Consider the following 53,707-nt stretch of genomic DNA (forward strand, 5'->3'; position numbering starts at 1 on the left):
CAAATAATCATTTGGTGAATTATAATCTCACTATTGCTAAAGCTATCACTATTTTCATTAATTAAAATTATCTCATATGTTCACATGACTATCCATATTTGTTGTTTTACAAATTGAACACGGTGAGGAACCTAATATTTTTATAAAAATAAAATTTCCAAAATTAATAAAGATGGTCTTAATTTAATTTGCATTTTATGTTAACTATTTCCACAAATATTTTCAAAAGTAGATTTTTGATTCCGATACTTTTAGATTCTAATATTATTAGTATAATTTTAGTAAATTAGATTTATACTATATACTCCCTCCGTCCCACTTAAAATGCAACATTTGGAAATCGGCACGAGATTTTATGTAGTGTTGTTTTGTGAGTTAATGAAGAGAGAGTAAAGTAAGAGAGATGGAAAAGTAGAGATAGAGTTGTTTCCATTTTAGGAAACGTTTCATTTTTAATGGGACAACCAAAAAAGGAAAACGTTGCATTTTTAATGGGACAGATGGAGTATGAATTAGTATTATGATGTTGAAAAGATTACTATTGTGCTTGAAATATAAAAAGAATGTTACTACCTCCGTCCATAAAAATTCGTCCCGATTTTGATCGGACACGGGTTTTAAAAAATGTAATGGAAAGTGAGTTGAAAATGTTGGTGGATTGTGAGTCCTACTTTAATATATTAGTTTTATAATAAAATGTGAGTAAGAATGAGTTAGTGGAATATGAGGTCCACTACAAAAAATGGTAAAAGTGAAATGAAACAAATTTTGGGGGACGTGCGGAAATGAAAAAATGGGACAAATTTTCGTGGACGGAACTTTATTGATTAACAACATCCAACTAATTAACTGATATACTAAATTAAAAAAATTAATATTTTTTACTAGTATTAACTATGGATTGGTAAAATAATAGTAATTATACACTTAAATATGATTCTGATTTATAATTATTAAATTTAATAAAAACTCTCTTAATACATTATTAATTGAAAATATAATAATAATTATAATTAAGTATGATCCATAACAAATGGAGTATACTACTACTTAGGATTTTGCTTGATGCTAATTTTATTCTTACGCGTAAATATTACTCCTTTTCCCACAAATAGTTGAACACTACTTTTTCCTAAAGAGACCATCAATTAATAAAAGTTTGAAAAACCCACCAAATACGAATATTCGAATAATCTTTTGTTGAAATTCAACAAAGGAAGAATTCAAATTAACGAATAATTCCAATATTTAGGTCTCCAAAATTCTATAAATACCCCCACCGCTCTCATTCTCCGTTTCTTGAACGAAGCAACCATAGTCTTCTCTACACTTCCGCAGCTTTCCTCTCTACACGTTTTCTGGTTTCCTCTCTCTAAAACCTCCTTCCTCTCTACCATGACTCAGCCAGAAAACTCTACCAAAACACTCAAATTCCTCTACAGCTACGGCGGCAAAATCGTCCCCCGCCCTACCGACGGCAAACTCCGCTACACCGGCGGATCCACTCGCGTCCTCGCCGTCGATCGCTCCATTTCATACGCAGGTATTGAATCCAATTCCGTTTATCCTCCGATTACGATTCGCATTCTGATTTACCACGCATTGTTGATTTATTTCGATTCGCGAGAAATTGAGCGTTTTCCCCCAATTTTCACGTACAGAACTGTTGGTGAAATTCGTTGAATCGTGTGGATCTTCAATGATTTTGAAGTGCAAGCTACCGACGGAGGATCTAGACGTGTTAGTTTCGATCAAATCCGACGAAGAATTACGTATTGTGATCGAAGAGTACGAGAGAGTTTCGCCGGAATCGAAGATCCGAGCCGTTCTGTTTCCGTTGAAATCAGTGAAGAAAATCTCTCAACCGCCGTCTCCGGTATCCTGTTTCGATTTCCCCTCTGTTTCGAAGCCCTATGCGGCGGTTGCCGCGCACTTCCAAAGAAATCCGCCGCCGCGGTATCAGAAACCGACGGCGGCGTACCGGTATGCGTCTCCAGTCATCGGATATCCCGTCCCCACCGCCGCCGTCGCCGTGAATAACTACTGCCACGATGTGAGGAGTTTGAGGCATTTTCACAATGCGGCGAGAAGTATTTACACTCAATAGTTGTTGGAATGAAAAGAGGGGAAAAAGAAGAAGTTGTTTCTATTTTTTTTCTTGACGTGCTTCTTTTTTTTTTCTTTATTGAACATAAACGGGGAAGAAAAAAAAAACATATGAAATATACAAACAATTATTTTTTTTTCTGGTAATTTATTCTCAAAAATTAATTGTTTGTTTGATTCTAATTAGCCGCCGTTAATCGAAAACTCGATTATATCGCTAACGAATTTTCCGTCACCGCCGCTTCTTCGTATTCTCCGTCGTCGCGTGGTGTACACGCCCGATTCGTTACATAATAGGGCAAAATAGTTTTTACAACGGTTAATATGCTTTTTAATTTATTTTTACGAGTTTTAATTCATTGACTGATTTATTTAATTGATTTATATTGGCAGGTTTATTTTAAGGAAGGAGTTTCATGACTTTACCGTAAAAGCAACGGATTTGATGTGATTTTGGGACCTACAAGGCTGCAATACCATGTTTAGAATGTTACACCAATAATATTTAATAATAGAGTTAAGTCGGAGAATCGTATACAACAATAATTAATGGGGTTTTTTTATTTGAAATAAGGCAACTTGACCAGCTAATAATTTGAAGGACAACATAGTTGGGGTTGTTTCAGTGTAAATTACGTGTGTTTTAAAAGTTGTCTAAGAGGGAGTGAAAGGACATTTTAAGGGTAATTTGGCACTTCTTTATTAGATGATGAAATTTTCATTCATGAAATTATAATATACTACTCCTTCATGTTATGAACGAGAAAATGTGACAAGTGGCTTGGCATGTTATGAATGAGAGAATGTGACAAGTGGCTTGGCATGTTATGAATGAGAGAATGTGACAAGTGGCTTGATGTGATAAGAAAATTGGGGGATATGATCTAATATTTTTCTGTTATTATTCCTTTTATTTCCTTTCTTAGCTTTGAAGCTTAAGTATCAAATTATATAAAACTATAGTTCTTTTATTTGATTCATGTATTTTTTTCAATTATAGTAGTAGTATATTTTTATTATGAATTCGTTAGTGTCATTTTTGCACATATATATTTAATTGATGATAGCGTATTTTATTATTTGCAGTTCAAATAAATATATTGAATATTTTAGCATTTTAAATAAATGTATAAAATCGTAGGTTAATAAAATTATACTGAATTAAAAGTTCAAGTTGTGTCCTCATTTTTGTGACTGAAAATCTAGATAGTTCTAAATTTCTGGCTGAAAATGACTTAATAGATCTATATTTCTAATTAACCAATCGCTCTTTCCCCCTTTCTTTTTTCTTTGTTTGTCCTCAATTTATTTTCTTTAATGGAAAGACTCACAACTGCCCTCGAAATCCTGACCTTTTTGTAAACTTAAAGTTGAACTGAAATATTCTATTTATTTAAATGTTACTGATGCATGTCAACTAATATGAATATGGCACCTTCAAAACATAGTGTGTCCCACAATTTCTTTACTCCAAAAATTGGGGTTTAAAATCCAAGGATAGAGACAGATATTCAACAACTCTTTCAAGTATACAAATGCTCAACGCATAATATCGACAAAAAGAATACTAAATTCATATTTCTTGGGGAGAAAGAGTTTAGGACTAGTATTCACTATTGCTTTTCTTGAAAGTAATAAAGTGGAGCCGATGATAATGAGAGCAAGAAGCCAAATTCAAGTGGATTGTTAAAGGATATATACTATTAATTGCATTTTCCTATCAGTGGCTACCTACAATGTATCATGTTATTAATTAGCAGTGCAAACTATAAGTTAAGTTCATGAATTTTGGTGGTCACACATGGGATGTTCCAAGGTTCTTTCTCAATTTTTTGACTTACCCCATTTGTTTTATATTCTTCCCTCTTTTACACAATTCTATCCCTTCTGCGTTTTTTTGTCTTCAATGATAAGATCTAGGTGATAACTATATATTGAAGCATCAGGAGAAGCATTGTGGTTATCACCCAGATCCTGTCGTGGAAGAAGAGAAAAACTCGCAAAAGATAAAGGAAGACAAGACACTGCTACAAGATGAAATAAGAGATAGAGGCGTGCGAAAGAAATGAGAAGAAAGATGACAAAAATGGTATATTCATTCAAAGTAAAGACACAAGCATTTTCGTCTAAAATAAAACAAAAATTGAAATACATCCGCGTACGTTATTAGACCTTAAGACACGAACTTCAAACATGCAAATTTTTGTATAGAGACCGCAGATGTGTGTCACCTATCAACTTTTCAATGAGAGTGTGAGGATTGAAATTCAGAAACTATCAACAAATTGAGTCTTCAAATCTTTTCATGGTTCATTGCAACATACAAGTATAGTGGTTCATTGTAACATACAAACTCTCTCTCTCTAACACACACTTCAACCAGTCTCCTGCTCAAATTCATCACCTTCAGACTCTTCTGCATTGTCAGCATCATCATCATCAGCATCATTGTCAAAATCTTCTTTATCGTGATCAACTGTTGTTTTCCCAATTATGGTTAAGTTGCTATTTGTCTTTCTGATTTCATTGCACTGCAAAATTAGAAGGAACAACGGTTACTTATCTCTCAATATAAAGTTCACTTGGAAAATTGAAAATGAGATCAAGAAGCAGAAATGGTTACACCCTAAAACAATATCACAAGTATGGCAATCAATCAAGCAGCCAAATCTTCTTTAGCCCCAGCTCCAAGAATACTCTATTTAACATCCACCATTCTGTAATGCTTCTTCTACAAATGTTACAACTGATTCTGTAGCCATTACGACGTGAATGTCCAAGTCTTCCAAAACACGATAAAGATCTTAAGGTCAAGAATACTAACATCTACCATTATGTTGCATTCTAGATGTACTAGAATGCTTCTTCTATGAATGTTACAACTGAATTTGCAGCCATTAGGAGGTGTCTAAGGCTTCCGAACAGTTGTAAATTCTGAAGGGTCAAGTAAATCTACCATTTAGTCCTAGAGCTACTATATAATGCTTCTTCTACAAATGTTACAACTGATTCTGAAACCACTAGTAGGTGAGTGAATATTCAGAGGCTTTCAAATTCAAACTACTATAAAACTCAAGTATTAAGGTCAAGAATACTCATTCATCTACCATTCAGTCCTAGAGCTGATATATAATGCCCCTTCTACAAATGTTACAACTGATTCTGCAACCATTAGGAGGAGACTGTGTGTTTAAGGCTTCCAAACTACGATTAAGATCTTAAGGTAAAAAACGCTACCATCTACTATTTAGTAACATTCCAGAGATGCTAGCCTGCTACAATACTTCTTCTACGAATGTTGCAGCTGATTCTGCAACTGATGCTAGAAGGTATAAAAATCTTAAGGTCTTCTAACATCAAGCTTTTAGTCGTAGAGCTGCTAAGCGACGCCGCTGCTTCTATGATTGTTACAATCTATTCTGCAACTATTTCGAGCATATATTCAAAACGACGATAAAGATCTTAAAGTGCCAGGCAAATTAATCCATCACATTGATGCTGAGTGTTGAGCCAACTACAAAATTCTCATTCTTCACAGCTGCATATTTAATAGCTACTGCCTAACTAGGTGCCATAAGCTATCCTACAAATATATAATATGTTTCAACTTTTTCAGTACAGTGTTCATCACTCATCCACTATGAATCAAAGCCACATTTTTCCAATCTATTTGAATTAATTGTACTGGTATGATCGCCAACACTAAAAATTAAGTTGTATAATTAGCAAAAAAAATCAACTCTGAGCCAAAACCACAGAAAGACCAAAAAATGTCGATCAAGTTACCAATTTTCAACTATCTAATTCAAATGCCCTAATTTTTTTTAATATAAAAAATCGACTTTCGGAACCGCAGATAAGAAACAATCACTCTCTCTAGAAACAAAAATTGAAGAATAAACTGTTCGTATACACAAATCAGGGTTCCTAAATTTCCCAAAAATTAAAAATCTGAGCTCGTAACTAACAATTACGTGTGTAGTGTAGATGCGCAGATGAGAGATGGACCTTATCTTCGTATTCTGATTCTTCCATAGCGAGAAGGAGCTCGTCGTTGTGGGGCTGGGGCCACTGCGCCGGCAAAAGATACGACGTCGGAATAACCCTCGTCGACGATGGGAACTGAGTCATGAACGCAGGGTATTGCAGCATTTTTTATCTCTTTGCTCTTTGGTATCTTTAAAATTTGAAATTGGTTAATGAAAAGAGGTTTGAATGCTTTGCTTTTATTGAGTTCATAATAATTTTATTTCAATATTTAATTTTGAATTTTTAAAAATAGAATCATGAATGATTTTTCATTAAATATTCTCTAAGAGAATCACCAATTATTCTATACTTATTTTCATTATCATTTGAGTTATATGTAAACATAAACATTGTGATATTTTTTTCGTTCTTCTTTCTCATGTTAATGTACGAAATAGTTCAAGCTTAGTTCATTCTTGTCAATGAGTTATGAGATCTCTCGGAGGTTTTAGAACGAGAGATTTCAGAATAAGGGTTAATTTCGCTGACCTTTTGAAATGAGGGATTAATTTTGCCGACCTTTCGTAATTTGAGATCATGGCCTGCGTATTTTTTAGAATAAGGAATTTCTAATTTTTTCTCTTTTTTCTATTCTTTTTTAATATTATTTTCCTCCAGCCATTTATCAATTGTCTAAATCACCCCCCTCAAATATTTTAACTAATTTCTACAAAATGAGCGTCGTCTCTACTAAGATTTGTCTTAGTATTAATTTTTTTTTAATCTTTCTCCTATATAATAATATTTATAATATTTTAAACTTGATTACTTACACGTCTCTGTATATGAACTTTAGTCCCTCTGAATAATAATTTTTTTTTCAAGACAATTATCAATCACCATATACCATCTAGAAACATGCATTTACCATATACCATCCAGAAGAAGATAAGAAACATTCATACTCACCCTTGATAACATAACTTCTCCACTTCTTTTAGATATATACGTCGGACAAACAAAAAATATGTACTTATATTGTACTCAGGGACGGAACCAGAACTTTCAATAAGCCGGTGCTAAAATTAAAAAAATAAAGTATATATATATATAGGGTCTTGTTAGGTTGAGATTATTTAGCTAAATTGAGAAATGAGATGCAATATGGGCCACTAATCCACAAGCTAAACAAAATGTCAACAAATACAACATTATGTCAACAAGGAGGTAAAATTGTAATTTCATAATTAAAAAAAGCGTGAAACATCCAAATTGTTTTCAAACCAGCTTCTGAAATTTCTCTAAAATCTCTCTTCAAAAATCTCAAATCTCGCTCATCTTCATACAATTCGAATCCCTTCAAATTCTGCAAAATCTCGCTGATATTCAAAATCTCGCTGCTATAAATGACGAATGAAGAGGAAAATCGGAAAGAATCGTTTCAAAAATCAATTGAAGCTAAGAAACAGAAGTCAAAATCGGCGTTGCATGAAGCCAATTCTTCAGGTTAAGAAATTGATTCAAATTTTAAGTATATTGCTTTGATTTTGGTATTTTAATAAACATCTCGATTTCGTTTTTTATGAATTCGATACTTACTGAATTTTTTTGTTGATTTGCGATTGTAAAATCGGAAAAGATGGCAACGAGAAATGCTGCTGTAGAAAAAGGAATAGAAGAAGCTTCACCTTCCAGTTAAGTATTTGTTTAAATTTTTAAGATTATTGACATTCTATATCCTAGCTATTGACATAACTATAATAATATACTGTTGACAGTAGTATATGCTTGTTTGAATAAGTATTGACATATTGTATGCTTGTTAGAGCAACTGTAGAAAACATACAAATGTATGGCTGTAGTAGTATGTCAACAACTATAGACATATAGTATGCTTGTTTCAATGGCTATTAGGATGGCTGTAGAAAACATATATATGGTTATAGAAGTATGTCAATAGCTATTGACATATTCTAAGCTTGTTTAAATAATAGTTGACATAGTAATATTTATATAAACAGAGTATACTTGCCATAAACTTTATAAGATAATCAACAGGTTATGTCAACTTTAACTGTTGACATAATAGTAATAATATAATTGTTCTAACTATATATAGAAAATACCTTTTAATGACAGAGCATACTTAATGCCTGAAATTCTGTTAATTGTGCTTGGTATATCTAATTAAATAATTTTAGTAATATACACACACTTGATGTCAACAGAGTACACTTGTTACTGTCATGATACTTTGTATAATTGATATAGATTTATTATGTTTGATTTTAAACCAGAAAACAGAAGAACATCCAAGTGAAAAAGGAGTACCTCAGTATCTCAGAAAGAGTTAATTACTGTTAACAAAAAGCAAAAGAAAAGTGTAGAGGATGGAAAACAGATTGTTATTGCTGAAAATCTATCTCAAAGACTTCTAGTGAAAAGGAAGCCGATGTATTTTGTTGATGCAATAAGCAGACTGAATGAGGAACAGATTAATTCTGTGAAGGAGTTGGGTTTCGAGAGTGTCCTACATTTCAAGATTGATTACATTCCTAGCAGATTAGCATTAGTATTATTAAAAAATTTTGAAGAGAATAATTGCAAGATAAAGGTTAACAATGGTAAAAAAATTCATATCACTGAAGAGGATGTGGAGCTTGTATATGGATTCCCAAGAGGTGACATTACTTATTCTAGAGATAAGTGTAAAAGTAATGCAGCTTTCATGAGGAAGATAGCAAAGAAATGTGGTACGAAAAAAGAAAGTGTGAACCATAACGATGTTTTAAAGGTTATGTTGAATGATCTTAAAGGAGGAAGGCAGTTTAAAACAATGTTTTTGTTATTGCTAGAATCAACATTGATTGAGCAATCAACATGTGGAATGGTAAAATCTAAGATTGGAGAGATAGTTGATGATCTGGATAACGTGAGAAATGTAAATTGGTGTTCGTATGTAATATCTGTTCTCAAATTTGCAAAACAAAATTGGTCAATCACAGAGAAGAATGCATTTGCTGGACCACTTCCCTTCCTTATGGTATGTTTTACATTTTGCATTGTTGATTATTAACATTATTACATTAGGTTGTGTGTGTAGTTGATATAGCTCGTACTATAGTTGAAATAAGCTGTATTAGTTATTTTAAGTGGCTTGTGTATTGAGTTGACACAACACAATAGTAATTGACATGCATATTTTAACATATGCAGCTCTGCTACTTAGACAGAGTTATACAAGACAAGCGTCCTGTTCCTCGGACATTTCCATTAATGAAAGGATGGAAAAGTGAGCATCTTCAGGCTAGAGAAGATAGAGAGATTAGTGCAGGAGTTTTTGGTTTAGGAAATGTAAAGAAGAGATACATTCGAAATGAAGAGCAGCAGCAAGAGAATGTAGAACAAAGTGTTGATGTAGATGACAGTGGAGTGGGGTCTTCTTCTCAGAACATACTCCCATCAGATATGGTGAAAAATGTTTTAAAATACATAAATCAGATAAATGATGGCAGAACCAATCTTGTTAGAGTCCTCAAAGAAGCTTCTTCACAGATCAAGAATAATGATTTATTCGGATTTGTGTGTGACATTGCTAGAAGCGCAATTGGAAGCCAAAAATCTCCGGTTGTATCTGTGAGTGACACTTTCCTGCATTTGTCCCAGTCATTTAATATAGACGACAATGTTGATGTTGATAACTGGAAAGCGGTGTTTGCCTCAATACGGAATGCTGAAAAAGAAAACGAAACACTTGAAGATTTGAATGAATTTCCAACTTTCAGATTGGGAGATTTCTTCGATAAAGTAAGCACATAATCAACCTATATTTAGATTAATACGTCATTTTGTTGATACATTGTTGAACTAATTTTTGAACAGGCTGTAGAAGAAACAAATAGAGAAAATTTACCTACATCACCAGTTGATAATCCTGAAGAGGTCAGACAAACTGTTAAAGAAGATGAACAAAGCAAGGAGAACATGATGTGTGATGGTGATAATGAATCAAACTCTCCTATCTTGACAGCCGTACTAGGATCTCCACACACAGCATCCCCATCTCTACAACAACAAGAAGCCAATGCTTCAGAGCATGTCAACAATCAAGCATCAGTTTTAGGATCTGAGAACAGAGGAAGTGAGATGGAAATTCAAGTACAAGTTCAAGCTGATAGGGCATTACCAACTACTGAATATGCTGGACATGTCAATACTCAAGAATCAATTATGGAATCTGAGTTGGAAATGCAAGAAGAAGTTGAAGCTGATAGGGCATCACCAACAACTGAATCTTCTGGACAAGTCAATAATCAATCATCACTTATAGAATTTGAAAACAGGAGTAGTGAGCTGGAAATTCAAGCAGAAGATGAAGCTAATAGGACATCACCAACAAATGAATCTCCTGCACATGTCAATATTGAAGCATCAATTATAGGATTTGAGAACAGGAAAAGTGAGTTTGAAATTCAAGTAGAAGATGAAGCTGATATAGACTTAAGAACACAAAATGCCTTGCATCTATTATCAAAAGCATGTACTGACTTTGAAATCACCAACAATGAAGAAGCAATCAAGGCAACAAATGTTATTGTTGATATCATAAATGAACAGGTACAGTTTATAATGATTATATTAAACTCTTGAATATTTTTATATGATTTTATATTAGTTATTAACATTGTGGATATCATAGTTGACATAGATAAAAATATAATTGACATGGTATAGCATGGAGTTTCAGGAAGACAGGGAGGATGCAGCTGCATGCTCAATTGTTGAGTATATGATGAGAGAGGGTATTGAAACATTGGATGACACTCCTCCTGAATCCAACATAAAAATACAAGAACATAAAGGGAAAGAGAAGATGCATGAGGAAAAAGAAAAAACTCCTGAAAACACGGAAAGAAGAATGATTGTTTACAAGGTAAAAAAATGGATGAATTATTGTTTACATTGCTTGTAATAGTTGTTAAAATGTAATTGACACGGTTATTGACACGATATGTAGTGCAGTTGACATGATATGTAGTGTAGTTGACATAATAATATTAGTTATTGAAACAGTTAGTGTAATATAGTTGACATGATTTGTAATTGCAACTAACATTAAATTCACTTACAACAGCATCTGAACCCAGTTCCGATCTCTGAGATTCCACTGGCTGAAGCTAGAGAGAAACGGACTCGTGCTGAAATGCGTCCTAGTCCAGTGCTACGCTCACCATTTGAAATACGAGCCGTGCATATGAAAACAACCCTGAACCCAGACGAAAGAGATATGTACTATTACATAGTAGAAACTGAAGGAAAAAATGAGTATGCATAATTTAATTGTTTGAATAATCTCTACAATCCTTTTATATTTAGATGCAGTTGACATAATTTATGAATGATATTTAAATGTTGTCTGCACGCTTTCATTTCAGTGATTTATGTGTCTACACTAATGGCTTTGTTTGGGCAAGCAAAGGAGTGTTTTCATCTCTGAAACCCCATTCAGAAATCAGTACAGGTGTAATTGATGTATGGGCAGCGCACCTGAACTACAAGGAAAGAGAAAGGGCAAAATCGTCACCTCTGCGCCTGTTTCTGACAACATCCCTATGCGTGAGTAATCTAAATTTCTGTGTAAACTATTTGGATGACAAATTTCACTAACAAAAAAATGTTAAATGCAGTATTTGAATATAACAAATCGGCAGCCTCATTGGGATCCATTACAATCCCAGAACAACTTTGTGTCACGAATTCAACAGGAGATTGGAACAATAGAAGATTTCGATTGGAGAAAGATTGATTTGGTAACAAATTTATTTTTGTGCAAAGATATCACAGTTTCATCTACATAGTTTTTGACAGGATTTGTCAAATTCTTTTCTCTAATTTTATCTGACATACAATACAGGTATTCTTCCCTGTTTTTAAAAGTGGATCTTACTATGTTGTGGTATTCTGGATGAGGATGAACAAAATTGAGATAATTGATAGTGCCAAACCACCTAGAGACAAGAATCCCTTGGAAAAGTATAGCTTTGATGTTGCAATACTGGTATGCTTTTTTAAATATATCTAGCATTATGTTTAGATTTTTGTTGACATAATTTATGTATCTTGCTAAAATGCTTTGTATGCAAATTTTAATTTAGTTGTTTATATATTTGCAGAAACATATGTTTGAGGCATACTTTATAGAGAATAACATGACAGATCTATCACAAAATATAAAGAAGTCTCCTTACAAGGTTATTCCTTTAGATTGGGCCACAAGCACCAATAAAGAAGACAGTGGTGTTTATGCAATGAGACATATGGAGACATACTTTGGCAAGAAGGGAAGGGATTGGGATATTGGCTTTACTCCACGCGGCTTGAAGATTGTACAGGTACTCAGAGGAAGATATTGCGAAGCAATGCTTACATCAGAGAGCAACAAGAAGTCTATGGATATGATATGTCATGCTAACATCTGGATGAATGCAAACAGACAAAGATTATCTGCGTTACAGAACAAGTACAAGGAATGGTTCAGCTGTAGAACCAATAAGTAAACAACTGTTTTATTTTGATTTGAACAAAGACTCGTTTGAATATTTGATGGTATCATGTTTTTCAGATGGATGTGTAAAACAATTATTATATATCGATATGAACTACGCAGCATGTAATATTATATCAACTATGAAATCAGTAAAGCAACTTCAGTAGTAATGTCAACAACTTGAATTTTATGTCAACAGCTCAAAAACAATTGTTTTAACTAAAAAAATATACAACTATTTTTCTTCATTTTTTAATTTTAAATATGTACTGGCATTATTATTATAAAAAACATGTTAATAGTTTCCATATAAAAACTCAACAAATGTGAACAGCTTGTTAATAGGCTTCATATAAATTTTCAGATAACTGAATATTTTGAACATATTCATGAATTATGGTCATACAATATATTTCAGTATAAAGCAAATTAAATGGGAAAAACAAAAAAGAAAATATAAATAAACTGTATGTAATGCCAATAACTAAATAATTGTCATGTCAACTGCCTTTTTCAAAAATATTAACAATGTCAGCTGCCTTTTTTTCTAATGTCAACAACTTGAATTTTATGTCAACAGCTCAAAAACAATTGTTTTAACTAAAAAAATGTACAACTATTTTTCTTCATTTTTTAATTTTAAATATGTACTGGCATTATTATCATAAAAAACATGTTAATAGTTTCCATATAAAAACTCAACAAATGTGAACAGCTTGTCAATAGGCTTCATATAAATTTTCAGATAACTCAATATTTTGAACATATTCATGAATTATGGTCATACAATATATTTCAGTATAAAGAAAATTAAATGTGAAAAAAAGAAGAAAATATAAATAAACTGTATGTAATGACAATAACTAAATAATTGTCATGTCAACTGCCTTTTTTTCAAATATTAACAATGTCAACTGCCTTTTTTTCTAATAAAATGGATGAAAAAATATTTAATTTAAAATAATCTACTCTACAAAGTATTCCGCCAAGTCACAAAAAAGCATAATATTAAATATTTCTCAACCACCTACTCTATCACAAATACTAGATTACCGCTCAAAACAATTTCTGCTACTCTCTCATATTCAAACCCTTCGTCTACCCGGCTTCATCTCTTTTCTAGGTTTCTAAATCGATTAGGAATGTCAACCGGAGAAAGAAACACTGATTCAGTTGGATCGTCAACCATTCTCGGAAAAATGAAGCCAGAAATGGAGGTCAACGGCAAATCAACAAAAAGTACTGAAACGACTAATTCAGGTTAAAGATTTCTTTCGTTTATGAATTGTATGACTTCCATTTCACTTTTGAAAAACACAGTTTGATTATTCAAAAGATTTTATTTTTAGGTTTCATTATTTAATTATCTGATGAGTTCGACTTTTGCTTTTTTAAAACAGCAGCAGAATTTTTTCTGAGGTCAAGTATTATGTATTTAAATTTTTATGATTATTGACATTAAAAGATGTCTGTTGACATAGTAGTATTGACATTTTATAAAATAAATGTTAGCATAATGTATGCTTGTTTGAATTGCTGTTGACATAGTCATATGGTTCCTATAAAATAGATATGTTCTGTACACACAAAAATGAATTCATATGTGAAGTGTCAAAGGATAACAAAGTACGTCAACAGGGTATGATGGCAATTGTCATATGTATGATAGTAGTTGCTATAAATTTTGAAATGATAATACTGTATTGTTGACATTTTGTTGAAATAGTGATATTGACATTTTATACAATAATTATTGACATAATGTGAACTTATCTGAATGGTTGTCAAGATAGTTATATGGGTGACATTATATTACTGAATTGTTGACATTTTTATTGTACTTGATTTAAAACCAGAAAAAAAGAACACAACAAAAAGAAAAAGAAGTACATCAATTGATGGGGATGAGTTGATTACATCTGAGATTAGAAGTAAAAGAAGAAATGACAAGAGACCATTAATTGCTTCTGAGATTAGAAGCAAAAAACAGAATGATAAGTATAGGGAGGCTAAGGAACAGAAAAAGAAAAGTGATTTCTTTTCTAAAAGGCTTCTAGTCAAAAGGAAGACGTTGTATTTTATTGAAACACTAAGTAAATTGAATGAGGCCCAGATTAATGCTGTCAAAGACTTGGGTTTTGGGAATGTTTTCCATTTCAAGGTCGATTACATTCCTAGCTATTTGGCATTTGAATTGGTAAAATGTTTTGATGACAAAGACTGCAAGATAAAGCTAAATAATAAGAGAAGTGTTAGTATAACAGAGGAAGATGTGGAGCTGGTATATGGATTTCTGAGAGGTAGGATAAATTACTCCAGAGCTAACTGTAAAAGTAATGCGTCTTTCATGAGAGATATAGCCACACATTGTGAAATAAAACAAGGAGGAAATGTTAGCCATAAAGCTGTGGAAGAGCTTATATTAGAAGATAGTGAAGGAGGGTCATGGTTCAAAAGATTGTTCTTGTTACTATTAGAATCAGCATTGATTGAGCCATCAACATGTGGAACAATAAAGTCTAAGATTGGGGAAATAGTTGATGATCTGGATAATATTAGAAATGTCAACTGGTGTTCGTACACATTGTCTGTTCTGAAGTTTGCAAAGGAAAATTGGTCAAAGAAAAAGAAGAATGCTTTTGCAGGACCACTTCCTTTGCTCATGGTATGTTTTACGTTTCACATTAAAGATTATTAATAGTGAACATAATTACATTAGGTTATATGTGTAGTTGATATAGCTTATAATTGTTATTGATATGTATTTTATATGCAGCTCTGCTACATGGATAGAGTTTTACAAGCCAAACGTTCAATTCCTCGCACATTCCCATTAATGAAAGGCTGGACAAGCACACATCTCCAGGCTAGGGAAGATCGGGAGATAGATGTGGGAATATTTGGTAATGGACTTATCTTCAAAAGATATATCCGTGAACCGGAGCAGGAGCAGGAGCAGGAGCCTCAACAACAGATTCCCAACGTAGTTGATAGCGAGGTTGGGTCTTCCAAAAGCGTTGTCCCAAAAGATATCATGCAGAATGTATTGAAATACATTCAAATCATGAACTATGGGAAGACCAATCTAGTAAAAACACTTGAAGAAGTTCCTACACACGTCAAAACTAATCATCTATTTGGATTAGTTTGTGATATTGCTAGATCTGCAATTGGAAGCCCAACAACTTCTGTTCAATCTGTGGAAGACAAGTGTGTAAAATTGGCAGAGTCATTTCTTCAAGACAAAAATGAGGCATTTGACAACTGTAAAACAATCTGTGAAGCACTAGTTACTGTCGAAAAGAAAAGGGAAGCGCTTGAAGATTTGACTAAATTTCCAAGTTTCAAATGGAGAGATTGCTATAACAAAGTAAGTACATCATTTTGTTTACATACATTTTGTCTAAGTTGAAATTAATTTGATATTAATTATAAATAACCCTTTCAATAGACTGCTGAAGAAGAAGGAAAAGAAGAACATCAAACTGAAGGACAAGAAGAACAACAAAGTGAAGGAGAAGAAGAACAAGAAGGATCAAAAGAGGACAACACATGTGGCATCAATAATGAATCTGATAACAAGCGGAGTGAGACAGAAAATCAGAAAGATCTTGAACAGGTACAATTTACAATAACTATCTTAAACTATAAAGATATTCTGCATATTATAGAAAAAAATATATTTAACATAACATAATGTGTTTCAATTGAAATAACAGGAAGATAAGGAGAATCAAGATGACACAAATGTTGAAACGGAGAGAGAAAAACCTCTGGATAAAGAAGATAATATTGTTGAGGTAACTAAAACTGAGATTAAACAGTATATTAGTTTTATAAAAGGAGTGAAGTGTCGTTGACATGACTTGATAGTGTAGTTGATATGAGTTATAATAATTAGTGACATGGCTTCTAAGTGTAGTTGATATGGCTTCTACGTGTAGTTGACATGGCCTCTATGAGTAGTTGACAGGCCTCTATGAGTAGTTGACATATTATGTACCGTAGTTGACATTACTTTTATGACAAGATATGAACCGTAGTTGACATAGAAAGAATTTGTAGCTGACATGAATTTTATGTCAACTGAAAACAGAATATTGCTTCAATTTCTGAGATTGCACTTCCAGAAGATAGAAACAAAACTGAACTCAACACAGCAGAAGTAAATGATGGTGATATACTGCCATACCTGGAAGTTCATGAAAGAGATCTCTACTATTACATAGTGGAAACAGGAACAACAGATGAGTATGTATATTTTAATAATATTCACAATATAAAAAAAAAATAGTTTTCTAAACAGTTGACACGATTTATGATTGTTGTTCATATGTTATTTTAATAACTTCATTTCAGGAATGCATGTGTGTATGATGATGATTTTACTTGGGCAACCAAGGAATTGTTCAACTCACTGAAGCCCCATGAAGAAATCAAATCAGGTGTTATTGACTCATGGGCTTCACATTTGAACAACATTGAAAAACAAAAGCCAAAAACATCACCTGCACGGTTTTTCATGACAACAACTCCAACAGTAAGTAATTTAAAAATTTATATAAAATATTTGAATTACAGTCCTCCTTAACCGAATATGTTAATTGCAGAATTTCAATGTTACAAATCGGCCAGAAAGTTGGAATACTACGATGGCAACGAACAAATTCATCGATGAAATAGAGAATGAGATTCAAAAAAGACTAGAATTTGATTGGAGAAACATTGATTTGGTAATTAGATCTAACAATTAAATTTTTGAGAAAATATTAGGATGTGTTCTTTGAATGTAATTTTATCTTCCATGTGATATAGGTCTTCTTTCCAATCTGTGAAAACCGACATTACTACCTGGTAGTATTCTGGCTGAAACAAAGTAAGATTGAGATCATAGACAATAGAAAAGCATTTAAGGGAATGGATGAATTAGAGGAGTATGGACATGAAATTGGTTTACTGGTATGTCTTTTTTTATCTTATTGAAACAGTCTGTACATTTTTTTGATATAATTTATGCACAATGTTAAAATGTTTTTTATGTATACTTTTATTTATTTATTAATATATTTGCAGAAAGATATGTTGGAGGCATACTACAAAAAGAAGAACTTGTTAGAGATATTGGAAAATATTAACAAGTCTTCCATCGATGTTCTTTCCTTGAAGTGGGCCACAAACACCAACATAAAGGACTGTGGTGTCTATTTAATGAGACACATGGAAACTTATGTTGGAAAAAAAGATAGTGAATGGAATGTTGGTTTGTCTGCACGCAGCATAAAGTTACTCCAAGTACTGCGTGGAAGATATTGCTACAACTTGATTGCATCAAGTTACAACAACCAGAGAGTGCCCATTTTAGAAGTAGCAAATGCATGGATGGAAGAAAACAAGAACAGATTGAAGAGTTTGAACAACAAATACAGAAAGTGGTTTGTTAATAGAAAGAAGTGAAACAGAATTTGGGATGTATTTAATGTTTAATGTTGTTAACTTTCTTGTTTTGGGATGAATTTCAAAACAGCTACTATTGTGGTTTCTAACTTTTGAACTTATTAAAATGTATATTTTCTGTTAATTTTGGTTATGATTCACATGACTTATTATTATTGTTGATATGGCTTATAATTGTTATTGACATGACTCATAATTGTTGACATGATTCTGTAGATACTTAAAATAGTAAATAATATAGTTGACACGGCTTTAACGTGTAATTGACATGACATTTATATATCGTTGACACTATATGCACCATAGTTGATATAATTGTTATTGACATGACTTATAATTGGTGTAGACATGGCTTATACTTATTGTTGACACAGTTCTGTGCATAGTTGACATGACTTATAATTGTTGTTAAAATGATTCTGTGAGTAATTGACATAGTATGTAACGTAATTGAAATGGGTCTATACGTAGTTGACATGACTTATAATTTTTGTTGACATGATTCAATTTGTAGTTAAAATACTATGTAATATAGTAGACATGCTTGTATGTGTAGTTGACACGGCTCTAACGTGTAGTTGACATGAATTTTATGTACCGTTGAAACGATATGCACAAAATTTGATATAATTGTAAAACTAATATAGTTGACATGGATTGTATGTGTAGTTGATATGGCTTAAAACATAGTTGACATGACTAGTATATGCCGTTGACACGAAATTCACCATAGTTGACATAATTATATTAGTTGTTGACATGGCTACTACGTATAGTTAACATGGTTTGTAACATAATTGACATAACTTGTACGTGTAGTTGACACGATATGTAGCGTAGTTGACATGACTGGTATGTGCCGTTGACACGATGTGCATGATAGTTGACATAATTATATTACTTGTTGACATGACCAGTATATATAGTTGACTCAATTTTTAAGTGGTTGACATGTGCACATTAAAAACATGAAGGAGCATGAAAGCAAGGCATGTCCAACTTGTATTGAAATGTCAACAACTTATAACCAAATGTCAACACTTTGTATAAAGGTGTACAACTCAGAAAACAAATCTTAAAATTAAAAAAACAGAATCATAAATAGATTTCAATAGAGATGAAAATCAGATATAAACAACAAATGAGAAAATGTCAATAATTTGTAGTCTATGTCAACAAATAAAAAAAAAACCCTTACTATTAAAAAAAAAAACAATCATGTCTCCTTTCTGCCACAACTTCTAGCATTATGATCAGTAACTTTGTGACACTTTCCACAACGCCTATGAGGTTTATTTGCCTTTTCAATTGCTTTCTCTATGCTTGACTTAATCCTGCTTTTCTTGTCACTTGCACCTCCTTTTGTACTAACCACATCTGGAGCATGGGCAGTTATTTATTCAGGAACAGCAATACCATATATGTTCATGATTGAATCATTTTTATCAAGAGAAGACGATCCAGCACAGTCATCTTTAAAGATTTGAGGACCAATACCCGCAAGCAAATTATCCAAAGCAATCAAATGATCTTTATTTCTAAAAGCACGCTGATATAGACCAAAGTAACGACCATGACACCTGTTAGCAATCTGTAGTTTGTCATCTTTGTTAGAACCTGCGCACATATAAAATGTCAACAACATATATAAGATGTCAACAGCTTAAACAACACATGCTAAAACTTAAACTGAAATATCTATAGAAAACAGTTTGCATACCTCTGTCATACGCACTTTCATCAATTGTGAGACCATGAACTGCCTTTAGTAATTCACTTTTAAGCCAACGGTTGCCAACATATTTCTCTGGAATATTGTTGACATCTTTGTTTCTGAGGATGAAAAAAAGGTGGCTGCATAGATAACCACACCTTAAAAATAGTTTACACTCACATTCATATGACTCAGTCTCTATCTCATGTCTAACTGTAAAGATCTTCTTTCTAGCATCAGAAACTTTGAAGACCTCGATGTTCTCCAATGTGGACATGCTAATCATCCGACAACTCTTATCAGCCTCAACAATCAAATCTTGTACCACTCTAAACATCCTATCTGTGTAAACAGATCCCAATTGCTTCTCAAATGCTAAATCAGTGACATATTTTGGAGTGATTACAGAATCATAATAGTCAAGCCTTTCAATTTGATTCCTTTGAGCATCAATGGCATTGTTATACTGAAGAGTGAAATCAGCAAAATTGAACAACGGTTTCGAGTACCTCTTAAAAAAACTGTTTTCAGATTCTGAAAGAGATGTTGTTCTCATTAAAGAACCCATAGGAACATCTCTAAAGAAGGCTGGGATCCACATCTGTCTGATCAAAAACATATCCTTAAACCACTTATGATCTTCTACACTATATTTTTCAACAATACTAGTCCATAATATATCAAACTCATCTGGATCTAACAACTCTGACCAAACACAAGACTTAAACTCCTTACTAAACTTTTCTCTATCAGAAATTGATTTAGGTATCTTCTCAAATAACTTGCTCATAATATGCCACATACACAAACGATGCCTTGTACCAGGTAATACTTTCTAAATAGCAAGCCTCATTCCCCAATCTTGGTCAGTAATTATGATTCTTGGAGCAACACCCATGCATTCAACAAATATAGTGAAAAGCCATGAAAATGCATCACAATTCTCACCGGATACAAAACCAGCTCCAAACGCAATAGGACACCCATGATTGTCTTTCCCAGTAAATGGACCAAACACCATACGATACCTATTGAACAAATACATCAACACAAAACATCAATAATGTCAATTATAGATATATGCTATGTCAACTATTAAATCAGAAATGATGCAAAGTACAAATGTATCATATGTCAACTACCATGTCAACTACCATCTATGTCAACTAATAAGTATAATAAATAAACTACCTGTTTGTTGAATATGTTGTATCAAATGCTACAACATCTCCAAACATGTGGTAATGCTTCCGAGACTCAGCATCAGACCAGAATAAGCTCACTAACTTATTATCTTCAGATGATAATTGATATTTGTAAAAAAAGCCTTCACAAATTCTCTTCTTCTCTTGCATCTGATTTAGAATCATTTGCACATCCACTTCTTTTAATTTCTCTTTAATATCACGTGAACAATTCCTAACATCAGTCAACGTACACCCAACAACATCATAACCACCGAAAAACTCTTTTAATAAGTTAAAAGTAGAGGTAGGACCGATGTTAGCTTTGGTGCAATCTTCAACAAACTTGTGATGAACATCATTCAAACTCCGATTACCTTTCAAAAATCTCTTATGATCTTTATCAACCATAGTATGATTATGTTCCTCAACAAACTGATGCACTAGGTAATACTTATCACCAAAATCAGAAAAAAACTTAAAACTAATTCTCGCTCCACATCCACATCTTTTCGTTCCACGTCTACGTCTCTTCTTTGAAGATACTTCTTCATCATCAGACACATTACCATCCTCAGATACATTAACATCAACATCCAATGAATCTACCGTATGAAATCCTTGTCTATTGCAAACAATATACTGAAAAATAATAACACCACCACTAGACCTATTCCCAAATCTTCGACAATCAAAACGACACTCCTGAGCATACATTTCATAAAATGAAATTCCTTCCTCAAGAGAAGAAAATTTTTGACCTTCAAAAGGCCTCAACTCAGGCTTGCAAATTGGAATAACAGACCCTACAACATAGAATATTTACCCAAGAACATAAATCATGTCAACAGATTTTCAAGTCATGTCAACAGAGAATAAATCAACAACATAACAGCTTTAGTTATCTCTAAAGAGGTGGCTGCACTCTTGTAAAATTCTTAGACAATTATTATAAGTTATGTAAGCCAAAATATCAGAATAGACTTCAAGATCAAAATGTCCAGATTAATGAAACAGAAAGTGAACAAAGAGCATGACAACAACACAGAATATTTACCAAGGAACATAAATCATGTCAACAGATTTTCAAGTCATGTCAACAGAGCATAAATCAGCAACATAACACAAAAAAATCATCTTAATGAAAATCAAACCAAACTACCTTCACCATTCATAAATCATGTCATCAGATTTTCAAGTTACATCAATGCAAATCAAAAGACTTACGTAAATTACCCCTATAGTTATCTCTAAAGAGGTGGCTGCACTATTATAAATTCTTAGACAATTGTTATAAGTTATGTAAGCCAAAATATCAGAACAAGCTTCAAATTACAAGGATCAAAATGTACAGTTTAATTAGAATACACTGATGGAAACACACGATGTCAACAGAATAATTAACAAATACACATAAATCATGTCAACAGAGCATAAATCAACAACATAACACAACAAAATAATGTTAATGAAACAGAAAGTGAACAAAGAGCATAGCAACAACACAGAATATTTACCAAGGAACATAAATCATGTCAACAAATTTTCAAGTCATGTCAACAGAGCATAAATCACCAACATAACACAACAAAATAATGTTAATGAAACAAAATGTCCACAAAGAGCATAACAACAACACAGAATATTTAACAAGTAACATAAATCATGTCAACAGATTTTCAAATCATGTCAACAGAGCATAAATCACCAACATAACACAAAAAATTCATGTTAATGAAAATCAAACAAAACTACCTCCACCATTCGTCGACGTAGACTCAGAATAAGATGAAGAATCCATCAAATAACACTTAGCTGTTGATTATGAACTGAAATCGGACCTGAAGATGAGAAAAAAAAAAAAAACTAATTAGGAACAAATTTAACTGGGCATCAACAAATAAAGGATAAAAACAGAATAAAAGTGGGTATAATCGACCGAAAAACGTCAAAATCAACAGAGAAATCCGTCGAAAATCCGTCGAACTGTTCGTCTGTTATTCGAAAATTGAAGCACAAATCAGATATCGTTGAAATCGTTGAAATCGTCTGAGTCTAATTTCGTGAATCAATAGAATCATAAATCCTTAGAATAGATTCAATCAGTGATAGTATTGAATTGTTAAATTCTCAGCAGAATCGCCGATGCAACATGAATATGATGAAGAACCCTAAATTAAAACGCGAAAAGACCATTATACCCTTTCATATTAAATTAATATAATAATATTTATTGTGTGGCAAAATCTGGACCACTCATTTAATAAAAATGAGTGGCTGATATTGCATCTCATTTCTCAATTAGCCTAAATAATCTCAATTGATCATGATCCTATATATATATACATTAAAATATAATTTATTATTCTTACCTGCTTTATTTATTTTTAAAATTTATTAAATGATGAAAATACAATTAGATATTGAATTTCAAATAAAAAATTTCATATATTTTTTATATGAAAAAATATTCATTCAAATTAAAAAATTTAGTAAATTTTGGCCAGTTTCATTATAAAATTGTAATATTGAATCATAAATTTTTAATTTTTTACAATTATATCATCCAATTTTAAAATGTTGTCTTTTTGAAAATGTTTAAAAGACAAATGGTCTTTTACTAAAATGAGAAAAAAAAAAGTATATTGTCTAATTAAAATTAAAAAAACATGATTTTATAGTCTATTTTTAAATAAATTAACTAGATTAATTTAAATTAACATTTTAAGATAGATACACATAAATTGTGACATTACGGAGATATGTAAGTAAAACAATTTGTTATGTAAAACTCATATTATACTATAAACTCAAGAAAATTATTCCGTAGCATATGCTAGTATTATTCCTAAAATGAAAACAAAAATGCAAACTTGATTATATCATTATATGCACTATTCCCAAATATCTCGAAACAAACTTATCATAACTACGATTTATAATAGATTAGGCCCCACACAGCTGTAAATTCAATTAGCATAATTACTTTCTACTTGTCTCTTTTCTCTTTCTTCTTCTTCTCCCTTTCTCCTTTCTAAAAAATTTAAAAGATACTAGGACCGGCAAAGACACAGACAGCCATATATGGTGGAAGACTGGAAGTACTAGGACCGGCACCGGCACCGGCCAAGCCACCGCTGGACCATGCCTAGCTCCGTCCCTGATTGTACTCCCTTCGTTTCTTCATAATTGAGGCGGAATTTTTCTGCACGGAGTTTTAGAAATGAGTGTTGGATGTGTTAAATAAATAGATAAAAAAGTAAGAGAGAAGAAAAGGTAGAGAGAATAAAGTATAAAGTGAATAAAGTAGAGAGAATAAAGTAAGATAGAGTAAAGCAAAAAAGAGAAAAAAGTTACCATATATGAAAATGCCTCAACTATGAAGAAACTTCCTGAAATAGAAAATTGACTCAACAGACACATATGTAGAATTCCAAAATCAATTACTGTTTTGAGTTGGAGTGACGGAAGAGGAGGGTGGAGGCGGAGGCGGCAAACAGTGGAGGCGCTGTGAAGGAGGGTGGAGACGGGTCTAGAGTAAGGAAAAGAGTCGACGAAGGCGGTGAAGAACGGAGGCGACGTGGAGGGGAGAGGAGAAGCAGGCTTGGAACAAAAAAAGACGGCTGTTTGGGAGTGATCACAGAAACGACGCTGATTTTGTAGAGATCAGGTAAAATATTTGAGGGGGGTGATTTAGGCAATTGATAAATAGTTAGAGGGAAATAATGTTAAAAAAGAATAAAAAAGAGAGAAAAAAATTAGAAATCCCTTATTCTGAAAAATACGCATGTCACGTTCCCAAATTACGAAAGGTCAACGAAATTAATCCCTTATTTCGAAAGGTCAGCGAAATTAACCCCTTATTCCGAAATCGCTCGTTTTGGAATCCCCATAATTCTCATTGGTGAAGCTGGACGCTAAACAGTTGTGCCTTCTTCAATGAGACATAAGAGTCCGGTGGCAGTGGAGTTGTCCGTGGACCAGATGGGGGCTTGCTTTCTACGTGCCTCATGCACTCCACTCAAGACAGCCTCAAGCTTCGAAGTGGAGCTTTTTGTTCTTCTTCAAGGATTGTCACTAGCTATGCAGTTTTATTCACTTGTTTGATTCGAGTTAGAACAACTGTTGCGGTCGTCAGTGGCGGATCCAGATTTTTAAAATTGGGGTGCGAATTATATAGTGAAAAAATACATAGTACTTAGTATTAAATAATATTAATAATAATATAAATAAAAAGTTAATGTTCAAGTTTAAAGTCACGTAATCATAAAAATTTTCAAACTATCTAATATCTAAAAAAAAGGAAAATTGAATATTTTAAATTCACGTCAAATATTAAAACACTAACTAAAATCTGCATAAAATAAAATAATAAAAAAAATAACATTAGAAAAAAACACTACCTAAAACCTAAATAGAATAATAGAAAATAAAATCTGCAAACACACGTGTTGAGGAGCTACCTAAGTAGTACTATCTAACAAAATATGCAAACTGACATGATGAGGAGGAATCGAACTTGGGGTCTATTCAATGAGAATTGACTCAACTACCACTAGGCTACACATACCATTTGTTAAATTCATCTCAAATATATACTAAGGGAGAATTATTTGGCTTGCTCCCAGCTGGATCCGCCAGTGGCGGTCGCCTTGCTTTCTTTCGAACGCCTAGAAGTAGCGGATATGAGTCCTCATATGGTCAACAATCGCATAATGCTTTCATAGTTGCTAATGAAACTTTTGTTAGGGTGGATCAACTTGACTATATTAATTAAAAATTTCAGTGTCGAGATGAATGAGTCACCCTTGACATCAACCCTCGTCATAATTTTGGCCCATATTGTTTGGTTTTCTGTTTGGTTTCTTAATGTTGCTCTTTAATTTTTGCTTTCATAAATTTGATCACATTTGGATACCGATATGTATGTTGGCATAGATACGAAGGTGGACCACTTTGAGTCCATCCTCTTTTAGATTATTACTCTTTCCTTTAGTAGGTTGCAACCACTGGCGGATCCAGCTGGGAGCAAGGGGGTACGAGTGTACCCCCAAATAATTTTCCCCTTAGTATATATTTGAGATGAATTTTACAAATGGAATGCGTAGCATAGCGGTAGTTGAGACAATTCTCACTGAATAGACCCAAGTTTGATTCCTCCTCGTCAAGTCAGTTTGCATATTTTGTTTCTATTATTCTTCCTCCTCATCACGTGGGTTTGCTTATTTGGTTTCTATTAAGGTTTTAAGTAGCTTTTCTAATTTTATTTCTTTTTTTGTTGTTCTATTTTATGGTTTCTATTAAGGTTTTAAGTAGCTTTTCTAATTTTATTTCTTTTTTTGTTGTTCTATTTTATGCAGATAGGTAGCTTTGCTTATTTTGTTTCTATTATTCTATTAAGGTTTTAAGTAGTTTTTCTAATTTTATTTCTTTTTTTGTTATTCTATTTTATGCAGATTTTAGGTAGTTTTTAAATATTCCTTCTTTATTATTATTATTATTATTATTATTATTATTTTTAGATAGTAGTACTTAGGTAGCTCCTCAACACGTGTGTTTGCAGATTTTATTTTCTATTATTCTATTTAGGTTTTAGGTAGTTTTTTTTTAATGTTATTTTTTTTATTATTCTATTTTATGCAGATTTTAGTTAATGTTTTAATATCTGGCGTGAATTCAAAATATTCAATTTTCCGACCCTTTTTTAGATATTAGATAGTTTGAAAATTTTTATGATGACATGACTTTAAACTTGAACATTAACTTTTTATTTATATTATTTTTAATATTATTTAATACTAAGTACTATGTATTTTTTTACTATATAATTCGCACCTCCAATTCAAAAAGTCTGAATTCGCCACTGGTTGCAACTTGCAAGTGTCTATCTTTGTCTAGTCGTAAATCTCTAGTTACCGTTGGGATTGTGGGTTTATCTGATGAGTTTTGGTTTTATTGTTTAGATTAAGTTATTTTTGGATTTAGAATTTTTCACAAAATTGATGATATTTGTCTTAGTTATGCATATAGATCGATGGTTTGCTATTTGCTTAACCCTCCCCTTGGATGTTTTGGAAATAAAACAGCATGTAAAAACGAGAGACATTGTTTTTGAGACGACAAATTAGATATAATGGGCTGATGATTGATGGGCTTTAAAGCCCAAGTTCATGTGTATTGTATCGGTTATCTATAAATATAATGATCGATCTTCGTCAAAATTTTATTATGCCGTTTCCTAATTTGCACAGATATTTTCCTGTAAAGTAGGCAACATATACGAGATTTGTTATAAAGTCATTCTATTATTTCATCTAGCTAATACTACTACTTGCTAAATACTCACTTAGTGTGGAGTAAAAACGTTAAATAGTAGTAGTAACTCAATAATGTTAATTGGTCTACTACAAAATCTAAGACTTTTGCGATTAAATTTAAAATTGCACTAGCGGTTAGTTAGTAAAATTTGGTCAAAAATTGTGATTTCAGTTACCGCAAATAAATATATTATGCAAATTACCTTTAATCAAGCAGATATTAGGAGTATTAACTCCACCGACTCACACTCTTATCATCCAGCTTTCACAACATATAAAAAAAAACAAAAAATCTGAGCTTCTTCCAAATTCAGCCATGGATCCAAACCCTAACAAATTCCCGATCCTCTCCTATGTCATGGCCAAGCTCCCCACCTTCAATCGCACCCCATCCACCGCCGGCGCCCCCACCGGCGAAGATTTCGACATCGAGAATCAGCCGGTGGCGAATTTCTCCCCCAACGAGCCTCAATTCGAGGCCTCCGCGAGCATGCCGTACCTGAAAAATCGCAAGCTCATCGCCGCCATGGGCGAGGCCGTCACCGGCGTCGCGCATACCCGATCCGCGCTGCGGATCCTGGGGACCCGACCCGATCACGAGGCCGTTGACCTGGCGCGGCTGAGGCTGGCGGAGATCGAGGCCGACGCCTCGTTGACGCCGGAGAAGAGAGCCGAGGATTACGAGATTTATAAGGCTGTGATCGATCTGGACGAGATGCACGACAAGTATGAGAAGATGCTGAGTGATGCGGAGCGGAGGCTGGAGAGGATCTACGAGGCGGCGGTGGCTGGGGAGGAGCTGAATGAGGAGGAAGGCGGCGAGGGGAAGGGTTTGGAGAAGGATGAATTGGATGAGGAGGTGGTGGGGATTTTGAAGGATGCGGAATCGGGGAAAGTGATTGAGAGTGTTGAATTGTCTGGGAGGAAGTTGAGGATTTTGCCGGAGGAGTTTGGGAGGTTGAATTCATTGGTTTCGCTCGATCTGTCGAATAACCAGCTCGAGGTTAGGGATACAATTCTACATTGGATTGTTTGAATTTTGAGATTACATATTTGAATTGTTTGATTTTGTGATTGCTATTGAGAATCGTGTTTAAATTTCGTCCCTGATTGATGCAATTTCATTTTATGAATGTGGTCAGAGATGATAGCTAACAGTAAATAGGGATAGTATTCTACCTTGGATATTATGAATATTGAGATTCCATATTTGAACTGTTTGATTTTGTAATTGCTATTGAAAATTGGGTTTGAATTTGATTCCTGGTTGATCTATTTTCATTTTCTGAATATGGTTTACTTAACTGGAGATGCATCAATGGAGTATTAATTCATCATACTTTAGTAGTTTAGAAACTTTTGCGTATCATGATAAGTATGTCAAGATTGTGGATACTTATTGTGCTCTAGAGTTTGTCTAATTCAATAAACTCTTTCTTGAGATTTGAAGATTTGATTATCTATTGTCTTGTATTCTCTGCTTTCTAGTTGGTAACTTTTGTGAGTATGCTTTGCAATATGCTACTATGTGCTTTACAACAAATCTGTGAAAAGATTAGACGTGAGTGGAGTTTTATGTGCTTTCTATTTAAAGATCCAATATTGAAGTATAAATACCATCTTGTGCATTTATTCTATTTTAAAGGTGTGTGTTTGATCTGAAAAGGAAAACAACTTTATGAGTTCAGATGTTAACATTTGGCTCTATATTCTAACAAAAACAGGCACTTCCTGATTCGATTGCCGGACTGGAAAATCTCGACACTCTAAATATTTCAGAAAACCTTTTGGTGTCGTTGCCTGATTCCATTGGCCTATTGTTTAAGTTGCGAATCTTGAATGTTTCTAGAAACAAGCTTCACGCCCTGCCCGACAGCATTTCTCACTGCAGGTTTGCTGTTTTAGCATAGAAGATAAAAACTTTAACTTACCATAGCATGATACTGAGTTTCCTTCTTTTGCCAGGTCGTTGGAGGAATTGGATGCAAGTTTCAACAAACTCACCTACCTACCGACCAATATCGGTTTCGAACTTGTGAATCTCAGACGTCTCTCGGTGAATCTGAACAAGATCCGCTCCCTGCCGACATCTGTTGGTGAGATGAAGTCCTTGCAGCATCTGGACTTGCATTTCAATGAGCTTGGTGGGCTTCCACCTACGATTGGGAAACTGACAAATCTCGAGATTCTGAATCTCAGTAGCAACTTCAGTGACTTGACTGAGCTCCCTGCTACAATTTCTGACCTTATCAACCTCAAAGAACTTGATCTGAGCAACAACCAGATTCATGCACTTCCCGACACCTTTGGGCGGCTCATGAATCTGGCTAAGCTCAACGTAGAGCACAACCCTCTCACGATACCGCCAAAGGAGATAGTGGCTGGAGGAGTTGTAGCGATCAAGGGTTACATGGCGAAACGCTGGGCTGATATATTGCTAGAGGAACAACATAAGAACATGACCCAAGTGCAAGAGCAACCTCAGGCAAGTTTGTTTACTCGAAGCACCGCCTGGCTGAGTGGTGCCGTTTCGGGATACTTTGCAAGCACGGGGAAATCGAACGAGGACCCTTACCTGAACCAGCAGCTGTAACTCTCTCCTGGATACGCCGTAAGCATCTACTTTCCACAAACACAGGATCGAGGCATAATGACAAGAAACCAGAGAAACGGATCTTTTGCCTATTTTGCTTCTTTTTGTTTGTGTACTTTGAAAACATTGAGGATACATTTGCTGTGCTAGCTTTGTTTTAGACTCTGCTCTGGAGCTTTGTTTTAGACTCTGATCTGTGATTGGTGGATCATTGGGATATTAATCGTTATAAATCCAGATCAATAGCTACAAAGCAAATTGCATCAAAACTTTCATACATCACCAAAAATCATGACAAGAACAAGATCCATCTTTGAAGTGATGGAAACGACTTCTATCTCTAACAACAATCTCTCTCCTATAAACACTAGAGATAACCTTGGCAGCATTGTGACAGTCACTACACATCCTAAGATTCTTGTACACCCTAACAGTAGTTCCCTCACCTGTCCTTATAATCCCATACGCCATAGCCAACTTCTCACTATGATGAGCAACAGAGGCCTCCTTATCACCCTCTCCCTCCGCCTCCGCCCTCCCCTGAGTAGAATCCGGCTCGTACCCTCCCCTCTTGATCCTCTCCATCACCTCGTGCACCGCCTCGTACACCTCTGGGTGCGCCTTGTCCTCCGCCAGAAACTCGTGCACCATGCCACCAACCTCGATGTAGCTGCACCCGGGGCTCTTCTTCTCGACTCCCATCTTCTTCATCTCGTCCCTCACCTTCGCAGCGTCCCCCAGCCTCCCTACAGACGCGTACGCATCTGCAAGGAGTATGTAGTCCCCGCTGTGCGTGGGCTCCAGCCTTGCGACCTGCTTCAGCGCCTCCTCTGCAATCTCAGGCCTCCCGTGCAGCCTGCACGACGCGAGCAGAGTTCTCCATATCACTGCGTTCGGCTTGAAAGGCATCTTCGTGATGAGGTCGTGCGCGTCCTCGATTAGCCCTGCCCGGCCGAGCATATCCACCATGCAACCATAATGCTCGACTCTTGGCTCGATCCCAAAGTCTCGGTTCATCCTAGCCAAGTAGGTGTGCCCTTGGTCAACCAAGCCCGCGTGGTTGCAAGCACTGAGCACGCCGATGAATGTCACCTCATTTGGCTCGACATTCTCCTCAACCATCAGGTTGAAGTATTCGAGAGCCGTCTCACCCCTCCCGTTACTAGCAAGGCCTTGGATCAACGCTGTCCACGTCCACACGCTTTTAGAAGGCGCTGAGTGGAACACCTCGAGGGCTATATCCACACAACCACATTTCGCGTAGAAATCAACTAGAGCAGTTGAGAGATTGACAGTGAGTTTTAAATTCTTCCTCTTTGTGTAAGAATGCACCCATTTTCCAATTTCCAGAGCTCCAAGAACCCCACAACAAGAAAGCACACTGATCATTGTCACCTCATTCGGTTTCACATTCGCTCTCTGCATCTCGTGGAATAGGGCCAGAGCCTCCATTTGTTGGTCCGAGTGACTATAGCCGGAGATCATGGCGCTCCAAGCAACGACATCTTTACTAGACATGCTATCGAACAAGCGCCTCGCCGTTTCCAAACGACCACACTTTGCATACATATCAACAAGAGAAGTGATCAAGTTATCATTTTTCATGAGCCCATTAGCAACAGCATGCTCATGAATCCACTCTCCCAACTCCAAATCACCAAGCCTACCACAAGCTTTCAATACACTAATCAAAGTCGTTTCATTGAAATAAATACCCATTCCTCTCATTTTTCTAAACAATCCCACAACTTCTAACCAAGTCCCACACCGAACATAACCGGAAAACATCGAGCTCCACGCGACGGGGCTTCTCTCCGACATTTCATCGAACACCTTCCGAGCTGATTGAAGCTGACCGCAGCTCGCATACATGTAAACCAATGAATTCTCAACAAATTCCGAACGGTCAAACTTCTCCATTGATTTCAAAACGTGGGCATGGATCTGCTCGCCTTCCTTCAAAGCCCCGAGCTTCGAAATCGCCTTCAGAATGCCGGAGTAAGTGAACGGATCCGGGCGCACCAACTGTTCTATCATTTGCCTGAATAAAAGAATGGATTTTTGAGGAGCTTGCTCTTTAGTGAAGCCCCTTATCATGATATTGTAAGCTGAGGCGTCGGGGTGTTCGAGTTTGCGGAAGATCGAGAAAGCGTAGTCGATGGTGGAGTCGGGGAGGAGGAGGGCCGCCGCCTCGAGGAGGGGCTCCGCCGCCGCCGGGTGGTGGAGGAGGCGGGTTTTGATGAGGCTGGCGTGGACTTGGTTGAGGTCTTTGGTTGTTTTGCATTTTTCAAGAATGAAGGTTTTCGGATTTGCTGGGAATTTGGGAATGGCGGTTTTTGTAGTTGGAAAATGGGAGGGAAAAATTGAAAGGGCGAATACCATTTTGTTAGCTTTGAATGAGATTGATTACAAACCCAAAGCTATTTTCATAAGGAGAAATTGGCAAAGTTACCTATATACCCTTTGTGGAACTACACGAACACCTACGGTTCCAATTCCGATCCATAATCGACCCGACAAAGGAAATTGCAATTTCAATTTTGGTTATTTTTTTTCAGGTTACTTATTGACTTTTTCAACTTTTTTTTCCCCTTCTGTTATAACTAATTTCCCAATTTTTTTCGACTCTTCTCAATTTGGGCCAAAATTGGTAGTTACCGTTGACTACAGTTCCAAGATTAAAAATAAAAATTGTATGTTGGTTCTAGTCCATTATGAGGGAGGTGGTTATATTTCGAATACCAAAATCACCACTTGATTTCGACCCAAATTATTTATTCCAATCGATTAATACTCGGTAGATTGATCTAACAAGTACTGATGAACATGTATGGTATGTCAAACTAATTAGCCTAAAATCGATGAATCAACTTGAATGGAATGAAATGGGAGGAATTTGGAAAAAAATGTAACTTCATGTTTCCAAACTTGTTTTTAATGTAAAAATGTAATTTTGTCTATCTATACGGAGTACAAAATTCTAGCCGCCCCACTTTAATTTAATTTCTTTCAAACATCCTATCTAATTATATAAACTGTCAACTCATCTTTATTTCCAGTCATAAATAACAAAGCAAGATTCACTCTGTTTTCCATATCAATATCACCAACATGCATAGGATTAATTTTTCAAGATAAACCACTATTAAACAAAAGCAAATATTTGAAACTGACTTAAAGAGAAGCATCTGATTCATCACAAACCTAAGCCATATATCTCCAAATGGAATAAATATCTCTCTCCCCCTTAGCTATAAAAGCCAAATATCTTTGATCACATTTTCTCAAACAAAAGCCAAAAAAATCATATGACTAGTCTCTACTACTATGGAGGGAACTCCATGTCCTCCATTGATGAGTTCTTCGACGACATCAACAAGATGCACAAAGCTCCCACCACCATGATATTCCACCACCATCAGCAGCAGCAACAACAACAACAGGCTCCCGTGGTGCACAAGAAAGTTCACTTCACGGAGAGTGAAGAGCGCGTTGAAGTTGATGGGAACGGCGGCAAACATCAGGTGTGTGAGGAGAGGACCATTGATATGGAAGCTGATGGATTTATCAAGAAAAGGCACAAGAATTTTGAGGCTTGCAATACCTACAAGGGCTACTAAGTTTGAAGATTTGGGATGTCTTGTGTGATATTTATTTGAATCTATGCTTAAAATAAAATCATGCATCCCTACCATGTCTAGTATTGCTAGTATTTATTTCTTGCTTATTTAGGTGTGCTCACAAAATTTCACTATTGTGTAATGTAATTTCTTCCCTAAAGGGCTTCTTCAAATTAATGCCATAAGTCAGTTTCTAAGTTCTATACACATTCTCTCTCACATTCAAAGATAATCACTCTTTGCCAAGACTTTGGTATACTTAATCTACTTGCAACTTTAGGAAAATCAATTTGGGCACAGTTTAAAAATTCTTACCTTTTAGAAAGTGCCCCTAAATTAAATTCTAGTTTAGGTGAAGAGACTATGACCACCTTGCTAAGTTGAAACTCAATCGAAAGATGTTTCGGCTTATATACATAATGGGATTGTAACTTTTCATAAATTTTTCATTTGTCATTTAGGAACTTTTACATATTTCTATTTTTGAGGATCAATGAATCAAATGATATTGTTGTTCCAATTTTGCCTCTTCTTCTAAGCTCATTAATCTAGGAATATGTTTTGTAGGAATTGAACGATCCTATTAGGCCAAACAATTAACATATTGACATGGGCAGGCCCAGCCAATCATTCAAAGGTATCATTTCTAGCTAGGTCCAAATACTTTCCATTTCCTATCTCATGAAAAACTCTTGAAATTATCCAATAATAAAGGCACATACCTTGTTCTAAAACACACGAGATTCCTTTGTAGAATAATCTGATCTCATTTAGATCAATACAAATAAAAAAAATGCTAGGATTGTTAGCATATTATTCATAAGCATATGCTGAATAATATGCCAATAACCCAAAAATTGCTTGGTGCATATATGAATCACGTGATAAATGTAGAATACTAGTCAAATCGTTATGCTAGTATGTTTCAAGAACATTTCATGATTAATAAAATGTAATATTGAATATATTATCATAATTATCAGGATTCCCCTACTAATACTTTCCCGAAACAAAATACTGAATCAAGCAAAATTAAGTCATATAATATGAATTAACACGAACTTTACACAAAACTCCAAAATCTCAATCTATTTTAACAAGCGATTAATCCACACTATTTTAATCTATGTGAACTAATCATTTAAAGAAAACGCTTATTAGAGCCACACACATTTATCCACAATATATTCTTCTACTATTTCAAGATCAAAATTAGCTTCATTTCGAGAGAAATCCCCAATTGATTTCACTATGAAACTAAAAAGTATAAAAAAAACAAGAAATTCAATAAAAATGCCAATTGGCCTTAAATAAAAATCCACGAACTATGACTAAATTCCGATTTTTCAAATAAATAACCAAAACGAAGCTGTCTTGACAGTCAACTAATCAACTTCACTAAACCTTCTCGACGACATCTTATTGAACAAATTCCTCAAGCTATTCTTGCTCTCTCTCCGCCTCGACCGGCGAAGCTGCTCGTCCGAGAAGGGATCGTCCAACACCAGCCCGGTCTCGAGCTTCTTTGAAACCGATAGAATCTCGTAAGAGTCCCACAGCGACTGCCCGAAATCCCAACTCTTTTGACTATCATCATCTCCTCTTTTAGTTGGCTTTCGCATTGCTTCGAGCTTGAACCGGCTCGGCCTCCCCTTGAAGTAGAGCCTATGCGCGTCGAACTCGGCCGAGTCGGCCGCCGATTTCGAGGAGGCGGAGTGGGCGTGCCATGCCTGCGCCACGGCCTTGAGGAGCTCGGTGTCGTCTTCATTCCTCTTCATTTTTTATTTTATTTTATTATGAGGATTGTTTATGGGGCCATGTTTTATTTTGTTGGGGTGAATTTGAGCCTCATGTTGAGTTTGTGATGATGGAATTCTAAGATTTTGGGATGATTCAATATTTTTTTTTTTTTTTAGGGAAGTGTTTTGATTTAAGATGAGTGGCTAATGGGATAGGAGGAATGTGAAGGCATAGATGGCTTCTTTTTTTTTTGTCTTTTTGCTTATTATGTTAGTGACAAAAATTTTAATTATTGCACTGTAATAAAAATCCGAAAAAAATATTAATGATCCGATCGTCTGGAAGAGAACCTTCCACGTTAATATGGTATCAAATCATAAAAAACTAAAAATAAATTAATTTCCTATTTTGCCACCACATATTTAGGTACTGCATTTCTTGTTCATTAATTTTCATTCATTGCACCAATTAATAGTACTCCATATCTGTATATGTCACTTTTCATTGTCAATATTCGTATAAGCCAAATTTCTCTAGTTACTATGGGTCCATATTTAATTTGTTGTACTATTTCATTGGTTCAAAACATAATTTAAACCCAAAGCTAAAGCACTTGTCAAGTCTTTTTTTATGAAAAAGGATTAATGCAATCACACATAATAGGATATTTTATAATGTGTGTATAGTAGTAGTAATATTCAAATCCAATTGTAGAATAGCCAAGAAATAAAAAAAACTTACCGACAATTTAAATTAATTTATTCATTAAAAAAACAATAAAAATGAATAAATAGAAACGCTTAATCTTAGGTATAAAAGCGCGTAATTCAAGGAATTCCTTAATCCGACTGCAATTTGACTGCATAGTTTCCTTCTTCCCGCGCACAATTTCAAATTGAAAATCCCCAATCAACCTAGGGTTAGGGCAATCGATTCTTCTCCTAACAAATTCGCCGATTGAGTGATGTCTGCTACCGAAACGAGTGTTCCCATGGATATTTCCATCCCTCACATCACTGAATGCAATGGCCCCGAGCAGGAAGCTACCATTTTCGAGCCACCTGCTGCGGCGTCTGCTCCGCCACCTCCGCCGCCTATAATCAACGAAGAGAAAGTCCTCGTCTCAGGTAATGCGTGGGTAGTCAGCTACGAAATGTTAAATTTCTTAGTTTGTTTGCCTGAGTAGATACTGCTTTCTGGTAATGCAAGCCTAATTTGTTCCTAATCGGGTGCAATGTCGTATCTTGTGTAACATGATCTAAAATTGTTTCTGCAGTTGAGGTTTTACTGAAACCATCTAGCACAGCTCGGGCTGAAGATGTGCGTTTGGCAGTGGAGAGGTAAAATTAGGATAGTGTTTATTGCAGTATTATATGAGTAGTTTTTACTTCTGCATTTTGCATTTTTTGCCGATTGATGAGTATGCTATGGTTTGTGATTCCAACATAGAATGCTGGAAAAGAGAAGCATGAGTTATGCAGATGGTCCGATCCCAGTCCCACTGGATGATACATTTCTAGTGGACAATGTGCAACGAATATGTATATGCGATTCAGGTGTTCTATGTTATGTATATGCAAGTCCTTGAAAAGTAATCACTTTGTTAAAACTGAAGTCTTTTGGTACAATTCAATTCCTATAATACTGTATGTTTAATGAACTCTACAGATGTTTGGGTGGAAAAGCAGGATATTCTTTTATTTTGGCAAGTTAAGCCTGTTGTGCATGTTTACCAGGTCAGTTTTTTCCCTAGTGGCTGTGGTTACTGTTGTCTGTTTTCTCACATGTTATATTACATCCTTATCGGATGAGAGATGACATGGATTTGTTGGAGGTTTGGTAATGGGAATAGTTGAAGGTGACAAATTAAATCTTTGTTTCTGATGTACGATATTTAATTTTCCAGCTCAGTGAGGAAGGACCATGCGAAGAATTAAGCAATGATGGTCAACTTGCTAGTTTTCATGAATGGATTCTTCCTGCAAAAGAATTTGATGGAATGTGGGAAAGGTTTGTTTAACAATTCTCAGTTTCACCATGGATGAAAGTTGAAACTCCAAATCATGCTGTTTATTATTCTCTGCAGCTTAATATATGATTCTGGTCTCAAACAGAGATTACTACGATATGCAGCAAGTGCATTGCTTTTCACTGAGAAGGGTGTCAATCATGTCCTTGTTTCTTGGAACCGGTGAGTTTTGCTGAACCCAGAAAGCTTGACTTTCTCATCCTTTTCTGAATGCCTACATTACATGAGGTTTCTGATTACAGGATTACTAACTTGATGATATGTATTAAGTATTCTAAATCTAAGTTTACTTTATCTCAATATATCCTTTCTGGAAATGTTAAAACCATTCAATGATATCATACATGCTTTACTCGGGGAGTTCCATATTGCATCTCAACGACTTGCTGATCCATCTATGACTGCTATGCAGCATTGTTCTTCTTCATGGACCCCCGGGCACTGGCAAGACGTCTTTATGCAAAGCATTGGCTCAAAAACTCTCAATACGCTTTAGCACAAGGTTGAGTCAAACTGCCCCTGTTTCTTCATGTATATATGTATCATTTGCATGACATTTGTTGTAACCAAACCAGATACCCTCAGTGCCAGTTGATCGAGGTTAATGCCCATTCCTTGTTCAGTAAATGGTTTTCTGAAAGTGGAAAGCTGGTAAGTTTTCGAAATCCTTGTTATGCGAAGAGAAATATTTCTACTTTCCCTCCCTTAATTTCTCAAATTATTTTCTACTTCACATTTATGGTGATAAGTATCCTCTGAGGATTAAATATCTTGCATCCATCTGAACCATACAAACTGGAGTATGTTTTTTTATTAGTAAGTGTGCACACATCTTCAGATCTGATTTTCTTAAAATATAATTCAGTCCAAGAACAACTATTTCATTTGCTTTCTTTGCAACTAGTTGTATGCTAAACTTTCTTTAAGTTCACATTCTATGCTGATCACTTATTTTCTTTGTTCTTTGCCCCACATCAATGTGGTTTTTGTTCATACTTGAATATCAGGTTGCAAAGCTTTTCTCCAAAATACAAGAAATGGTAGAGGAAGAAAACAATCTCGTTTTCGTCTTGATTGGTGAATATTTTAATAACAGATATTTTCATTCATCAATCAAATTAGATACATTTAGACATAATACTTCTCAAATAAATTATGTAGATGAAGTTGAAAGCCTTGCTGCTGCCAGGAAGGCTGCTTTATCTGGGTCTGAGCCTTCGGATTCTATAAGGGTAGCTTTCTCGCTCTAAACAGAACAACTTAGTTTATTGAATACATTTGCATCTCCCTTGATAGAAATCAATTGTGTCGTCCAGGTTGTGAATGCCCTGCTGACCCAGATGGACAAGTTGAAATCGTCACCTAATGTAATAATCCTTACTACATCGAACATAACTGCTGCTATTGGTAAGATATGAGTTCTAATGTTTGATGTCTGTCCAAAAACAGAATTCTTTCTGTAGTGCCTCTTTGTGCTGCTTTATATGAATCATTGTCTTAAGATCAATACTATATGCAGATATCGCATTTGTTGATCGAGCTGATATAAAGGCATATGTCGGGCCTCCAACTCTCCAAGCACGCTATGAAATTCTAAGATCTTGCTTGGAAGAGCTTCTAAGGACTGGAATACTAACAAATTCTGAGTTTCAGGTCTTCATTGCAGAGTTAAATAACTGAATACATTACCCGAATCTGTGCCTAACATGGAATCTTTACAGGATGGCAATAACTTCTTAATTCCAAGTTATACCAATCTGAGAGAGCAACTGGATTCAGCTCTTAGCCCAGACACAGCATCTCCATTCTATCTTGCTAAGCAACTGCTTGCAGCTGCTGAAGCATGTGAGGTAATTTTTTATGGTTTAGCTTCGTACATTCTCACTACTGCATAACCAAAAATAGAAGTCTGAGAAGTCTGCTTTACTATACTCTTCTCTTTCATCTTCAGGGACTGAGCGGCCGCTCGCTCAGGAAGCTTCCGTTTTTGACACATGCAGCTCTTGCAAATCCATTCGGGTGTGAAGCTGGAAAATTCTTGCACAAGATGATTGAAACATCCAGAAGAGAACGCTCTGAGATGCTCGAGTGAACTGATCTTTGTCTTTCTTCAATGACACATGGCGCCATTGGTGTTAGAAATGTATTAGTACTAGTTTTAGGGATGGATTTACTTCAGTGTAAACTTTAGCCACAGCTATGATAAAATAATGTTCTTTTGTCACTCTACTTCTAACTTCTAAGCTTGCACATCTCGAAAAGCATCACAAAAACTATAGTAGATGTTTGAAGTAAGAGTTAAATAAAGTGTAACAACTCATAGCAGAATTTGGCCAAATACAACAAGATTAATGCCACTAAATAGCAGAACCAAAAAGGCTACAAATTGCAGGATGTTTACGAATATGATGGGGGCACTTAAACAGCAAATCTTTGGCCTCAGAATGTCTACCTTCATTAAAGAAGGATTTGAAGACATGCTGGTAAGCTGAAACAGTCGGATGCTCCTTCACACTCAGTGCGGTCAAGAACTCCCAGGCATCCTCGACTGACCCGAATTTGGAAATATGCTGAACAAATGGCTCCGGCAAAGGAGGGTAGTTATGTTTCTTCATCAAACGGAGAAGCTCCATGGCTTCTTCGAGTTTACTCTCAGCTAGAAGCTTCTGAATCAGATTCTTGAAAGTCGCCTGCCAAGGCCTCAAACGAGCTCTCTGCACCAACTCCATCAGCAGTTCGTAGGCACCCACTGCACGTGACTGGCTCATGAACCCGCCTATTAGGACATCCAAGAGGTCAGCATCAGCATCAAAGCCCTTCTCTGTCATCTTTGTGAAACAAGCCAACGCGTCGCTAATCTCGTTAGCTGCACAATGCCCTTTGATTAGAATTGTCCATGTCTTGATATCAGGTGGACAGCCTCGTTCCTCCATCGTATCAAGAACCTCAGCAGCTTCATCAAATCTTCTTGCTTTACAAAGACCAAATACTAACTGACTGTAGGTGATGTTATCAGGCTCAAAACCGGCATCCCTCATCTTCTCCACGATTTCCTCAGCTTCATCAAACTTCCCGAGACTAGTAAGAGACCTATGAATCCCATCATATATCTGTTTAGAGAAAGAATGCCCTGATGCCTCGTATTTTTTCACAACCCTATACATCAAATCAATATTTGGAGTACTGGACGTTGCAATTGCCCGCAGAAGCAAGCTGCATTCGGTATCTGAGGGCTTGAAGGAGCTATCCATCATGTGTTCATAGAGCTTCACACCATCCCCCACCATTTTGTTCTTCTGTAGCTGCCTCGAAACCTTAATATACGTATCAATATCCAACTCAAAACCCGCACCCTTCATCTCCTCAAGCACGCCCCAGAACTCAGAAATCGACTCCTCCCAACAAAGCACCCTCAGCATTCCATTATAAGTCACACCATTATGCTTGAAACCCAAACTCCCCTCAGCCCACTTGAAAAACCTATGAGCTCTCAAAGGGTGACCCTTTCCTCTAAGCTCCTTAAACACCCTCAACATGAAATTATCCGAAACCTTAATCTCCATCTCCTCCAATTTCCTCTCAACCTCCTCTCCCCATTCACAGCTCTTGATCACATCAACCACCTCCTTCACCCTATCCTCCATCACATTCTCTTGAATCAATCTCTCATAAAAATGCCTCAAAGCAGTAGCCTCATTCTCCATCCTCAAGCCACGAAACGTCGAGCAAATAGTCCTGTAAGTCTCCTCATCAAGGTAATACCCCTTATCTCTCATTTCCTTAATAGTCACCCAAAACTCCTTCATCAGTTCCTTATTCGCATAAATTCTCAAAACCAAACTATAAATCGACGAATTCGGCTCGAACCCTTTCTCCCCCACAGCCCATTTCAAGAACTTCGATGCATTTTTGGGGGCTTTGCTCAGTTTCTTCAGCACATAGACTACGGTTTCATGGGTTAACACTAAATTCGAGTCCTTTAGCTCCTTCTCCAATTTCTTAGGCCAATCATCGGAGGACAGTATCTCGAGAAATGATTCGGGTTTTGATGAAAAGAAGAGGCCTTTATTGTAGGAGCTGAAATTGATTAAAGATCGGTTTTTTACCAGTAAGGAAGTAGAGAAATGAGGCGCATGGGTCACCAGTTTTCGAATGGAGCGAGCTGGGGTGGGCTGAGTTGAGTAGAGCGCGTTAGCGAGTCGGTGGTGAGTCAGGATTCTCTTAGCTTTGTTCATGGCTGCTCTGTGCAATTGGATTTCTGAGGTTTTGCAAGGGTTTTTGAAATTGGGGGATTTGAATAAACGGGTCTGCGGGTTAGTCCAGACCCGCACCCGTTTACGCATTTATATTGGTCAACGGATTGGAATTTTATTTCACAAAATTACTACTATGATGATTGGAATTTTATTTCATAAAATGAAAAAGCTACCTAAAAAATCATAAGAATATAGTAGAGGAAAAATATAAACCTCATGATATTGTCATATTGTAACCAAATCATTACCTTAATTACAGTATAATCACTATCCTTAACTAAATTATACTACTAAACTGAATTATTAGTCTGGTGGAGAAAAAAATCAGATTTAATATATAAGAACAATTAATATTCATAATATTTCAAAATGACCATGTGTTGGAGTGGTAAAAGAGTTTATTTAGAGATGAGATCATGTGTTTTTGAAAAAATATTTTGAAAAATGAAAAAATTCAAAAACCGGTTTCCGGTTCACGGTTGAACCGGTTCGATATGCAGATTCCACCGATTCACGGCGGCCGTTCCAGTTTTTAAAACATTGGAGGCATCAGAGGCGGCGTAAGAGGAACAGGTCGAAGAGGAGCAGCAGGAAACTAGGAAGGAAACAGTGACGAAAGCGCGAGTCCTTGGGCCTCGCGAGAAACTCAAACCGCCGATGAAGTTCCAGAATTACGCGGCAAAATAGGATACATTATTTTTATTTAAATTAATGTTGAGTCGAGCGAATTATAAGCTCCGTTCGGTTTTTCTTTGTTGGTTTTTTTCAGGATGATTAGGTTAAGTCGAACCAACCCTAGGGTTCTAATTTTTTTATATAAATAGGGCAAAACTATCAATTGAGAAATGTGTTATTTCACAAACCTCGACGCCGCTGCCCAACGTGGAGAACCCTGCGCACAGCCGCTAGAGCTTATCACCGCCGACCCGCACGAGCGCCGGTTTATTGTCTTTAATTCAGTTTTCTTCAGTCCGTTATCGTTAAGGGGACGTTGGGCCTTAACAATACCACGTAACTAATTAGTACTTCTAAATCTTATCACACATAGTAAATCTCGTATTTTTTACAATCTCCCATTACACTCTCCAATAATAAAAATGAATTAATAAATAGAGTATTTAACTTAATTCAATATCAAGAAAAAAATTTAAAAAAATCTTACCATATCATCATAACTTACCATGTCATAACTCACCAAATTAAACTTAGCGTTAATTTTGGGATATACGGAAGATAACCGATGAATGCTGGGCACAACAAAAAGGAAATAAATTTTATATATAGAAAACGTTGTGATGATCATTTTCATGTATATATATTAGTTGCGCATGTCTATAAAAACAAAATAACCGAACATCCCTAAATCAGTCTCATTCATTCTTCCGGTCGTAATATGGCGGACCTCCGTGTTGGAAAACATGGGCAATCTGCTGAAGCACCATGCGAGTCTCATCGGCGACGCTGGCCGCGAGCTCGATCTGTTGATAAAGGATCTCGAGTCGTTGCGTACCTTCCTCCGCAAGGCTGCAAAGATGCCGAACAAGCCGGAAGGGTTTCAAGAGCTAGAGAGGCGGATCCGAGATGTGGTTTATGAGGCCGAAGACACAATCGACTCTTGCATAAGCCAAGCTGCATCTGCAAGTCACAGGAAACCCTTACGCCGCGAATTGTCAGGTCAAACCGCCTCAGCCTCGCCGAAGAAGTCAAGTCCCTTAGAGAGAGAGAGGTCATCAACATGGTGGAAAAGGTTCAAAGCTTTGAGGCTACTGCAATGGCCAACATTCCCCAATCACATTCGCCTACCAAAGCTAAGGTAAACAACCAAAACTCTATTCCAAATTTCATAATCTTTGAGAAAATTATCTTACCTTTTATTTGTGCACAGCTCCAGATAATCAGGGAAGAAAACTTGAGAGGTTTCCAAGATCATGAAAGTGTAATCGTTGGATATCTGCGTGAATCAAAAGAGGAATTGGATGTTATCTCCATCATCGGTATGCCAGGTTTGGGGAAGACAACGCTGGCACGGAAGATATTCAAGAGCGATTTTGTGAAGCATGAATTCCCTAATCGGATTTGGATTAACGTCTTTCAGAAACCGAATATCAGGAATGTGCTGATCGACATTCTCAAGGAATTCACTAGCGACGACGTGTCGGGTCTATCGGATCCTGTACTAATGGAGACGGTTGAGCATTACCTCAAGGGGAGAAAGTTCTTTTTTTTTTTTTTTGTCTTGGATGATGTGTGGACTATGGATGCTTGGAATGATATCAGAAAGGCTTTGTCCAAGAGCAACAACATGAGTAATGTCCTCATCACTAGCTGCGAGAAGAGTGTTGGAGAAAAGGCTACGAGATCCTACGAGCTACCTCCCTTGACGGATCAAGAAAGTTGGGAACTTTTGCAGTACCAAGTATTTGGTGAACTCGGCAAGTGTGACGATGATTTGAAAGTTGTTGGACAATGTATAGCCACGTCATGGACTTCCACTTTCAATTATGCTGATAGCGGGAATTCTTGTGGGACAAGATGATGAGAATATAAGTACAATAAAGAAGAGTGGCTTAAGGTGTCGAACTCCTTGAAATATGACAAGAAGAAGCAGGTGTCGTGTAACGCCCTGCTTTTTCGAATCCTAATTTTAATGCGGGGTGAAATAATTGTGGTGAATTAATTTCCTAAGGGATGAGTGAGAAGAAATCCCATTTTTCTTGGATTTAATCTTTGCTTGGGATGATTATCCAAATTAAATCCAAAGTCCAATTATTCCTTATTTAATTGATGAAATATTCGGCCCTTATGTTGTTTCTAAAAGAGATTTTCGAAATCTCCTATATTATGGGAGAATGGATTATTTTATTTTGTTACTTATCCCTTGTTTATTCTCTTCCATAAATAAATTCAAATATCCTAACATATCTTGCCATATCTAAGAAGATCTTGCCATATCCTATTTAAATTAGGATTTTAATTAATTCCTTGTAGAGGGAATTGAAATTCACGCCTATTTCATGTAATTAGGAAGATTTATTATTTTTATTCTGCTCCGTGATATTTTATTCTACTCCGTAAAATATCCAAATAAAATCATATGCTAATTAAATAGCATGAAATTCGAATTTCCCCTTATTTCTCACTAGAAATAACGCCAATCACTCCCCAAATCTCTTCCAAATCTTTATTTATTTAATTATTGGATTATATCCTGCACTCTATAAATAAGAGTGAGAAACCTAACCCTAGCATCACAAAAACCGTCCCCCACTCCCCCTCAATCTCGATCTCTCTCTCCCACTCTCTCTCAAGTTTTTCTTCTACTTTCTCCATTATTTCTTCATCTTGTGTGAAGAATTCAAGCTGAAATTCAAGAATTTGTTGAAGAATCAAGATCCTACTTGTTTCCTACCGATTGTTCTATTGAAAAGGTATTTTTATTTTTGATCTTCTCTTCTTCTACCGATCAATCGGTGTTCTTGAGTCCACATGCATTTAGATTGAGTGAAGGGGAAAACAATCGATGAATTTGGGATACATATGTGTGTGTGTGACCGTGTGTGTGTGTGCACGCCTCGGTATGCGTGCACATGTGTTATGTGTGGAAAACACTCATGCGTGACACGATTTGATGATAAATCTGGAGTTGTTGTGTGGATAAAAGCGTTGATAATCGCACTTTGATTTTAAATGGTGATATTGAAAATAATCGATGGGAAAAAGGAAAACGGGAGAACATGCATGATTTTGATCCATGATTGAGACTTACTTGAAATACATAAATTAAAGGTGAGAACTCGCGTTCACGGTGCGATAACAAGGAGAAGAACGTGCTTGAAATCTAGGAATCGAGGTGGGCTTTATTCTTAAACTCTCTCTTATGTTGCAAATATATGAAAGTGGAGCGATAAGGGTGGATTAAACTGTTATGCCATGCCTATGATTATTTTGGATATTGTGTGTGCCTGTTGCCTAGTTTGCGAGTGCGCTCCATTAGGCTATAGGGCTATATAAACGAATTCGGGTCTGAGTAGGGCCGCAAACCCTATCAGGCTAGTGTACACGAGAGATCGGGAGCCGTCCTTGCTAGTCGGCCGGTCTCGTGGGCGAAAGTGTGGCCACACTTCGTCGCACCATGATATTGTTGATTGATGAGAAAATGGGAGGTATTCTTTGACTGGCCAGTCCATGAAATATTTTGTGATACTCGATGCTATCTTTTCAATTAAATGCTAAACCTCGAGTTCACTATGGTAAGGGTGGCATAACTATAAAATGTTTTGTTATGAGTCCACTGAGTATGTTTAAAATACTCAGCCCTGCATGTGTTTTCCCTATGTGCAGGTTGAGCAGCGACGGGCAGTCGGTGGTGTTGAGACAGTTGAATCGAATAAAATGGGTGTCTGGAATTTTGAGTGTAGTCGTGTCTTCATACATGGCTTCGCTTTCTCTTGGATTGCTTCCGCTGAATTTTTGGAAACTATTTATCTTTGGTTGATTTGAACTTATTGGAATATTGGGAAATATTGCGTTTTGTTGGAGTTACAATAAATCCTTGACTTTTGAGCTTAGCCTAAATCTTGATTTTTCGTATTTAAGTCGTTGACTTATTACCTTGATACTTCATTAAACACTTGGTCAAATCTCTTTAAATGAAACCCTAGTCTACATTCTTGTCGCCTTAAGTTCGCCTAGGTAACAGTCGTCGTATTTATTATACCCTAGAAATCCGGGCTGTTACATGTCGGATATTGTGGAACTAAGCTACAACAAACTACCTGATGAATTGAAAGATTGCTTGCTATATTTTGCGGTGTTTTCAGAAGACTATGAGATCTCTGTTTGGAAATTAATCCGCTTGTGGATTGCAGAAGGATTAATACAAGGGAAGAACTTGGAGGAAACTGTAGAGGAGTATCTGAAAGATTTAATCAGCAGGAACTTAGTCATGGTTATTAAAAGGACTTCTGAAGGTGAGGTCAAAACATGTCGCGTTCATGATGTGGTATATGCATTATGTGGTTTAAAAGTTTTACAAGAGTAGCAAAGGTTCTTCCTTGAAATGAAATGTGTGAATGGAGATGTTGTACCACCACTATCTGAGATTGACAAACCCCGCCGACTTTGTATGCATTCTGATCTTGAGATCTTCGCTCGGGAAGGAATGAACAAAGTCGGTTCCATACGTTCTCTTTTATGCTTCTCCAAGATTCCAATGAATTTTCCCGCAAAGTATGCCCCGACTATGGTTGATGAATTGGATATGCTCAGAGTTATGGAATCTGAGTTCATCAAATTGGGTGAGGTACCTAGAGGTGTTACCAGACTGTTTCACTTGAGGTACCTTAATAAAGCCTTCTCCAGCCTGTGTAACCTTCAAACTCTTGTAGTCTACACTAAGAAGGAATCCCTTCCAATCAAAGCAAATATATAGAAGATGGTGCAGCTGAGGCATCTAAAAACAAATGTTATACAGAAATTTCCGAAAAAGATGGTGAGGGTTGCAAGAGTCTCCAAACTTTGAGCAGAGTACCACCTAAAATTTGTACCACCAATGTCTTCAACAGGGCCCCTAACTTGAAGAGATTAGGCATTCAAGGAAACATGGCCATTCTGTTTGAAAAACATTTCTTGGGAAGGCTTAATCAACTTGAAAAGTTAAAGCTGGTGAATACATTTCATGATTCAGAATCCCAACGAGCAATGCGTTTTCCTGAGTTAAAAAGCTGGTTCCCAGCAAAACTCACGATGCTGACTATCGCGCGAACAAGTTTGGATTGGAAGCATATGTCTACGTTGGAGAGGATGGAAGCTCTACAAGTCCTCAAATTGAAAGACAACGCATTTACTGGAATGTCATGGGAGGCTGTTGGTGGAGGCTTCCACTCTCTCCATTTCTTGTTCAATGAAGATACAAAGCTATTAATCTGGAAGGCCTCATACGATAGTTTTCCTAAACTTAGGTCTCTTGTGCTTAGAAAGTGCAAGGAACTTAAAGAAATCCCTGACGGTGTGGTGGGAAGCCTAGAGAAGTTGGACATAGAGCACCTATCAGCATCTGGTGTAGAGTTTGCCAAGAAAATAGATGAGATGAAAAATGCAAATCAAGGGGAAAAGGGAGCATCCAGGTTCAAGCTTACCATAGGTACTGGATGTTAATCCTAGTAAATCTTTTACCTCTTTTGAAAATTTTCAAAATATTTGCATTACTCTATTTTGGTTCCCTCTATTTTCTAATTTGCTGCTCAATTGGATGCTGATTGTTTTGCAAATGTTGAAATATATGGTTTTTTATGGATCATTTGTTGGTGTGTAAGATCATTATAAATGCTTTGATGTGATGTTTGTGTTACACTCATGTCATGATTCGGTCAACAAAAGAGATAGAGACGACCAAGGAATGGTTAGATTAGCATAACACACCTACATCCAAGTTCTATTAATCAAGATCAGTAATTTAGTTTTCAAAATTTAGTTTACACCTTTTATTGAAGTACCTAAAGTTTTGATGCAATTTGCTTTGTAGCTATTGATCTTGATTTGTAACAATTAATATCCCATTATCCACCAATCACAGATCAAAGTCTAAAACAAAGCTAGTAAAACAAATGTATCCTCAATGTTTTCAAAGTACACAAACAAAAAGAAACAAAATAGGCAAAAGATCTGTTTCTCTGGTTTCTTGTCATTATGCATCAATCATGTGTTTGTGAAAAGTAGATGCTTACGATGTATCCGGGAGAGAAAGTTACATCTGCTAGTTCAGATAAGGGTCCTCGTTCGATTTCCCTATGCTTCCAAAGTATCCCGAAACAGCACCACTCAGCTAGGAAGTGCTTCGAGTAAACAAACTTGCTTGTGATTGCTCTTGCACTTGGGTCATGTTCTTATGTTTTTCCTCTAGCAATATATCAGCCCAATGTTTCTCCATGTAAGCCTTGATCGCTACAACTCCTCCAGCCATAATCTCCTTTTGAGGTATCGTGAGAGGGTTGTGCTCTACGTTGAGCTTAGCAAGATTCTTGAGCCGCCCAAAGGTGTCGGGCAGTGCATGAATCTGGTTGTTGCTCAGATCAAGTTCTTTGAGGTTGATAAGGTCAGAAATCGTATCAGGGAGCTCAGTTAGGTCACTGAAGTTGCTACTGAGATTCAGAATCTCGAGATTTGTTAGTTTCCCGATCGTAGGTCGAAGCCCACCTAGCTCATTAAAATGCAAGTCCAGATGCTGCAAGGACTTCATCTCGCCAATAGACGTCGGCAGAGAGCAGATCTTGTTCAGATTCACCGAGAGACGTCTGAGATTACAAGTTCGAAAACCAATATTGGTCGGTAGGTAGGTGAGTTTGTTGAAACTTGCATCCAACTCCTCTAATGACCTGGCAAAAGTAAGGAAACTCAATAGCATGCTATGGTAAGTTAAAGTTTTCATCTTCTATGCTGAATAAGCAAACCTGCAGTGAAAAATGTTGTCGCAGGGCATGAAGCTTGTTTCTAGAAACATTCAAGATTCGCAACTTAAACAACATACTAACGGAATCAGGCAACGACACCAAAAGGTTGTTGAAAAATTAAGAGTAATTAGGAACCAATTTTATTCGAAGAGATAAGGAAAGGGGAAATGAGCCAAAAATATTAACCATATTTAATTTACATAAATATAAAAGGAAAAATACATCACTCTTATATTACTATATACAATTAGTTCATTACCATACATAATTCTAGGTACATTACCAAATTTAGTCCTGTTTGGATCGTCCTTGGCCCATAGGTCATCCTGAGTCCGACCCTAACACTAGTCTTTCAGGGTCTGACCCTAACCGGGGCTCATCCAAGCCCAAACCAAAGCCACCTTAATTCTAATACCACTTGTTTAGATTGTCGACCGCGCATTAGTTTGATACTGTCCGCTTTGGGTCAAGCCTGCACGATTTTATTTTTGAGTCTCTCTCAAAATGCCTCAAACTAATTGAGATTTGGCAACAATTATATATAACTTCCAACTTCACTTCATTCTCCGATGTGGGATGTGTTTGAAATTCACGCTATGTCAGAAAAACTTAAAATTTGAAATTTGTACGATGTCAGAAAAACTTGAAATTTGCATAGCTGAGCTTGGCCATCCAACATCGTTTAGGAGGCGAAAAGAAACAATTTACTATTTTTTATTTTTAATTTACTAGTAGTTTTTTATTTTTAATTTTTGTAATCTAGGCATAATTTTTTAATTCAAAAAGTGTGCGAAAAGAAGAAAGTTGGCTGCATCTATTTTCTATAGGGCACCCGTGAATTTCAATGTATAATATGCACATACTATAGATCCATTAACCATAAAAGAGAACGAATGCAATTAACTTTCTTCTATTCTTTGTGAGCCAAGAAGATCTCAAGATTAGAATCAACACAAAGGTGGCGTGGTTGTAAATCTCAAATAGCGGAGGGACAAGATCTCCATTCACAAATTTTATTTCAAGGAAGAACATTTGCTGCTTGTAATAATTTTATTTCAAGATCTCCATTATTTAATCATGTGTTCCTCAACATTCTTAAGGAATTCACCATCGATAACATGGGGTCTAAATGAGCATGCATTAATGGAGTTGGTTCAATATTATCTCAAAGAGAGAAAATTCTTGCTAGTCTTGAACAATGTGTGGACTATGGAGGCTTGGATGACTATCTTAGTGGTTTTGTCCAAGAGCAATTACATTAGTAAAGTCATCATCATTAGTCGCAAGAAGAGTGTAGGAGATAAAACTAGTCAACCAAGGGAATCGTCCGAGCTTCCCTTCCTGAAGGATTCACAACGTTAGGAACTTCTCTAGTACGAGGTATTTGGTAAAATATAACATGTGCTCTGATGATTTGAGAGTTGTTGGGGTGATGTATAGCTCATAATTTCCATGGATTTCCAATTTCAATCGTGGTGATATGAGGAATTCTTGTAGAACAACGTGTAAAGAATGAGCTTATAAGTGCAATAAAAGAGCATGCAAAGAATAAGCTCGGCTTGTATATATATGCACATTATGCACGTCAACCCAGGACAAAATTTTGGAAATGGGTTATGGAAAATCCTTCATAAATGGGCTAGTTTTTTTTTTAAAGTTCTGCACTCATTTTGATAATGCGTATTTAGTTACTCATTTTGAGAATGGGTAACACCATTTTCAGATTGACCCGATGGGCTATGTCGGTGGATTGGCCCAATAGGTGTTTGAGATCTAATTGTGCTCACCACCATGATGTTAAGTATAACGAGATATGCTTCAAATGACAAGACTTTGGATGTTCCACTTCTTGATGATTCTGCAAATTGAGATCTATTTTGCCAATTTGTGTTTGGAGAAGAGGATTGCCCTCTTGATTAGAAGAGATAGAAAGAAGATTGCAAGAAAATGATGTGGGATTCCTCTTTCAATTAATGTGATTGGAGGGTGGTTGTCAAAGGTTGAAAGATCTAAAGGTGTGTGGGAGCATTTTTCTATAGATTTAGCAATTTATGAATCTCATGAAATACGTGGGACATATCACCAAACCAAAAAATTATCGATTGAAAATAACGCAAAGCATGCCAGACATTGCAATTACTAAATACTAGAAACATAGTTAATCATAACATAAACATAGTCAAACCCCTATCATAACTAAGTTCATAGCAGAGGCACACAAAACACAGCTTAATAACGCAAAGCATGTTAGACATTGCAATTACCAAATACTAGAAACATAGTTAATCATAACATAAACATAGTCAAACCACTAGGCCCTATCATAACCAGAAGTTCATAGCAGAAATACAAAACACAGCTTAATAAGTTTTAAACAAAGCCGAATAGGTAATTAGAATATTTAATCAAAAACAGCAAAGCTTTAACAACGGAAGGGGCGGCGACTCGGGAGGCTGTGCGAGCGAACTACCGAACGCAGCCCAGAGCTGCGGATGATTGCACAGGCGATTGAGTGTCACGAGGAGTTGTTTTGAACGAAATGCTTTTGCCAGTGGTTTTGTTGCTGCCGGGATTGCTGGTTCCTAGTGTGCTAGTTCCAAGTGTGATGTTGCCAAGAACTTGGTTGGTTGGGGGCTGCTAGCCAGGACGTTCATATGAGCGGTGGGGTTAGGAGGAGCAGGACTTTGAGGCGGAGGAGGGGCCGGAGCACATCCCCAAATAACGCCGACAGTTAATCGCGCAATCCTCTGGATCCAAAGAAAAGTTTCCGCCGTTTTATTCAGTACCGTCCCTTTTTTTCCGACACGCCTCTCCACAGTGTTGGAATCCGGTAAATAACATTGGAGCAAAGTTTTCCCCTAACTCCCTTACCTCTTCACCACTCTTACCCAGTTTTTTAAAGATACCCCAACACTTTTCAATAAAGACAAACCAGAAAAACAATACAAGAGCAGCAATATAACCACAATGGGACCATTTCCTACATCCGGAAAGGTTAAGTACCTGACGATCCATTTTTAGCACCATTGCACCAGCGGTTCGATCAGCAGCAAGCAACTGGCCAGCGAAAACCTGCAAATCACGGGAGCTGCCTCGTGCTCTAGCCTTTACGTTGTCAAGGGTCCCTCTCAAGAACATGGCAAGGCTGCCGCAGCTGGGGTTTCGGGAGGTTCCTCCGGCAATGCGCGATTCAATGAGGTCTCTGCCTATCGAGGCTATCACCGCTAGGGTAGCCAACTTCTCATCTGGATTCTGGCCAGACACCAGTGCCAGAATCTGAACATCATCTCTGAAATTGTAGCGAACGTGCCTCTCAAATATACTTTCCTTGAGTTATAACCTCTTACCAATTTACTTGAAACCATGTTTCTTATATATTGGAGCTTTGCCAGAATATTATGAGATTAAGGGATCTAGACTAATTAGTTAATGGATATCTCATGGATTTGTAAAATCTAATGGAGATAAGAGTTTGGAAGAAGAGGCCGAGGACTACTTAAAAGTTCTTGTGGACAAGAATCTACTTTATGTTACACAAAAAAAGTCCAATGGCAAACCATTGAGTTATTCAATCCATGATCTTTTGTGGGATGTAAGCATAAGGAAATTTGACAGGAAAAGTTTCATTGTGTAAGTTTCAAGCTAGGGTATGAATTAGAAGATGAGTATGGTTCACCGGATTTGTTGCCATTTACTCGATCTTTCATATACACTTGGAAGAGTATTAAATCACGTATGTTTTCCACATTAAGATTGCTTAGGGTGCTTGATGTAATGAGAATGGTATCCAAGGAGTTCCCGGGAGAAATATTACAACTTGTCAACCTACGCTACTTAGCTTTCTCCTGCGCTTCAGGTTTACCTATTGGAATATCAAGATTGTGGTATCTGCAAACCTTGACTTCTGCACAATATGTGCCTTATGTGCCATGTGAATTATGGGAGATATCTCAGTTAAGACATCTCAAGTTGATTAGAAAATTCAAAATCAAGGAGACTACATTTGTTCATAAGAAGCTGAAGATGCTTTCCCGTGTGTGGGTACTTCCTTCTCTAAATAGGAGTGGTTTTTTCGAAACAATTCCAAATATCAGAAAGTTGGGAATCTATTATGAAGACTCACCAGAGATTGAAATTGATCTTAGCCATCTTCACAAACTTGAAAATTTAAAATGCCAGTCTGCATTGAATAAAATGATAGTCGTTTTCTGCACAAACTCATATTTCCATGGTACATAGGAAAATTAACTCTAGTTGGCTGTGTATATTTCGGAGTTTGTTGATAAATCTATGTGCTCTACCGAATCTAGAAGTGCTCAAAATAGAGGCTTGTGCCTTTGAAAGTGAGGTAGAGGAAGAGGAAGAGGAAGAGTGGGAGACGACAGAAGGAGATGAATTCCGCTCACTGGAGTATCTATGTCTCAAAGACTTTAATCTGGTGCATTGGAAAACCGATGAGACCAACTTCCCTAAATTTGTCATTGTATTAAGTATAGGAAGTCCTAAATTTTTAGACAGATTCCAAATTTCATAATAATATCTATTTTATAAAGAAAATAATGTATTTAGTTGGGTCTCTATAAATCCATATGTCCAAAAATTATTTGTCGGCCATACCACGTCACACTACCATTTGGCATGTCTTGACCACTAAATTTTTTCTCAAAATGTCAGAGCTTTGAACAATATTAAAAAGTACAGATTTCGATTTATAATTGAATTTTATGGTG

The 53,707-nt window shown here is 36.1% G+C and overlaps 6 protein-coding genes and 3 pseudogenes across 6 annotated transcripts; 4 read left to right on the plus strand and 5 right to left on the minus strand.

The window, feature by feature from the left end:
- The first annotated feature begins 1,300 nt into the window (after positions 1-1,300).
- LOC125190244 (RAF-like serine/threonine-protein kinase 20) lies at positions 1,301-2,253 on the plus strand. Its single transcript, XM_048087492.2, has 2 exons — positions 1,301-1,543; positions 1,662-2,253. The coding sequence occupies exons 1-2, from the start codon at positions 1,396-1,398 to the stop codon at positions 2,105-2,107; spliced, it is 594 nt and encodes a 197-aa protein (XP_047943449.1). The 5' UTR covers positions 1,301-1,395; the 3' UTR covers positions 2,108-2,253.
- Positions 2,254-4,372: 2,119 nt separating this feature from the next.
- On the minus strand, positions 4,373-6,305 carry LOC125190245 (transcription termination factor). Its single transcript, XM_048087493.2, has 2 exons — positions 6,115-6,305; positions 4,373-4,637 (listed from the first exon to the last, which is right to left on the minus strand). The coding sequence occupies exons 1-2, from the start codon at positions 6,256-6,258 to the stop codon at positions 4,482-4,484; spliced, it is 300 nt and encodes a 99-aa protein (XP_047943450.1). The 5' UTR covers positions 6,259-6,305; the 3' UTR covers positions 4,373-4,481.
- A 21,236-nt stretch (positions 6,306-27,541) lies between these two features.
- LOC125188033 (plant intracellular Ras-group-related LRR protein 3-like) lies at positions 27,542-30,142 on the plus strand. The gene is made up of 3 exons (XM_048084767.2): positions 27,542-28,294; positions 29,016-29,182; positions 29,257-30,142. The coding sequence occupies exons 1-3, from the start codon at positions 27,608-27,610 to the stop codon at positions 29,882-29,884; spliced, it is 1,482 nt and encodes a 493-aa protein (XP_047940724.1). The 5' UTR covers positions 27,542-27,607; the 3' UTR covers positions 29,885-30,142.
- On the minus strand, positions 30,143-32,301 carry LOC125188032 (pentatricopeptide repeat-containing protein At2g29760, chloroplastic pseudogene; annotated as a pseudogene).
- Positions 32,302-34,771: 2,470 nt separating this feature from the next.
- LOC125190731 (uncharacterized) lies at positions 34,772-35,373 on the minus strand. The gene has a single exon (XM_048088108.2). The coding sequence runs from the start codon at positions 35,280-35,282 to the stop codon at positions 34,890-34,892; it is 393 nt and encodes a 130-aa protein (XP_047944065.1). The 5' UTR covers positions 35,283-35,373; the 3' UTR covers positions 34,772-34,889.
- Positions 35,374-36,075: 702 nt separating this feature from the next.
- Positions 36,076-39,502, plus strand: LOC125190588 (pachytene checkpoint-like protein). The gene is made up of 14 exons (XM_048087918.2): positions 36,076-36,371; positions 36,521-36,584; positions 36,694-36,800; positions 36,913-36,980; positions 37,151-37,254; positions 37,331-37,435; positions 37,686-37,775; positions 37,849-37,924; positions 38,281-38,350; positions 38,435-38,505; positions 38,590-38,680; positions 38,793-38,926; positions 38,995-39,123; positions 39,225-39,502. The coding sequence occupies exons 1-14, from the start codon at positions 36,209-36,211 to the stop codon at positions 39,363-39,365; spliced, it is 1,413 nt and encodes a 470-aa protein (XP_047943875.1). The 5' UTR covers positions 36,076-36,208; the 3' UTR covers positions 39,366-39,502.
- Positions 39,503-39,575: 73 nt separating this feature from the next.
- Positions 39,576-41,538, minus strand: BIR6 (Pentatricopeptide repeat (PPR) superfamily protein). Its single transcript, XM_048083907.2, has one exon. The coding sequence runs from the start codon at positions 41,506-41,508 to the stop codon at positions 39,631-39,633; it is 1,878 nt and encodes a 625-aa protein (XP_047939864.2). The 5' UTR covers positions 41,509-41,538; the 3' UTR covers positions 39,576-39,630.
- Positions 41,539-41,904: 366 nt separating this feature from the next.
- On the plus strand, positions 41,905-47,685 carry LOC125189641 (putative late blight resistance protein homolog R1A-10; annotated as a pseudogene).
- Positions 47,686-48,352: 667 nt separating this feature from the next.
- Positions 48,353-52,668, minus strand: LOC125189638 (uncharacterized; annotated as a pseudogene).
- Positions 52,669-53,707: the final 1,039 nt, after the last annotated feature.

Source organism: Salvia hispanica, chromosome 5 (assembly GCF_029641045.1).
Source record: "Salvia hispanica isolate PSC_SH4W2 chromosome 5, Shi_PSC_v1, whole genome shotgun sequence".
In the NCBI taxonomy this organism is placed as follows: domain Eukaryota; kingdom Viridiplantae; phylum Streptophyta; class Magnoliopsida; order Lamiales; family Lamiaceae; genus Salvia; species Salvia hispanica.

Coding starts and splice junctions, on each gene's coding strand:
- LOC125190588 (XM_048087918.2), top strand. CDS start 36,209: ATGTCTGCTACCGAAACGAGTGTTCCCATGGATATTTCCATCCCTCAC. Junction 37,255..37,330: donor TTTGATGGAATGTGGGAAAG/GTTTGTTTAACA, acceptor TATTCTCTGCAG/CTTAATATATGATTCTGGTC. Junction 37,436..37,685: donor GTCCTTGTTTCTTGGAACCG/GTGAGTTTTGCT, acceptor ACTGCTATGCAG/CATTGTTCTTCTTCATGGAC.
- LOC125190245 (XM_048087493.2), bottom strand. CDS start 6,258: ATGCTGCAATACCCTGCGTTCATGACTCAGTTCCCATCGTCGACGAGG. Junction 4,638..6,114: donor AATCAGAATACGAAGATAAG/GTCCATCTCTCA, acceptor CTAATTTTGCAG/TGCAATGAAATCAGAAAGAC.
- LOC125190731 (XM_048088108.2), bottom strand. CDS start 35,282: ATGAAGAGGAATGAAGACGACACCGAGCTCCTCAAGGCCGTGGCGCAG.
- LOC125188033 (XM_048084767.2), top strand. CDS start 27,608: ATGGATCCAAACCCTAACAAATTCCCGATCCTCTCCTATGTCATGGCC. Junction 28,295..29,015: donor TGTCGAATAACCAGCTCGAG/GTTAGGGATACA, acceptor TAACAAAAACAG/GCACTTCCTGATTCGATTGC. Junction 29,183..29,256: donor GACAGCATTTCTCACTGCAG/GTTTGCTGTTTT, acceptor TTCTTTTGCCAG/GTCGTTGGAGGAATTGGATG.
- BIR6 (XM_048083907.2), bottom strand. CDS start 41,508: ATGAACAAAGCTAAGAGAATCCTGACTCACCACCGACTCGCTAACGCG.
- LOC125190244 (XM_048087492.2), top strand. CDS start 1,396: ATGACTCAGCCAGAAAACTCTACCAAAACACTCAAATTCCTCTACAGC. Junction 1,544..1,661: donor TCGCTCCATTTCATACGCAG/GTATTGAATCCA, acceptor TTTCACGTACAG/AACTGTTGGTGAAATTCGTT.